At 31.5% G+C, this 60,948-nt stretch overlaps 1 protein-coding gene across 1 annotated transcript; it reads left to right on the plus strand.

Annotated features, from left to right (window-relative positions):
• Positions 1-26,217: 26,217 nt before the first annotated feature.
• Positions 26,218-60,220, plus strand: LOC132738914 (FMRFamide receptor-like). Its single transcript, XM_060726527.1, has 2 exons — positions 26,218-26,533; positions 53,288-60,220. Exon 2 carries the CDS (start codon positions 53,379-53,381, stop codon positions 54,657-54,659), a length of 1,281 nt encoding a protein of 426 aa, XP_060582510.1. The 5' UTR covers positions 26,218-26,533; positions 53,288-53,378; the 3' UTR covers positions 54,660-60,220.
• The last annotated feature ends 728 nt before the right edge of the window (positions 60,221-60,948 follow it).

Genomic DNA, 60,948 nt, shown 5'->3' on the forward strand with positions numbered 1-60,948 from the left:
TGACACTAAAAATAAATATTTTCACTTTTTCCTTATTTAGCCTTAATTTAATTCTAGGATATTTTCATATCATTACCTCACACTGACATCAAGTTTTCAATAACTGTAAAAGTTATTGAAATCAATGTCAAGAAGTCTGAGACTAAAATTTGATTATTTCTTCTATTCTTCGTTAGTTTGGCAGTGTCTTAGGCTTTGTTATAAGAGGCATTCGGGAGCATTCATCAGCATTAACTTATAGGTTTATTATAACATATAGGTTTTTTATAATATAAAAGTTTATTAAAATATATAGGTTTATTATAACATAAAGGTTTATTGCAATACCATAATATATAGCTTTATTAAAATAAATATGTTTATTATAATATACAAGTTTATTACAACATTAGGTTTATTGTAATATTTTATTATAATATATAGGTTTATTATAATATATAGGTCATTATTATAATATATAGGTTTATTGTAATATATAAGTTAATTATAAAATATAGGTTTTTTTAATATGTTATTACAATATATAGGTTTATTATAATATAAAGGTTTGTTATAATATATAGTGTTAATATTATAGGTTTATTTTAATATATAGGTTTGTAATAACATATAGGTTTGTTATAATATATAAGTTTATTATGACATATAGGTTTTTTGTAATATATAGGTTTATTATAATATAAAGGTTTATTATAACATATAGGTTTATTGTAATTTAAAGATTTATTATAATATATAAGTTGATAATAATATATTATTATAATATATAGCTTTTTTATAATTAATGCATTTTCTACAGAGTTAATAATTTGTAAAGCAGTATGAAGCACTAATAACTAGTATCATTGATTAAGTATTACATGTGTTTTATTAACATTTTATTTACTGATCGGTGATCAGAATTAAAACTCATTGAGCCATTCTTATCCAAGACTACAGATATTTGTTATGATCGTGAACTGTGTTACAGAATTTCCTATTGACAAATACTTTAAAAGTGTGACAATTGTTTACATAGCACTTGATAAAGCGGAAAATCTCTCAATCCCTTCTCAACAGTGCCTTAACAACTGTTTTCCGAGTGGAATGCCTGGAAACATGTAATGTAAGCCAAATTATCAACAGAAATGATAAAAGCAACTACAATTGGTAAACAAAACTACACGTTTAATGTATATCTTACCATCTGCTTAGAAAAAATAAAAATTGTGTTGACAGAGACACTATTAGAGTTCCAGTAGCAATATTGATAATCCTTTACCACCAACAGAGAGCCTCAGGTCAGAATTAACTTTCCTGTTCCTAAAATTCTGATATTTCAAATCTGCAAGAATTTAGCAATTAGCTGCTCTGAACAAAAATTTAGCAGGGCATATCATCTTTAAATCAAATAAAATGTTAATGATTTGCTGCAAAATTCTAAGTTAGTTGTAAAACTAGAAAAAAATATATTTCCAGTATTTTTTTTGGGATTACATTCTTGGTGTATGGTATTACATTTATTGCAATATAAAGCTATAATTTTTATCTGGCTGACATAAGTTAAATCTTAAGACTCAACTCTTTAGTATAATGAGATACATTTCCTGTCATCGAAAAACGAGCAAAGTCCCTCGGAGCCAGGTTCAAAATCCACTGAAACCTGGTTCAATACCCAAGAGCTTGTTTCTAATAACAGTAGATTAATGCTACAGTCATAGAAAAATGCAAAGATTTAATATAAGCATCAACACTTGCAACCAGAATTTACTACTTTTGAAATTGTCAGGTTTAGATAGTCTGACCTGGCGCCAATCCACGGTAACGATTGCACAATCTAATAAAAGTAAACAATCTTTCGTTAAACGAGACTAAACCAAACTTCTGTGAAATGTCGAAATAAGACATTGCCAAAAAACATATGATTTTATCAATCATTTGAAGGAAACATACGCTTCTCAAAGAAGTCAAAACATTTCCAAATGTACTTGTGGAGGATTTGTTTGGATTACAGGAGTGTTCCTCTTCAAGATGTGCTTGATTCTTTACTCAGTATCATATTCTTGAAGCTATTTTTCATCAAACAAAAAGGAATTCTTCTTGAAAGTTATAATAAATAAATATTGAAGAATAAGGATAGTGTGGGTGTATTAAATTACAATTATGAAATAAAATATAATTGTAAGACTGTCATCTTACTGTAAACATCTACGTAGGTGCTGATAATAGGCTTAGTACTTTGTATATTCTAGTCTCAAATAAAACATCTTCCAAAGATATAAAGATCTTAAAAGCACAAGTCAAACTTTGAAGCCTGATCATTCATAGGCAGAAGATGGCAACAACATCGACACTGTCAACACAACATGACTCCAGGCAATAGCTCTTTTTTTCCTCTAAAGAATTCGAGCTAAAAATGATAACATTTTATACCCTCAGCAGTGAGCGGTAAGTTGTTCAAAGTCAATGACCTTAACCATTTGAAGATGGACAGCCCTCACATCAAACTGATTTTGTAAAATTAGAGTGAAAATTATTTAATACAAAGACACTGATATCATTATGAACAAAAGACAGCAAAACATGCCAACCAGTACAACTCACTAATCTATGATACCAGCTGTTTGCATTATCATGTCTGCATGGATTATGATATACATGACAATGGCATTTAATTTAGTCATTAATTAACTAATAAATTATAAGGTGCATTAACACATAAAATTCAGGGCTGATAAGAAGTTTATCATGACATTATGGATAGAAAACTCGGCTATTACGAAAAATCACAACCATTACTAGAAAAGTCTAAGTGAGGTAATCAGATTCCGACATTCTGATTGGCTGTTTAACTCGGCCATTATGAAGCCTGGAATGTTACACACAGAAAAACTGGACACCATTCCAGATAATTTTATATATTGATTTATTAAGATTAAAGCAACCTTTCAGCTGGAACACTAAACTGAGGCAGAATGAAGAATAGTTGAAAGTCATACTCTAAACATTGATTTTTTTGCCCGACGCCAAATTTTGAAGCCATCTTGAAATCATACTACATGTATATGGAGGCAAAACCAGAAAAGGCTGTCTCTGGATAACAGTTATACAGAACTGATGATATGTACAGAAAAAAAAGGTTAAATGGTTCAGAAATGTTGACATTAGTAAAACTAAAACTTCCATTGAGTAAAATAAAGCTAAGGCCACAGTGTACAAAACAAGAAAATGACCTGAAGGTGCATGAAGAATAGACATCTAGCATTACAAATAACTAAAAGCCTAAGGAAGAGCAGAAGACAAGGTCATTATTCTTGCCAAATTTGATTGTTACATTAAGTTTTGATAAAAATAAGTGAAAAAAGTTATTGTCTTTTTGTTAATATTGCAATGTTAGTTAATAAAATTGTCAATAATGAGAGTTTTTATAATGGCTTTGTCATTCAGGCTTCAGACAGTCATATTAGCCTTTGGCCTTAAAAACCTCTGGCTAATGTGACAGTCTTCAGCCCAATAACAACACAATTATGAAATCTCTTAATTATTAACATTAAAGGAAAAAAATATTGAAATGTAGTCTGAAGGGTTATGTTCTAGACTTCTCAAAATGGCAAACTGGCTGTTTAAAGAAAACTTTTCTATCACATCTCTGTAGAAAGACGTTCTCTAGACAGAGTAAAAAATATATTTAATTTCATAGTTGTTAAATCATTCTTAGCCCCTTTTTTCAAAATTGTTAAAGACATACAAATGTATTTCTAACATTCACAAAGGTCAACAATCAAAACATTATTATAACACATATAATGAAATCTAAGACATATCATTTTTTGTTTCAAACATATGAAGAAATAAAATCTGATGAAAAAAAATTTTGGCCTCGATATCAGATGTGGGAAATCTACTAGAATTAATAAGCTGGCATTGGTCCACACCATTACAATTACCCCACCACACCAAATTACTGCCAGAGAATGCCGCGGGTCAATTTACTAATGTTTTTGATGCCTCCTTTGTGATACCATTGTATAACTTAGAGCCAAAATCCTGCAGAAATCTCACATTTCTCTTTGATGGGGGCTTAAAGATCATTATAACGTGAAAACATTTGTTTTCTCTTAAACTTTTATTGCTTGATTTTTTATTGTTTATTTTGTTGCAGAGTTCTTTTTACAAATAGAAAAAAACTTGTTTCTGTGCATAAGTACTTTTAAATTATAAACTTCATGAAATTTGTTTCTATAGTTAAAACGCTAAATGTTTAAAATCAATATTTCCTGTATAATCTGTTGACCATGGAACCACTGCTCCTGAATACATGAATTTTAAGTTTGATCTCTTTCTAAACTTTAAAATATTAACTGGTATTAGATGAACTTAAGTTTTAAGTACTCGATTGATTGACATGTCAGTCGTTGTTTTATGTCATGTTACGATTAAAAATCATAATGATTTCCTATCAAACACGATGATATGATGTACTGTTATCTGGTCACGTTCTTCAATCAAACTTCTAAGCCAGTCAATTTTCTCAATTATCACTAAAGGTGTGCTATATCTTTTACATCAGAATCCAACCTTACACTCCAATTAGATCAATTTGTCCAACAATCCTTCTGTTTAAAGAATAGCAATGGAAAAATAATCTGGGTCTCTCGAATGTCACTACCAGTAATTAATGAGAATAAATCGGTCAATTTCACATGTTGCTTTTTTAGTAAGGAAAACCAATGAAAATGGGACTCTGCCGTTGGTTAAAAGCTTCAAATTTGAACCTCAGAACCATTCTTTCAAAAACTGTTTTTTCCTTTATTAGTACAGCTTCACAATCACTGCTAAAAATAAATCAGAGTTAAATAAAAAAAATAGTGTAAAAATGGTCCATAGAGACATTTTAAATGCTTTAAAAACAGGAGAAAATATAAATAACTCAGCTTCCTGAAACAAATACAAAATAACTTATAAGACTGACCATCTGTTTGATAAAATATTTTAAGATATCAAACATAGAAGTCGCTTGTTGACGTTGAAGCTGTTCAATTCTAAAGTTGTGACACTAGAATCTGTAAAGACCATATAACAAACACTCCGGTTAATTGGTCAAATTGGTCTGCACCTTTTTAGACAATGGACTAAGAATATTCATTACATGCTAACCATAAGAATTAAGAGCCCACATAATCAACATAAGTCAGCAGGATCCATGACATACAGTGAACTATTTCATGCTTCAAGCAATTGTGACAAGTCAGTAATTAATATAAGATTTTTATCCGCACGGAACTTAATATGAATGGTTACTGCCTTTATGAAAGTTTCAAGTTTATTAAGATGCCAAACTTCCGTGTTTTTTTTTTATTCTGGACAAACATACAGTCATAGAATCATATGTAATAATTACATTGCTTAAATGCTTTTTTTTTACAGAAATGTTTTTTTTTTTTTAAACTATTTACATGTACATGTATACAGATTTGCATTGTGCACATATATATTACAACAAGAATTTGTAACAGAGTTACCAATGTCCCCCGCCTCGGGGGAGTTTTATATGAAGCATAAAATTGTGCAATTTCAAAAGATTGAGGTATGGATCTAAGGATTTTCAGTCCAAAATTATGATCAATGCTAGATCTGCAAACGCAACAATAAATTTATTAAAGAAATAAAAGGAATGTTAAGCTTTGACCTCTTAGTGTGACCTTGACCTTGGAGGTAGGGGTTCAGGTGTTGTGCATGACATATCGTCTTATTATTGTAACTATAATTTTCAAAATCCCTTGAACTATGAAGAAGTTATAGATGGGACACAAAATATACCCTCTAATCTTTTAACTTTAAGTGTGACCTTGGAGGTAGGGACCTATGATTTGGACCTGACATATCGTCTTATTATTGTGATTATTTGTGCAAAGTATTTTTAAAATCCCTTGATCTATGAAAAAGTTATGGACTGGACACAAAATATACCCTAAAACAGACTATGTAAATCTTTGACCTCTACAATCATGTGACCATGACATTGGAGGTAGGGACACTGGTGTTACACATGACATATCATCTTATCATTGTGACTATTTGTGCCAAGTACTTTCAAAATCCCTTGATCTATGAAGAAGTTATGGACAGGACACAAAGTATACCATATAACAGACTCTGTTAACTTTTGACCTCTAAGTGCGACCTTGACCGTGGAGGTAGTGTGGCGGTGTTGTACTTGACATATCTTCTTATTATTGTGACTATTTGTTCCAAGATATTTCAAAATCCCTTGAACTATGAGGAAGTTCTAGATCAGACACAACCCTTTATATATATACCCTTTAACAGACAATGTTAATTTTTTACCTTGAAATGTGACTTTGACCTTGGAGGTAGGGATGTAGGTGTTGCGCATGACACATCGTCTTATTTTAGTGACTATTTGTGCCAAGTATTTTCAAAGTCCTTTGATATATGAAAAAGTTATGGACCGAACACAATAACAGACTATATTAATCTTTGACCTCCAAGCGTGACCTTGACCTTGGAGGTAGGTGACCGATTGTTACGCATGACACATCATCTCATTATTGTAAACAATTGTGGCAAGTATTTACAAAATCCCTTCAAAGATAAGGACACGACATATACCCTCAAATAGACAATTTTGACCTTATATGAGCAAGTAAGACCTTGACCTTGGAGGTAGGGGTCTGATTGTTGCGCATGACACATTGTCTTATTATAACAAACATTTGTGCCAAGTTATTTTAAATTCCTTTGATAAATGACAAAGTTATGGACCGGACACGAAATATACCCTGTAACAGACTATGTTGATCTTTAACTTCCAAGTGTGACCTTGGAAGTAGGTGACCAGATGTTGCGCATGACACATTTTCTCATTATTGTGAGCAATTATGGCAAGTATTTACAAAATCCCTTAAAAGATAAGAAAGTTATGGACCGGACATGACATATACCCTCAAATAGACAATGTTGACCTTGAATGAGCAAGTGCGACCTTGACCTTGGAGGTAGGGGTCTGATTGTTGCACATGACACATCGTCTTATTATAACAAACATTTGTGCCAAGTTATTTCAAATTCCTTTGATAAATGACAAAGTTATGGACCGGACACGAAAGTGTGACGGACGGACAGACGGACGGACGGATAGACGGACGGAGCCAATTTCTATATCCCCCTTTTTCTTCGAAAAGGCGGGGGACAATAATAACTTCAGACAAATGATAAAAAAAAATCACTCTGAGACTTATAATCAAATAATTTGATTGCCAATAAAAAACAACCCAGCCCAAGCATCATTAGAAAAGGTCCTTACATTAATTCTTGCACAAATTGTATACAATACTTCATTCTTCATCTCATAAAATGCTTAATTGAAATCAAGAGCACAAGGTTAAGGAGTTTGAAGTAAAGGCGGCCTGCATCATTTATAAAACAGTTAGATGAAACATCAAAAGTCAATTAAAGTGTTCCATGGTAATACATGACATTTGTGGTAGTTAATGAGTCTTGACTTTAGGTATGGTGATTAATTAAATATGTCAAAGTCTGTATGCCACAGGTAAACTAATGGAAACATCTGACTGCATGTTTGAGATGGCAACTGGCGGCCAGCATTACAGATGGTGTAACATCAGATCATAGAATCCAATCCAAAAGCACTAAAAAAACACAAAAAATCTTCTTTTTTTTATCGAATAAGATCAACTTTTAAATTTGCAAAAAAGCTACCATAGTGACTCTTATAAGTTCCCCCTCTGGTCTGTTTCATAGTACTTCTGCACCTATTATAGTACTCCTGCACCTATTATAGTACTCCTGCCCCTATTATAGTACTTCTGCACCTATTATAGTACTCCTGCACCTATTATAGTACTCCTGCCCCTATTATAGTACTTCTGCACCTATTATAGTACTCCTGCACCTATTATAGTATTTCTGCACCTATTATAGTACTCCTGCACCTATTATAGTACTCCTGCCCCTATTATAGTACTCCTGCACCTATTATAGTACTCCTGCACCTATTATAGTACTCCTGCACCTATTATAGTACTTCTGCACCTATTATAGTACTCCTGCACCTATTATAGTACTCCTGCCCCTATTATAGTACTCCTGCACCTATTATAGTACTCCTGCACCTATTATAGTACTCCTGCCCCTATTATAGTACTTCTGCACCTATTATAGTACTCCTGCACCTATTATAGTACTCCTGCACCTATTATAGTACTCCTGCCCCTATTATAGTACTTCTGCACCTATTATAGTACTTCTGCCCCTATTATAGTACTTCTACATCAGCAGGCCTCTACATTAGCAGTGGTCCGTTGGTCCGACACCACCTGATTTTGGCAAGGACCACCTAATTTTAAAAGACACTGGTCTGTCAGACCAGTTGAATTATCTGGTTGGTGCAAGTCTCATTTGGGAGTATGGCGATTTGGTCAAAAACATGTTATATACTTATTTGACTGATGTACAGTATATGGTTCATTAATCTCTCATTAGTTCAAGAACTTCTTAAGTCTAACTTAAGTTGTGGGAGTAGTCGGTTCAATATAAAAATAACATAAATACGAACCTTATTATGTGTTTTTGAATGAGATAAAAAAAACCCAGATAACTTTACGATAGAATACTTGCTGAATTGCTCTCCTACATTTCTAATAAGATGAAAAAGTAAATATTTAAATATATCTGTTTTCTTTACTGTAAAAGGTAATAATACATCTTTGTCATCAATTCAAAGCATTTTTTCTAAATCTGCAGTCGAAGAGTCAAAATTCAAAAACAATAAAATAACAAGGGAAATAACTCTACAAATACTGGATAAATCCACAAGCGAAACCCCAGGAACAAACTAAATATGCTGAGCAACTTTCCAATAAGGTTTAATGACTCTATGTCAAATCCTTTTTGAGTTACATGCGACACATGTTGAAAATTGCAAACATTTTCTAAGTCAAGGGCAATAACTCTAAAAATACTAAATAAATCCAGACGAAAATACCCAGGTGCACAACTACACATACTGATCAACATTCCTGTAAAGTTTCATGACTCTAGGTCAAATACTTTTTGAGTTACATGCGACACAAGTTGAAAATTACAAAATTTTACTAAGTCAAGGGCAATAACTCTAAAAATACTAAAAATATCCAGACGAAAATACCCAGGTGCACAACTTCACATGCTGATCAACATTCCCATAAAGTTTCGTTGAATTCCAGCCATTAGTTGCAGAGAACTACTCCGGAAACGAAATTCGGACGGACGGATAGACGGACGGACAACGCCAAAACTATATCCCCCTCCCGATTCCATACTCTAGGTCAAATACTTTTTGAGTTACATCTAGGATACATTGAAAGTACAAAAACCCTAGTTTACTCTATTACGCTATAATGCTCAATATGATTATCTTAGAGACAAAATTAAATTTAAACACATCTAACTGCATACACCGAAAATTTATCAAAGATTAACATATGGTGTGCACTGACCATATAATCAGTTTGCAATTGACAGGTTAATAAAATCAAACGTAAGGTCATTAAAGATGTTTTTGCCCATTTGGGCTGTTTTCCAAACAACTGCTCTTTGTGTAAAAGCGAAAGTTTTGTTTTCTTCACTTTCTCCCTAATAAGTATCATCCTAAGACCTAATGGAGTTTAATTAAATTAGTTGACAATTTTGTATAATTATCAAGTGAGCAAACCATTCCTCTCTGCAGTTCATGTTCATGCTACAATAAAGCTGTCCTTTAACTGACCTCTGTACAATTAATCCATATCTACATGTAATTCAATTTCTAAATTAATTCAACACATTTATGTTAATTCTTATTTGAATATTCCCCCCACTATAAAAATGAAAATGTAGGGAAGTACAGTCACTGGAATTCATGTACTGTATGACCCTGATAGTACATAAATATATATATGATATAAACATTGGGTAAGTTAACTTTCTGGATAACTTCTTAAAATGAAAAAAGTTTCTTAGCACTTAACAGCATTAACAGCCACAATGATTTCAGAGGGGCTTGTGAAATCTACGATTTTAGAGGGGCATGTGAATCTTGATTTCAGAGGGGCCTGTGAATCTACGATTTCACTACAATTTCAGAGGGTAGATTTCAGAGGGGTGTGTGAATCTACGATTTCAGAGTGGCGTGTAAACCTTCTATTTCAGAGGGGCGTGTGAATCTATGATTTCAGAGGGGCTTGTGAATCTATGATTTCAGAGGGGCTTGGAAACTACGATTTCAGAGGGGCCCGTGAATCTACTATTTCAGAGTGGCGTGTGAATCTAAGTAAAAAATTTGAGTCACTTTAATAAGCTTATGGAGACCTGCATCTAACTTTTTTAAGTGGACAACTTGCAACAGATGAATGAAAAATTTTGTGGAGGTCACATAAAAATTGCTTACTGTGAAGTCAAATTAAAATGTCATTTTCATAATAATGCAAAAGTATGACACTCAAAGAAGAATTGCTCCCCAAGACTTGCACCTATACTAGAAACAGTTCAAGAAACTGTAAACTAAATGTCAACTTCACCTACCGTGTTGTTTCCATTTATCGCCCCCGGGGCATTGCAAAAACCGAAATGGGGGGCGTTAATTAGAAGCACATTTGCATAAAATGATTCCTGATGAATTCTTTACAGATTTGTCCATTTAGAACACAAGATTTCAATATTAAAAAAAATAAGGTGAAATAAGTACATCACAATTTCCACTGAGCAATGGAGTATGTCTATAAGTCCTCTTTTGTTATTTAGAAAATTATATGCACTAATATTATTAAGTGGTTACCAAAGTTTTGCATCCCATAACTCAGCAGTCTGTAGTCTGTTCCAATTAAGCAAATTGAAAGTGAATTTTTCTAAGCATCAATTATCATTAAATATACAGGTATTTATGTCATACAAAAACTGTAGATTAATATTTCTGTATATGTGCCATTCTGGTACATTCTGCTTATAAACCCTCAACTGCTGGTTGCAAAAGAGATTCTGCCCATCTGATCATGGTCAGCTCTGTTAGCTATTCAGTCAGTTCATATCTTGATATGATATCCAAAAAAATAATAAAATGAGCCGCGACCATGACAAAACCAACATATTGTGTTTGTGAACAGCATGGATCCAGACCAGCCTGCACATCCTCACAGTCTGATCAGGATCTATGCTGTTCGTTATTAGTTTCTCTACTTGTTAAAGGGTTTGTAAGCAAACAGCATGGATCCTGTTCAGACTGTGCGGATGTGCAGGCCGGTGTCACAAATGCACTATGTTGGTTTTGTCATGGCGTGGCTCAAATGGTGTTGTCCAGACTGAAAGATGGACAAGACCATTTTAGAAATTCAGGGTCGCAAGACAATTATTTCATAAGAAAAACTTGCACAAAAGAGATGTAAGAAAAAAAGTAATAATATTGGATATATACACGATAGTTTTGCATCAAATATGTTCATACAAATTGTAAAAAAATGGCCTAGTATTAATAAGAAGATTGCTTTTTGTTTGATTGTTTGTGGGTACAATAATCAAGCTCAAACTTATGTTTTCTCACATGATGTCAATTCTGCTTCGTTCCAGGAAGCAGAGAGCTTTTAATAACTTCTAAGCTTTCAACATGACTCATATGAAATTAATATCATTAAATAAGCACTGATAAAACTGTTACAAATACAAGAATAATAAACTTTACAGGTAAACACAGAATTGAACTAATAACCAAGTGCCCTGAATTGACAATAGAGTTATATTTCTACTACTGCATGTTTGTAACGTTTCTTTTCATTGGATAATCGTGACGTTTATACACGGCTGCTGTCCATTTATGAAGAAATCTCACTTTTTTCTCTAAGAAAAGATGCTTACTTTATTATTATTTTGTTATAAATATTTCTGACAGGTTATATGGCTGTATATAAACGGATGTTTGCAATATGTCCCTCGCCTAGCGGCTTGGATTATATTTCCAAACAGCCATTTATATAGGGCCATATAACTTGTCGAAATTTTTATAACTAATAACATAGTTATATTATGTATCAAAATTTAATAACAACAAAAAGTTTTATTTCAGATTGAACACCTTAAGACTTTTATGACATTTTTTTTTTAACATTCAACATTGCTTTTAATGACTCCATTATCAAAACAGTACAAAAAATGTTTGCCTAATCTTCAGAAGCGAAAACATATTTCTGAGACTTCATGGGCCTTTAATCAAAAAGTTACTTTGCAAGGTATATAAGGAGATACTTTTTGAACATCCCTTATACATGTTAATTGTAGAAGATTCAGAATGAAAAATTACAACCACTTACTGGAACACTTATAACTGCAGAAGAACAAACTGTTCATCTACTTCAAGTACTATAAAAATATAAAGCTAATTGCCAATACTCTTTATCTCTCATAAAATGTAAAAAAATAACTTACTTTGTAATACATGTATTGTAACAATAAATAACAATAATGTAACATTCACAATCAGTATCTAGTCAAAATCTTGAACTGAACAATTTAACCCTTAACCTGCTGGAACCAAAAGTGATAGATGGACTGAATGACCATCTGCCAGGTAGATCAACTGATGGGTGCAATAAAGTGATTTCAGTAGAGCCCTTACTCACATTAATGTGGTGAAGATATAATAAAGGTAATATAAAAAGCGAAAAGTAAGTATGAGTAAAGGGTAAAGGACTCTGAAGGAAAACAAGAAGAACAAATTGTTGATTTCAATATGCTCCTGCTAGAAGAGTGGATTTATTTCATTTACAAACATGCAACTTGTATCACTACACAGTCAGATGTCAAAGTCCCTTTATATATCTACAGCAACATAAACAAATATGTTGTAGATAATACAAACAAAAATACAAATGTGAAAAAAATATTTTGAGTAAAATTATGCTTTAAAGCTTCCACTATTATATTTGATGTAAAAAGGCTAAGGAATCCCTTCCATACCTAGACAGCTACCATTATAAAACAGTGCTTTCAGTGCTTTGATTTTTTTATTTCGCTGGTCACCAAAATCCCTCTGTTTGACAAAGAGAAAAACACTAAATTACATCCTTTCTGAATCAATGCCATGAAAACTGACAGCTAATTTAAGGATGACAGACAAGTTTCTCTATAAAATGTAGGAAATTTTCACTTAAAACACAAGATGAGCCAGTTTCCTGTAAATCCTTTACTGTCACAGACAACAAACAACTTGTGCTAAAAATATGAGGTAACACAACACTAAAACATTGTCAAACATATATTATCAACATTCTCTGATCTCAAAAGTTCAAACAACACTAAAATGAATATGAAAGATTTTTCTATTCTTTAATCTCAGAATATTTCAATCCAACCATTTACAAACAAAGTGAGGGCCATCAATATTCTTGTCTGATGAATGATGAACAATATTTTATAAATTGTTTTTATTATTTCTGAAAAGTTCATGTTAAGAATAAAAAATTTATACTTTTTAAAAAAATACGTACAAAAACGTACATATATAAACAATAGCATGTATATTAGCAATAGTACGTTAATAAACTTATATTACAAGACCTGATCTAAATTTGACACTATGGTGGCAATTATCTTATTTGAAAAAAAAACCCAAACAATTCAAAGAACAAAACATTTAAAAGCAGTATGACAAAAGGCAACCCCCCCCCCCCTCACCAAACTCATCAAATCCTCTATACCCAGAATGTAGACTCCCGTTTCAAATTATTTTCCATCATCAAAATGTCAAAACTTATTGTTTTTATCTTATAATTGCAAATATTGTGAATACATGATTAAGCAAAGTAATCAAAACCATTCCCAAAGTAAATTAAGACAATGATATATTTTGGACTTTGTTTGTGATACACTATGTAATACTGTAAAAAACAGGAAATGTAATTGACGCATGTTTCTCATCAATTCATTTATTAACGCAAGCCCTTTTTATGACCAAAATCTATTTCTAAGCAAAATGTGTGGAAAACACTAAGATTGTTAATGATTTGGTTAGAATTAAAATCTTATTTCTTGATGTTGCATTACCAGTGCAAGCTTTAGTTGTTTTGATAAACATCTATTTCAGAATACAAGAGCGATCAGTAATCACATGTGTCGCCTCATAATGGCCAATTTCATGTTAGGACAAATTTTGTAACAGACGGACAGACAGACGGACAGTGCACAACTAGACTTGGTACTGATCAATCATGTAAAGTTTGGATAAAATTGCACCAGTAGCTTATGAGGAGTAGTCCGGACAAGCTATTGTGTATCTGGCAACACACAGAAAAAAACACCTTTTTATCAAAGGGCCATAACTCAGCCAAAAATCATTCAACCGGAAAACCCTTGCAATATGCGCAAGAACTTGAGCTACAGATCAATCCTGTAAAGTTTCATTGAAATTGCATAAGTGGTATAAGAGAACTAGTCCGGACAAACTTTAAAAATAAAAACTATTAAAGGGCCATAACTCTGACAAAAATCATTGAACCGGAAAATGCTGACAATATGCACAACTAGACTTGGTACTGATCAATCATGTAAAGTTTGGATAAAATTGCACCAGTAGTTTATGAGGAGTAGTCCGGACAAGCTATTGTGTATCTGGCAACACACAGAAAAAAACACCTTTTTATCAAAGGGCCATAACTCGGCCAAAAATCATTCAACCGGAAAACCCTTGCAATATGCGCAAGGACTTGAGCTACAGATCAATCCTGTAAAGTTTCATTGAAATTGCTTCAGTGGTATAAGAGAAGTAGTCCGGACAAACTTTAAAACTAAAAATTTCTAAAGGGCCATAACTCTGACAAAAATCATTGAACCGGAAAATGCTGACAATATGCACAACTAGACTTGATACTGATCATTCCTGTAAAGTTTGGATGAAATTGCACCAGTAGTTTATGAGGGGTAGTCCGGACAAGTTTTGTGACGGACGGACGGACAGACAGACAGACAGACAGACGGACAGACGGACAGACAGACGACGGAGAAGTGATCCCTATATGTCGCCACTACTCCGTAGAGGCGACACAAAAATGCATCGAAACACACAGATTGTTATTATAACAACTTGTTTAGAATTAAATCTTCTTGACGTTGAAACAGGCTGGCCTTGATGCTGTTTCATTTTTTGGAAATCTTGCAACATCCTGTGTTCATTTGAAAGTTTATAAAGAAAGTTTACTAAAGGAATAAAAAGTTTAAACATTTGGCATAAAGTTTAAACTAAATGTTTTTTAATCTACACGTTTTAATTAGTCCACGCTAAAGTCTTTTATCATACTGAGTGATATATTTATGAGTGAAACTAAAAAAAAGTGTTTAAGCACCACACTAAATACCTTACTCAGGTATATACCAGACAAGGCTCATGAATGATTAAATGCTAAAATCTTGCCTTTTCACATACTGAAACGCATTTTAAGAAAATGAATAAAAAATGCAAGAATTTGTGAAAAAACTGCAATTAGTTAAATCCTATTTTTATCTACAAGTATTTGAGTGACAATTCCAAACAGTAGATCTCTAGATCCAAACAGTATAGCATTTTGATTGACAGAGAGATAAAGTATGACAGATTTATCTCCCTTTGTCCTTATGTCAAAGAATCTGATCATCTCTTAGAGAACAAAAATTTATTACTACTCTACACATGCTTTTTTAAATCAATGTAAGATTGGGAAACACACCTTGACTTTTTAACGAGTACAATACATTGAATGAGAAAAAATCAAATTAATGCATTTAATTAAAAATTTATAAATAAAAAAGAGCATTTGATAATAACTTAACCATATAATGATGTACCTGAGCCGTCCAAAATAATCAAAAACTTTGCATTTTAAATCATAATGATTTACTTAATGAGGCAATAAATTAGCAAGACCCTACAAACCAGCCAATAGCTTATTACAACCTTAAATGGCTTACCAAAATCAACTTCCAATTTTCATTTCCATAATTATCCCCACAAATGATAATGCAGTAAACTAGACAAGTCCAAATGTGTCCATAGGACAACGATGCCCCCCAAATTCCACTATATTGTCAATCCTAATAGACAGTATGACAGGAAGCCCAACAGACAGGCAAAGGCAAATCTATATGCTGCCCCCATCCCTTCTAAGTTAAGTGGTTGTATAAAAATTCAAGGTAATAAGGGGATGGGTATAATTATGTAATTTTTGTAATTGAACAAACCTATTCAGGTGGGATACAATGCCTTTTAAATGATCTCTTGTACCCGGTTTATTCCCATAAACTTTTCATATCAGTAGCAATAAATGATAAACAGATATCTGGTTCCATCAAATCACTTATAAACAAACTTCGGAAAAACTTCAAATCTTGAAGAATCAGATAGTTTCAATCATCAAAGATTTCTAGATGAATTTTTCCCCTCTACAAATTGCAGTGATAATTTGAGATAATTTGCACTTGCAGGAATGCAACAGGTTATCATATTTTCTACAGATATCCTCTGCATTTTTTATATAAATATAATCTACGTGTTGAACATCTGTTATTGCCTTTCTATCAATCTCAGAAAATTTGTGATCAGGACCTCTCTTCAGGACCTCTTGTTACTGTAAAAATAAACTGAAATTTCAATCAAACACCTGACTTCATATTTTACTTTACTTTCACAATGCTTTGTAACAAAATTTGATCATTCTTATCATTATTACTTGCCTATCTTAATCACTTCAGAAAATCTCTAATAAAAAGAGGAAATTAAATGAGTACAGATGAATACCTTTTTGAATGTACTGAATGAGTTTAATACAATAGCCAAGCTTCTTATAGTTTCATTCAATTCAAATTCAATAAATATAATAAAGACTGTACATAAAGTAAATATTCTATTATAACAAAAATGCACTCTGACAATTCTTCTTGAAACAAAATAGTCAGATTTGTAATACAGTCCAAGGAAAGCTTTGTAAGAAAGAAGGCACTGACTTTTGGAGGAAAACTTTGTTACAAACAGGGCACAAACTTCTCAAGAAAAACTTAATTATAAAGTGGAGACCAAATTTTCTTAGAATTTCTTTAATAAACAGGGCACCAACTTTACAAGAAAATCTATTACAAAAATGGCACCAACTTTCTAAGTAAATCTGTTACAAAAAGGGCACCAACTTTTAAAGGAAATATGTTACAAAAAGGGCACCAACTTTCCAAGGAAATCTGTAACAAATATGGTATAAATTTTCTCTGTTACAAAAGTATCATTAATTTTCCAAGGAAATATGTTACAAATAGGGCTATGAATGCCTTTCCAAGGAAATCAGTGAGTGAGTGTTATAAAAAAGAGCTTAGCTTAATGAATGTCTTTCCAGGAAAATCTATTACAAAAACGGCCATGAATGCCTATCCAAGGAAATCTGTTTCCAGTTAGCCTTTCCACAGAAATCTGTTACAAATAGGGCTATAATGCCTTTCCAAGGAAATCTGACACAAAAATGGCTATGAATGCGTTTCCAAGGAAATCTGTTACAAATACGGTTATTATGCCTTTTCAAGGAAATCTGTTACAAATAGGGAAATGTCTTTCAAAATATACATGTATTGTTAACAGGTCAAAGACTTTCCAAAGAAATCATTTACCAGGAGGGCACTAACTTTCCATAGAAATCTGTTGCAAAGAGGAATGGTACCAACTTTCCTTAGAAATCAGGGCACCGACTTTCCAACTTTCTGTGTGGTTAGAAATGCTAGGTATGAAAGAGGTATCAAGTTTATTTCAAATGTACCATAAAACCTAAAATCTCTGAGGCAAGATATTACATGAAGTGTGCCAAATATTTTAACTTGCAATGATAATAGGCTAATTCTATCCAGCTGTTAAAACTATAGTTTACATCATATATATACTTGTACAAAATACATGATTTAATTGGAGATTAGTGGGAAAACTACTTGTTCACTTATACTAACTTTATAATCTCATACATTTTTCAGTGAAAGATAACCCTGCGTAAAATGTCATAAGATTAAGAATATACCAATGGAATATACCAAAGAATACATGTATCTAGTAAACAACTGAAATTCAAGACAATAATCGATTTGATTCATTTTTAGACAAAACAACACTTATGTTTGTCCTTGACCTTAAAATGACCATGACCTTTGATTGCAATTGAAAACATAAACTTTGTTCAAAATGTTTCTTATTGTTTCACATTAATATAACTTATTGTCCAGTAAACATATGATCAACTATTATGATTATTTTAAACCATAATGATTTATCACGCTTTCAATTGTAAAAGATTTTTGACAATTTCTAAAAAATTTACTTTTTTCGAATACATTTTTGATATAAAAGAGTCATCAAATAGGGTGGTCTTCCTTCCACATAGAATAAATAATATTTATGAGGTTTTAAAATGATAGATAAAGCTAGTGCAAAAATATAAAACCCACAACCCCATAGTGAGATATTACTGAACAGAACATCTAAGAAACCAAGATGTTTGGCTAAAAGCCATTGTCCAGAATCCAGTAAAATGTTGCTAACATGCATTTACTGTTTAACAATACTTCTTTACACGCCCAACAATAAGTAATACTTAAAAAACAAAACAAAATGAGTCCTTTTAGTAGCAACAGTATGTAATATCAAAGGAAAAATACTTAGCTTTGATATCACATTGAAAAAGATATCAATAGTGTGAACAATCATATAGATCATCCATATCAACAGTGTAAAAACATGTCACATAAAAGCATATGCCTCAGAAAGTCTGTCAGCTTAATGTGACACATAAGAAACAGTACGATAGAATTGTACAATTTTTTAGTTTTACAACTTTGGGGTAGATAGCTTTTGTCTTTGCTGTTAATGCAAGTCTTTGAGGTGCTATTTCCTGTTGGCTTATTTATGAGCAAATTGTATTGCGTAAATACAATTCATCATACGTTTTTTGTTTGTTTCCATAATGTCAAATACATGCCTCATATACGTATTTTATGATGGACAGTATTTATTGCGTAGGATTATGGTTTCAACCAATCAAAATAATGTCATTTGCAAGGTGCTAGTATGACTGTCTGCTACACATGGTACTACCAATTCAGACTTAATTAAGTCAAGAAGTTTGTCTATATTTCATAACAATATCTTAATAAATGAACCTTGCATTTCTGCTTAAACAGATTCTTTATTTAGTCAGCAACACATTTATCACATAAATTTTGCCTATAATGGTCTCATTGGCCTCTTGTGCATTATTTCATTAAACAAATGGAAATTATTGCATGCTTTTTAGAAACATTCAGTGAATTACTGAATTCCAATCAAATAAGTCACATTTTTGATTTAAAATAATTATTTAAGGGCATGAGTTGTGACATGTTCGGGGTCCGTACTATTAGTATTACCTGAAAGGGCAGATGGACCCTCAATAAGTGTTACGTATAGACTACATTGTTTATTTCACACATACAAAATGCCTGTGCGGTTATACCAAAAAGTTTTTCTGCAAGACAAGAATGCCTTTCCTTTGAGACACAGAATACCAGATACCCAGAACATTTTTGTTATAACATAAAAGCCGCAGGATCAAATACCGTTTCTAAATACTATGTCAGGGTATATCAAACTGTGGTTTAAAAAGCTGGCTAATCTCCAACAAATCAAACGCGCATAAAATTATAACAGGTTGGTTTGGTGCTGCTTTCCTATGTAAAAGCCCTGTGGTAATACAAGACTTCATAATGATAGCGGTAAAATTGTGGCAATGTTGGATTATATGTAATTATGAGTTACTTTGTTCTTTCTTTTAATTCCTTCCTTTCTTGAACTTTAGTAGTTAATACAGCTATTGGTTGATTTGAAACGGTATTAAAAGTTTTGTCTACTTTATAGTAATAGAGCCCTAAACAAATTGATGGCATTAAGCAATATATATGAAGACACTTGCATGACAACTGGTCATGGATGCTGTATGCCAAATTTGATAATAATCCATCAAATTAATTCTTGGGGTAAAGCTAAAACAAAGTTTTTAAAGCAATTCTTTCTAATGTAGTCAAATGGTTACAAAACCCTTAAAAAAATGATGCCAAAGCAATATAATATGAAGACACTTGCATATGACAACTGTTTGTGGATGTTGTGTGCAAAAGTTTATAAAGATCCATCTATTAATTTATGGGGTAAATCTAAAACAAAGTTCTTTAAGTCATATGGTAACAAAACACTTAAAAAATGAGGCCAGGGCAATGTATCTAAAGACACTTGCATGACAACTGTTCATGGATGTTGTATGCCAAATTTGATAATGACCCATCTATTAATTTATGGGGTAAAGCTATTAGAAAGTTCTTTAGGCAGTTCTTTCTTATGTGGCCATATCCAGGAAGATTTTCTATAGACATCCAATAGACACAACTGTCATAAAGCTGAAACATTGAAACAATTTTTTTTTCTCAGAACATTATAAGTGCTTTGTCTAATGCTATGACTCAAATACAACCAGCTACTAACAAGTCCATAAAGACAGATGGACAATTGACCATTCTCCAATACTTTTTCCATCAGTTTATTTATAACAATTGGATATTTATTTTACACTCAAAATTACATTTCATGACTGAATAAGTGACAGTGATAGTCTGGTGATTGTCTGATTTCGTATTAATGCCCCCTTTGTTCTATATGTGTAGAAAAACAACAACAAAACTGTCCAAAGGCGTGCTACTAGGTACAACAACATCATTATTCTCCCACTATGTTGTTATATTTACTTTTGTAATTACCCGTTAATAAGCCTCCTTCATTACAATAAGCCATTAAAGAAAGATACAGCAAACTTTAAAACAATGGTAAACATCCAATTATTGCCAGGTATATTGAGACAAAACAACAGGTAGGAGTTTAAACAAATGCCTGTTTAATTATTTATCATTTATCCCGCCAAATTAACCGTTTCTCTTCTTTACTGATTTAGTATATACATTGAAAAGATGTCCACTACTAAATGTGATATAACTGTCCAAAAAAAATAATTTTTTTTGTCAGTGTCAGACAAAAAGGTAAATAACTAAGCAAAAATTACTTTCAGGGTCATCTGCTCTTTGTTTTGTTTGTTTGATTTGGTTTTACGTCACATCTACAAGTATAGGTCAAATGGCAACGTTCCAGCTTTACTGGTGGAGGAAGACCTCAGGTGCCCTTCCTTGCTTTATTTCAGGCACGAACGGGCACCTGAGTAGAACCACCGACATTCCGTAAGCTAGCTGGATTATAAGCTTCCTCACATGAAAGAATCCAAAGTCCCTGTCAGGATTCAAACCCACAGTGGTGAGGGGCAAGTGGTTTGAAGTCAACGACTTTAACCACTCGGCCAGGACGCCCCCATCTGCTCTTTAAAAATGCATTCTTATTTTAAGATTAAAATGTCAGTTTTGTGTTAGTTCTAAGTCGGAATCAATTGTTATTTATTATAAAGGACCAATAAGATATTAGGCATTTAACATTAAAAATTAAATTTGCTTATTATAAATAACTATTTCAGTTGTTAGTTAAGATCTTGACCCTGAATCTATGATTGAACTTTCAAACTGTTCATTTTTGTTCACAATGTGAATACATTACTTTTTTTCATGAAAAATATTGTCATTTATTTTTTCATCTTTTCAATGATATGATTTACGTTATGTTGATTAGCTATTAACAACTTATAGCTTTTATTTTATCATTTTCAACATGTCACTGACAGGCGATTCTATGTTGTGAACTAACTTTACTTCAATGTCTTAAATTATTTGGGTTTAATTAAATCGCAGGGAGAAAACCCCTTCAAACCTCATTTCGAAGAGGCAGCCACTTTCTCAATGATAAACTTTGAACTATGACCTGTAAAATTGTGCCATGCAAATTTATTTGTGAGAAAATAATGTAACTATAATTACTGGTTAATTACTTCAATTACATCATAGGTCATTTGAATATTTAACCGATAATGTACTGTGAGCAATCAGGTCAGTTCATGATCATGTGATCTATGGGCGCTAAATTATCTGAAACAATTGCATGTGGATATAGTAAAAGGTGTTTTGGCAGTCAGGCGAAAATCCTACTTTTATTCAGTACATCGATCCCTGTGACTATTTCACAGGAAGTCCAGCTGAAATAAGACAAAAAAGCATCCAGATGAAAAAATCCAAAAGAAACAGTATTGTTTAACTGACGAAAACATTTGCTTTTCTGTTCATGTTATAGCCTAATATAGGGTGGAATTATTATTGACAATGTTTTTGTTTAATGATTAATTCAATATTAAAAGACAGAAAATTTCTCTTAAAACCCAAAAAAAACTATTTAAGATGTTCCACCTTCGGAGACAAGAAACTTTATTGACAATAAATTTTTTAATGATCTAATTTCAATAATAGCCAATAAGATTGAATATAATGTCATTGGACATGTATTTTGCTACTCTGTTCTGAAAATATTTTACAACAGAAGAAATGCATATCATTCTATATCATATCAAATTCTGTCAAAATACACGGTCTTGTTTTGAAAGTATTCATTGTTGAATCTTTTTGTTACTGAGCAAAAATGAGGCCAGAAACTAAACTGAAAATCAGGTGTGATAGGACGCTGGTTCAAACTATGCAAATGATGAAAACTGCTTCCACAAAGTATGAAGTTTCCAGATTGCTTGTATACAAGTTGCATTTAAGGGAGAAAAACCATTTGGATGATAAAAGAAGCCCGGAACTACATGTAGTCAGGCATCATCAAGAAAGTCAACAAGTTAAATCTAGATGGATGCCATGTTTTTTACCAAACAAGGAAAAAGACTGATGGATTACTTAGTTTGTGTGTTTTCTGAAGAATTTGTGTGACAATTTCTGCAGACAAAATGCGGCTTTACTATTATGACCATAAGACATTAAAGCAACAGTCCAGCTATTTGAAATGCAGCAATTCTCCTTCACCATCAAAGGGACAATGTAAATAATACATAGTAAAGTTTATTGTGATCATTAATGAACTAATCCTGATGCATGTTGTACTCAAGGGAAAGACTGTGACTGAAAACTTTTACGACAAATAATCACAACAAAAGCCGATGTGCCCTGGAAGAAGCAGTCATATGCAGTCCAATATGGATTCATACAAAAAACGAACCATTGCCACTTGCAGTCCAATATGAATTCATACAAAAATGCACCATTGCCACATGCAATCCAATATGGATACATACAAAAATGCACCATTGTCACATGCAGTCCAATATGGATTCATACAAAAATGCACTCTTGCAACATGCAGTCCAATATAGATTCATACAACAATGCACCCATTGCATGTCAGTGACAAGGTGAAAATGACTGCCAACATTCAGCTTGATTGAAGTGGACATTTTTCTCATGCCCCTGTTTTCACCTGGCCAGGCACCATGTGAGTTTACCTTAGAGTACACTTCAATAACTTTGATGACCAGATGATAGCACAAAAATATTATTTTAAATTAATTTCTAAGTATATTTCTTAATTATCATTTGCTTATACATGTAATTATGTTCTTATTGAGCATGGTTATATATTTAAGGCAGACTAAAATAATAACATATATTTAAGGCTGACTAAAATAATAACAGACAATATGAAATAAATAACTAAAATAATAACAGACGATATGAAATAAATAACATTTTACTTTTAAATAGATGAAACATTGAACATCACATGGGTATGACTTTAATGAAGATTAAACTTATCAGGTTTACAAAACAATTTTTTTTTTGTTTGGGTAAGTCTGGATCATCCCCAGTATATACAAAATACAAATCTATCAATGGCAACTGTCAATAAATGTAAGACGACAATTATCTTTAGACTCTGCAATGCAAATAAATGAATTTCCTTCAATCTTTACCACATATTTTCCAATGCTCTGTATGTATGACTGTTTCATGTTTTCTTGCACCTACTAGCTAGACAAAAACTTACAACTTATCTGTATCATTAATCCATTATCAATCTTCTCTAAACCATTTCAGTTTGTTGACAGAGTAGGCCTACCTGGGTGCAATATGTATTACGTTTATACTCAGCTGTAATAACATTTTAAATAACATTAGTTAATAGCAATATTATCCCCTAATTCATCAATCTCACTTATCTTTCCCTCTTTTAACATGATAATTTGATAACCTGCAGTTTTATTTCAATCTTAATACAGTTTGCTTTAGTTTCCTGATGATAAAACCAGTTTTCATGATTCCACTTTCATTTGCAAGATTACAATTTGAATTGGACCAATAAAAATAAAATGATCAGTTATTTTCAATACATAAGGGGTAGCAAGAATGGCTAATACAGACCAATTATAAGTCCAAGATAATATAAAATTTTATTAGTTCAAAAAGGGCCAAAATTCTGTTAAATTATCCATGTTAGAGTTATGAGCTTCGGACAGTGACCTCCTATTTTACCAGTAATATTCTTCTTATGACTAAAATAAAATCGGGATACACTTATTATAACACTTATCAACAAATTCAAACAATCACCTTATTATTGGTAAATCAAAACAAGATTTGTTAATTGACGTCAACTATGACACTCTGCATACATAACTTGTTTTAAAAGCATCATTATTTCTATTATAATGGTCTATCATACATCAATACCAATTCAATGTGAGAATATTACAATTGGACTGCCTGGAATTGTTATGATGTTTGAACACCCATTAAAATTACCCCAATAAATAGGTCCATAACCCTAAAAGCAGGAAGTTCATAATAAGAGGAGTTCTGTTTGATTTATTTCAGATACAAGTACACTTCATGGATACATTATTTGCAATAAGTTACAGGAATGACAGTATTAGTATTCTGTAATATTCCTGTGCTTTTTTAAAGCTTTACCACTAAAATTTGAGTATTTATAAGCTGAACTTTTTTTCAACCTATTGCTATAGTCAAATTGTCTGTTCTTATTCCTGTGGCTGCTGCAATTGGTCGTTATTTTTTTATTTCTCAATAGACTGTCTAAAACTCTTTATACTGGGACACAACATTCCTTTGGACAAGACCTTCAAGTAGACCAGACTGATCTTGACCTTGACTCATAAATGACCTTTAACTTCAAGTTCACATGCATTTTGCTTTATTTTTTTTCTATGATTGGCTATATTTTATTATTTGCGAATAAACTATCTTCTTACTTGAGCACAACTACCTTAAGGACAAATTCTTTAAGACGATCAAACTCAATTTGACCTTGACTTATAAATTACCTTGACATATTATTTCCGTTGTTTTGTTTGTTTGTTCTTTTTTTTGTGCCACAATTGGCTAAAATTTTGTAAGTAATAAAAGGAGTGCCTTTATACTTGGGCACAACAAACTTTGGGTTAAATGAACTTGACCTTGACCTTAAATTGACCTTGACACTTAATTTTGCGACAATTTGACCATAGCTGTTATTTATTTATGGATTTGATTAATATGTTGATAAAAGAACACTTATGAGACCACATGCATGTATGTTGAATAATTTAATTATGACCTTGATCTGTAAATGATCTTCACTGTCAAAGCGAAATATGAAATTTGAATTATATTTTTTACAAGAAAATTTTGTATTATGTGAGTATTGTTTACTACAACACTCTTCCCCGATGCAACTTTAGAAACAAGAAACAGGCAGGCATGGTTCTTGTTTTTAAAGATTTATGATTTTTCACCACATCAAATTTTTTATCCTTTTATAATTTCAATCTTCTCATTATAAATTATTTTTCTCATGTTTTGAGTCCTCCTGATGAACTGATGAAAAATAAACCAAATTATACTTTTAGTCAAGGCATTTTTATAAATTTAAAACAGGTGTCTGGAGTTAATACACCTATTTTATTTTATAGCATGGTATGGTCATTCAAAAAAAAAAAATGTTCAAGAAGTGCAGTATTTAACAGGCACACTTGATTATCTTCTTATAGAAAATTATGGTAGAACATGTTCAATGTAGTATATATTAATAAAAGAATGCTACGTTATGATGTGTTAATGAAAAGAAAAAAACCTTAAATATCGAATGATAGAAAAAAACACCACTGCTATTGTAGAGGGACAACCAATACTGTACTAGTAAATAACAGTGTATATTTCACAAAGTAGTACAATACGTATAGTTATTATGTGAGGTGGGCATACTGTAGTATTTAAGCCTGTGCATTACCCAATAAATACTTCAGAAAACTGGTAACGTGTGAGCTAACTGTATCGGCTCTAAAATAACGGCCACAAATCTTATCATATATCAATAACGCAGCTCTGGACGTATCATAATATATATTAACATAATAACGTTTATATTATATATCGATACTTTTATTGTGTTTAATTCTAAAATTTTAATTATAGAACAAAAACGGGAACAGTGTTTAAAAACTTTATTGAAGACAAATGAGTTTTGAAAATCAACAATAGTGATTGGATTTATTGTAGTACATTATAACAGGTAAAGTTTTATTTGAATTTTATGTATCATAATAATAATTCAATATCATTCTATTTTTTGTTAAAAAAAACAACAAAAAAACTTTGGTTAAAGGTTCTACAATGAGAATTTTTGACATGGGGGACTGGAAATATTTTTTAATATTTGTGTACTATTTGATGTAGGTCTTGACCAATAACTTGTGTGCAAAATTTTTGTTTCATTGTAATACCTAAAAGCAAGCAAAGAATGGCACCAAATAAAGGATTTTCAATTAAATTTAATTCTGAGTATGTTTATATCTTTTTAACCTTTTACATTTTTTTTTACCATTTTACGATCACTAGATGATCATCCATTATGTAAGAATTTCTAATTATTTTCTTAGGTTTTTGGACCTCAGTTAAGCCCCTTTAACAAGAATATCATTTTAAAATGTAATATTTTTATATTTACAAAAACTGCATAGAATCATATTACCATCTTTAATGCATTTGTTAACAGGTCATATTATTTAACATAAATGTTATAAATTGTAATGTTGCACTTAAAAAAAAATATCTCATACAAAAATTAAACAAGATAAAAATGTGGCTCAAATTAACAAAATTAATTTTTAAACTAAACTTTAGTGCTTTATGCTGGTAAAAACTGCATATTAATTATTCATGAAAAACCACTGTGCATAAAATAAACAGTTTGCTACAAAACTAATCTTCATTTATAATGATCTGTGACTTTGCAGAATGTTATTTTTAAAAGTATTATTATTTTATATAATACACCATCAAAATCTTTGCTTATCAGTGTAGATTTCAAGAAAAATAGTTTCCAATTCTAACTTTAAAATTGTTACAATTTTGGTCAGTACACTTATGATTGATTTAACATTGAAATGCCTTACACCCAATCCCATTATTATGTCAAATGTTATAAGTTTTCATTTTTTTCAAACAATTAAAGGGACTCTGCTGAGGACAGGATGTGACAGGATTTGAAATATTTTTACCATTTCATGTAGGTCTGGAGAAAAAGCTTGTGAGCAAATGGTCAGATTATTCCCTCATCCAGTTTTCCACATTAATCACTTTTATTATGTTAAATGACTCAAATCAAGCTGAAAATTGCACACAAAAATTATATTAAATTTAATTATGAGTATATTTCATTATTTTCCTTAGAAGATTTTTCCATTTAAAGTGCTTCACTTGATCTATATAAGAATTTTAAATTTTATGTTTTTAGGCTTTTTCACCTCAGTGGAGCTTCTTTAAGAAGAATTTACATTTCAACAATTATATATGAATCTGCTGCCAATATTGTATACTGGTATTTTAAAATTTTTTAATTTACAGTAAAACTTTAAACTTGTCTTTTGTGACCTGAACTTACCCTTTTTGTCCATTTATATTGTTTGTAGAAAGAGTAATACATGTACATGTTATTTGAACATACCTTTTGAAATTTACCCCTTTGTATTTCAAGATATAGAAAACAACATGCTACTTGTTTCAAAATTTTGACAAAAATAAATGGAATGTTTTGTTTCAATTATTCAAATTGAGCAATTAATTGAAAGAAGCATGTTAATTAAAACGGTATTATACTCTAAAGGTGACATTTACATTTATCAATAAACACAGATAAAAATATTCTTACAACAACTTTAGGCCCGCCAGTGTCAGAAATGAAATGCGCAAGTTATGTCTGTAAACCTGTAATTTTGGGGGCATCCAAGGCCGAGTGGTTATGGTTGTTGTCTTCAAACCACTTGCCCCTCACTGATGTAGGTTCAAATCCCGACAGGGACTTTGGATTCTTTAATGTGAGGAAGCTATCCATGGAACATCGGTGGTTGTACTCAGGTGCCCGTTCATGCCTGAAATAATGCACAGAAGGGGACTTGAGGTCTTCCTCCACCAGTCAAGCTGGAACGTCGCCATATGACCTATACTGTGTCAGTGTGATGTAAAACCAAATGAAACAAACAAACAAACCTGAAATTTTACAAGTTTTAAGTTGTGGCCAAGGCTAATGATTTGCTTGCCAAAACAATGTTTAATTCTCATATGCCTCTTCTGCTGTTTAAGTTATACAAAATAGTTGTTGATTAATATAAGAAGATAAACCAGATAGCACTCAGGTACTGATACAACAAAAATCCAGAAAGTGCCTACTTGCATATGACTCAAATACTGGCGCTAAATGTTTAATACCCAGCAAATTGTATCATATCACAGTGCCCTACCACCTTACATCATATCAGATTACCAAGTAAGGACTTTAATTAAGGTAAAAAGTAAAAAGTCCACAATCAAGCAAATTATAGATTTAAAACCATATGTTATTTAACAAGCTACCTATTGATATTGTAAGTTATGAAATTACCTATCTGTTCTGTTACATTTGATTAGCATGACTTTCAAGTTTGTGATTTAGTATTTAGGTTGCCAAATGAATTCAATGGTAGCCTTTTCCAATTTGACATTTATTGATACAAAAAAGTACCTACTTGTTATATACAAAAATGTACCTACTTGTTATATACAGTGTAACTTCACTGACCAACAAAGGGTTAAACTGATAAAATTCTGTTGCAAAAAAACTTTATTAAAGGGAAATCAGACTAAAATCAATGGGAAATAACTCCAATAAAGTTTACTCAAATCAATGTCGATAATGAACTAGGATAGTGACAAGTCAACAAAATAATCTTTAAACAATGCCTCTTGAGAATATTATCTCAAGTACAAAAAAAATTGAAGAAGCAGATAGGATCTTGTCTTCTCTGAGCAGTAACCCCTCCTCTAATAAAATCCCTTCAAGATAGAAAACTGGTAAAATCATTGTAAACGTCAATATTGTAATACTGAAAATTGCTAATTTTGTTATGTAATTATTACCTATCATCACTGTGAAAGGAAAGGTGCTGTTTGGAAAATCAATATAAATATTAATTGTAAATGAAATGACAATATTCACTTCCTGTGCGTTCCTTAATCTTGACAGCAACACCACCATTTTACCCTTGGTAACAGCAAACATTTTGGTGGCATTTTATCATCTTCAACCTCCTGAAATTTTATAATGGACTTGTCCTTCTTTGAATTTGGGACAGTCCATCTATAGTTTAAGGGACTTCAATATCAAATATCAAAATACACATGTCTTTTCAGACTGGCAATAGGCACGTCATTATTGCTAAGATTCATTTTGCTCTGCTGTTTTTCATGCCCACTATACCAAATTCTGTTAAAACTTGGCGACCAGTCCTCCAAGGCTAACAGACCTTCCTGGATGACTAACTAGTAGTTACAAATTTCTCAGAAAGTGATCAACAACTAATGCCATATAGTTATAATTCAGGGAGACAAAATGACAATTACGCTTAACGTCCGAGATCAAATGCAATTGTCTTGCCCGAAGATCGAACCTGCGACCCAATGATTGCAAATCTGATACTCTCCCAATTGAACTAAGCAGGCTAACTATCATTTAGATAAGGGTATAGTACACATAACAACCGATGGACATATTGTTTTGAACAAAAAAATTCTGACGTGTAAAGTATTGGTAACTTACGCCATGGTCAGTTACATTATGACATCATGCCAACAACATGACAAGAATGCCAGTGATATCTGACACTTTCAACAGTTCTGCTGATGTCACACCTTATCTGGCAATGACAACAGAGTAGTTATTAATAAACACAACATGTTGGAAGAATATGAAACATATTGCTTAAGCTCAAACAATTTGTTGTGAATTTTTTATTATTCTGTACATTCTGTATTTGAAATTTAAAGAAAATTGTTTTTGACTTTACTTTACAATAAATAAAATGAAAAGGTATAAAAAGTCTGCACAATGTAACCATGTTTCCACGTCATAAGTTCAATATAAATTCTTCTTATTATTGTTCTAATTATTGTCCTCATTTTTTCATCTTTATTGTATTATTATTAGTAGTACTATTTTTATTATTACATTTGTTATTACAGTTAATAAGCCTTGGCTTCTTGTTAATGAATTTAAACATATTTTAATAATAAAATGAATTTATTTCTTATGAAATTTCAAAAATCACTTCAAATGAAATGAGCTGCATCACAACAAAACCAACAAAATGGGTTTGCGAGCAGCATGGATCCAGACCAGCCTGCGCATCAGCGCAGTCTGACCAGGATCCATGCTTTTCGCTATCAGTTTCTCTACTTGTTATAGGGTTTGTAAGCAAACAGCATGGATCCTGATCCATCTGCTTGGATGCGCAGGCTGGTCTGGATCCATGCTGGCTGCAAACTCATTATGTTGGTTTTGTCGTGACGCGGCTTACATTTTCTAAAGAAATGATACATGTTATAGAAATCTCAAATTCTGCAATGTTAAACAAATTTTTTAGTTTTGTTTTTTATTAAATGACAAAAGATATAAATTCTACGTTCTACATGTATTTTTCCACATTGGCTTCCTGACAAAAATTAACCAAAAACACACTGAAAGAACTTTTTTTGAGAGAAAAGAAAAAAAATTTAAGCCCTGACACTCCACTATTTATTCAGTTTTCAGATGGACAACTGGACTGAAAGTCATGGCAAATCTACAAACCCCTTCCGCATCAAAACTGGGCATAAGAATTGCACATAAGAATTTATCATGAAGTTTAACCGACAAGAATTTAAAACTTTTGCCAAATAAATGACCTATGATCAATTTGTTTGAAATACCACTCTATCTTATACAAGTCCTATGGCAGTTACATATAAAAGTACAATAAATCATTCAGTGTAACTTATCAATCTTTGAAAACAGTAATTATCTTATCTTTTTGCATTTACAAAAGGTATCTTCAACATTGAAAGGTAAGCAAGTACCTTTTTTTTGTTTTTTTTTAAAACAAATTCAACATTCAACAAAAAAACTTGGAAGTTCCACTTTTCAAGGTTAACAACAAATAGGCTCTCTTCAAACTAATAAAATACTTGTACACCATAGAAAAAAGAACCCATTTATACAAGGCAGGTAACCTAGAAATTTCTTATCACACAGTCATGCCCCTTTTTCAACTTTCATTCTTTTTTACTCTCCATACTCCTCCAAAACTGGTTTATATATGTATACAATTTTGCTTCAAACTTGAAACACTTATACATGTATTCACCATCAAAATCGGAAACGCATATTATATTTCATTTTTTACAGGTGTTTGTATGTACAAGTAATTAATCTCACAAAAACAACTTTTCATCTTTTTTTACACGATTTTATGTTACATAACACACTAGAGAAAGCTTTGAATCTCATAATTCCAGAAATATATAATTGCAGTAAGAAGATTCACACCCTTTCAGTGCTTGCAGCACTAAATCTACCCATGTGACCAGTGCAGACCAAGATCAGCTGATGATGAATGGTTTTGTCCAGATAGAAAGATAAATCTATATAAGATATGTTGTGCAATAAAGGTCAGTCCTATCCTTGCTCTTGCCATTTTAACACCAATAGAGAGCTGCCATTTTAACACCAATACAGACCAGCCATTATAACACTTAAATATAAAGCTACCATTTTAACACCAATATAAAGCAGCCATTAAAACACAGATATAAAGCTGCCATTATAACACTGATATAGAGCTGCCATTATAACACCAATATAGAGCTGCCAATATAACACAATATAGCAGCCTTTTTAACACCAATATTGAGCAGCCATTATAACACTGACATAGAGCTGCCATTATAACATCAATATACAACAGCCATTATAACACTGATATAGAGCTGCCATTATAACACCGATATAGAGCTGCCATTATAACACCGATATAGAGCTGCCAATATAACACCGATATAGAGCTGCCAATTTAGCAACCATTTTACCACCAATATTGAGCTGCCATCATAACACTGACACAGAGCTGCCATTTTAACACCAATATAGACCAGCCATAATAACACTAATATAAAGCTACCATTTTAACACCAATATTGAGCAGCCATTATAACACTGACATAGAGCTACCATTTTAACACCAATATAGACCAGCCATAATAACACTAATATAAAGCTACCATTTTAACACCAATATTGAGCAGCCATTATAACACTGAAACAGAGCTGCCATTTTAACACCAATATAGACCAGCCATAATAACACTTATATAAAGCTACCATTTTAACACCAATATAGGAGCTGCCATTATAACACTGATATAGAGCTGTCATTTTAACACTGATATAGAGCTGCCAATATAACACCGATATAGAGCTGCCATAAGAACACCAATATACAACTGCCATTATAACACCAACATAGAGCTGCCATTATAACACCAATATACAACTGCCATTATAACACCAATATAGAGCTGCCATTTTAACACCAATATAAAATTGCCATTTTAACACCAATATAGAGCTGCCGTTATAACACCAACATTATAGAGCTGCCATTTTAACACCAATATACAACTGCCATTATAACACCAATATACAACTGCCATTATAACACCAACATAGAGCTGTTATTATAACACCAACATAGAGATGCCATTATAACACCAATATAGAATTGTAGTATACTAATATCTAAGCGCCATACACATACAATAGAAAGGTCCAAATTCAATGAATTCAATGCAGGACCAGTCCATCTTTATAAAATTAGAATGATTAAGGGGTTTATAGGAGTTCCAGATAATCAACTTTGTAATTAACTCCTATTTAAGACAAAGGAAATAGTTAAGAAAATTCAATAAACAAGTTTGCTCCTTCAGGAAGGTTTTGTTTCCGATAAAGAGAACTCCAAGACATGTTTCAAACAGATGGCTAAAATATATATCATAGGAAAGACTGTTTCTACATCCTGTCAGTTAATAAAATATAGATAACTCTTATCAATAATTCAAACAACTCTTTTTTGGACAAGTTAGATGTTTTGAAATGAATGCATAATACAAACGAACACAAATAAAATCATTAGAACAACTTGGGTAGAGTTTCATGCATGGAATTTCATGCGTGGGGAAGCATTATCAAATTTGACCCATTTGTTTTATAGGATATATCTTCTGAAACAATACCATGCAGCAGATGACGCATGTGACAATAGACAGTAATTGATACCAACTGACAGCTATCCATCATAAAAGTACAAATACAGTTGCCCTTAAAAAAAAAGCAACAACAAAAAAAGACCCTCCAAGAATTATCTTGTACTGAAAAAAAAGATGATTTCTTTTTTACCAGATTCATGAAAATAGGTGTAATCTAGGCCCTATCATTTGCAATAAGCTTAAAAACAGACACATATTTCTAGTAATTTGGCAGATTTGATCCCAGATGTCTTCTGCTTTTTGCCTTAATTGAACAATCATGCATTTCTAATAAAGACCTGTACAGATGGCTGTTTCAACATTTACTCATCTGCCTATACTCTATCTACCTGAGATACATGATCCACCTCTGTAACATGACCTCATAATCTCTTGGTTTTCTTATCATTTGAAATATTTTAAAGTTTATGTGGGCTTTCACACAGCATTAAATTTTTCAAATTAGATAACACATGTACATGAATATTGCCTTCTTAAAATTATGAAACTTAAATTATCATATCAAAACTTTCCAAAATATATTGAGATTTGACTTTCGACACTTTCACATAGTACAATCTTTTAGACACTTTCACATAGTACAATCTATTGTACAATCTATTGACTTTCAAACAGCAAATGTAAGTTTTAATACAGCAAAAGTCTTTTGGCTTTCACATAGCAAACATCTATTGACTGTTAGATTACCCATATCCTTCTGCAACTGAAAGTAACACAAGAAGCACAATTTCATGAAAAAAATGTACAAGACATTTCCTTATTATAAGGGGCAGTCATTATCACACTGCAATACAAGATAGAGTTATAGCCCTTTATTTAGGACCTCGCTATCACACCCATTTTGTAATAACACGCGTATGACTACATAATAAGTTACAACGAAGAAATTTTTGAAAACGGTACGTATATACCTGAGTTTGTTTTGCAGTTGAAATAATTACTTCACATTAGTGCTTTTGGAGGCAGTTCAAAATCGGTATTTGCAATTACCTCCCTTTTTTGTGATCTTGATAAAGTAATAAAGTTTAATGATGAAAGCAACATGAGAGTAAATAATATATTTACGACGTTTGTCAATTGTTATTGAATCACTACATTAATTGCAATACAAGATATGTATATTTCTCATGCAATTAAACAGATTTATTTGTTATTTTCTACTTCAGTAAATCTACTGGTTTCTTGTAAACCACTTAAATGTCATCAACATAGTAAAATGTCTATATACATGCAACAGGCATGAATCAGCTCAAATGAGAGCTCTGCACTCCTGTAGCCACAAGGTTGTGACTAAGAATAGTGCCAAATGCAAATGCTTAATAAAATAAAGCTGCCAAATCCTTACTACTTAAAACTAAAAAAAAATTACACAGTTTTATCAAACCTTTACTACAACATTAACCATAGGTTGGAAAAACTTATTAGTTGTTAATGCTTGTCTTTACCAAGTGGAATCTATCCTAGTGGGAGATGATTAGCACTTAAATCATCCCTTAAAACTTCACTCCTTGTAATAGTTGACCAAGGATTGTTCGAAAACAAGAAAATGACTTTGCTTCTAATCAGCAAAATTTGCTGTATCATTTCTGTAATCACAATTACACACAAGAACTCTGCGAGTCGGATATGTCGCCTTCTGAACAATATAGTTTAGGAGAAATGGCCAGGCCATAAATGAAATTTGAAAATCAACAAAGGGCAACAACTCAAAAAATAAGAAATGCAGAGCAGCAGTTTCTGTGCACTGCACTTCTTATCAATAAGATCTATCATTCTATTAAGTTTCAAGTCTAAAGTTTTATAATCTATGAGAAATGGCCTGGACAAAAATAAAGTTTGAAAATTAACAAGAGCAATAACTCAAAAAATAAGAAATGCAAAGTACCAGTTCTTGGGCACTGCACTTCTTCTTAATGAGATCTCTCATCCTATGAAGTTTCATGTCCATAGCTTTTATACTTTAGGAGAAATGGCCTGGACAAAAATAAAGTATGAAAATTAACAAAGGGCAATAACTCAAAAAATAAGAAATGCAGAGTACCAGTTCTTGTGCACTGCACTTCTTCTTAATGAGATCTATCATCCTATGAAGTTAAGTCCATAGCTTTTATTACTTTAGGAGAAATGGCCCGACAGAAATAAAGTATGAAAATTAACAAAGGGAAATAACACAAAAAATAAGAAATGCAGAGTACCAGTTCTTGTGCACTGCACTTCTTCTTAATGAGATCTATCATCCTATGAAGTTTCAAGTCCATAGATTTTATACTTTAGGAGAAATGGCCCGGACAAAAATAAACCGGACAAAAATAAAGTATGAAAATTAACAAAGGGCAATAACTCAAAAAATAAGAAGTGCAGAGTACCAGTTCTTGTGCACTGCACTTCGAGTCTTTATAAGAAGCATGCATACCAAGTTTGAAGTCAATCCGACTTATAATGACTGACTTATGCTCCAGACAAGCTTAAGGGGACACAGACACCGACGACAACGACGCCGAAAAAAGTAACCCCTATATGTCGCCTTTTTCAAGGCGACACAATAAGGTAATATCAACTTTACCACAATAAAACACAATAATAAATGTATGCTAAATTTTGTGTGTTCATTACAGTTATACATCAGTAATATAAACTGCATTTTAATGTGTTCATCACAGTAATAAAACAGCAATATCTAGATCATCTCTATGTTTTTATCACAGTAACATGTCAGCAATATCAATGTGTTAATCACAAAAAGTAGTCAGCAATATCAAGTTCATATCTATGTGTTAATCACAAAAAGTAGTCAGCAATATCAAGTTCATATCTATGTGTTAATCACAGAAAGTAGTCAGCAATATCAAGTTCATATCTATGTGTTAATCAGAGAAAGTAGTCACCAATATCAAGTTCATATCTATGTGTTAATCACAGTAAGTAGTCAGCAATATCAAGTTCATATCTATGTGTTAATCAGAGAAAGTAGTCAGCAATATCAAGTTCATATCTATGTGTTAATCAGAGAAAGTAGTCAGCAATATCAAGTTCATATCTATGTGTTAATCACAGTAAGTAGTCAGCAATATCTAGATCATCTCTATGTGTTTATCACAGTAACAAGTCAGCAATATCAAGTTCATATCTATGTGTTAATCACAGTAAGTAGTCAGCAATATCTAGATCATCTCTATGTGTTTATCAAAGAAACAAGTCAGCAATATGAACTGATAATTATGTGTATTATCAAATATAAAATTGTCATCAGCAATATCAATAGCTTGTCATTCTGTGTTTATTACAGTAACATTAGTCAATAATATCGACAGTATAATTATGATATATTATGTGTGTTTATCACAGTAACTTGTCAGCACTATTTATTGTATACTTTTGTGTTTATCACAACTGTATATTTCTTTGTATATACAGTTACTTGTCAGCAAGAGTATATCTGTGTTTATCACTGTAATATCTACTGTATGTGTTTATGACAGACATAAAAAGGCAATAATAGCCACTGTTTATTTATGTGTTTATTACAGTAATCTTATCTGCTAGGTAGCAGAGAAATTACAGGCAATTATTTAACAAATTAGGTGTTGAGACTTTAGGATAAGTTTATCAATAAAAAAGAAACATGTGGAAAATTTCACAAAGAAATGGTGAGAGATTTATTTCCTACACCTGGTTCCTTGTTAATGGAATCTGGAAACATTTTTTTCAGAACCGGTCATTATAATTATGAAGCTTTACTTTTGAAGTGTAATGTGATTTTAAAAAGATGTTTTACAAGAGAAGGGTCACTAGATTTTGACAAGGGGTTATGAATTATTGCAGAAAGCCCCTGGGTTTGGCATTTTCTAGTTTTCCAGGGAGGCCTATCAGTTGAACTGTTGCATGATTATCACTAACAAAATGCAAATCAGGGATATTTTCCAGGATTTTGGGAACATGACCCATACCCATGGAATTGGGAATTTCAGTGATGTTTTGTGAAAAATTGGGAAATAATATATGACTGAAATTTTGCAGTGATAAAAATTAATGCAAACAATCACTGTCTAGGATGGCATCTTCTAATATTAAAGCACTATTACAGTGAAGAAGCCCTTAGTTTCAAAGATTTTAGAATTCTTTATTCAATATTTTTATTTTGTAACTTTCAATTGGGAATATGTTCCTGTGGATTGGGAAAATAACATACTAATTTCAATTGGGAATATGACCCAATAATGGCTATAAAACAAGCCAAAAAAATCCTTGCATATAAATATATCAAGACTTGATTTTAGATTTATTTTTTTCCACATTTAAGTATCAGTGAGGAAATACTGTAATACTAGGATAAGATATGATTATATAAGTATCAGTAAAGAAATTTTGATCTTTATACTAGAATATAATATGAAATGATGCAAGCAATTTGGATATAAAACTGTCAAAGTCACACAAATCCTTCAGTTTGTAGGAACTCAAGTAGATTAAATTGAGATAATAAATGTAATTTATTGATAACACAATATTATATTATTTTATAAATGATTTTTTTTCTGAACCATTTATTTATTTATGAAAGAGGATAATTTAAACAATGGGGTATAAATCTGTAATTACGTCATAAAGAATATTATGACTCTTATCACTGAAAATAGATCATAGGATGTTTGCAGGTTCTATTTTTTTTCTAATGCTTAGAACAATGAAGTTTTGTGAACTAATTTCAATATCTGTTACTTTAAAAAACAATTTTTTTGGAGCAAATTTCCATTCACATTTGAGGGCTTTTCTGTTGCCTACAAATTTCTTTTTACATTTTAACTTGTCTATAACACCACATTTAGAGTCAATTTCCTACAATTTAAACTTTATCTTGTGCCTATACTACTTTTTTGGGAAAAATTTCATTCAAAAGTTTAGGACTTGCCTATTCACAATACATTCATTCATATTTGGCACAAATTACCTACTCTAGCTTTTCTGTTGCTTGTAAAACAATTTTCTTTTGGAAATTTCTTTTTACAGGTTTACTCTTTTCCACTCCTAATATAAAACAATCGTTTGGAACATATAATCTTTTTATAATTTAAACTAAAATCTGTAGCTTATAAAACAATATCTGGAAAATATATGTTTTGAAAGAAAGTTGCCCATAAATAAATTGTCCCAGTTACACTCATGTGCTGGATTCTGTTGCAAGAGACGTTATCAAAAATTTTATTTATAATGGCAATTTATATCAGTGAACTTGATAATCTTCATGTCCCCTATTAAAATGTACATTTTAAAATCCATTTTAACATGTTTGCAAACTGACTTTTAGCATCATTTTTTACATCATGGAATCAATATAAAACTATATGTGACATGGAAAATACCACCCAAACCTGTATCTCATGAAACACATGTTTATATTTAATCTTATATCTAAAGATATATCAACATATGGATATCTTAAAAAACAAATCTGTGAACATTCCTGTGTAAAGAGTAACTTTAAAACTGAGTTCATTAATGTCAAGACATTTGTAAAAGTTAAAGGCAATACTGAAACTTTGATCTACCTTAATAATGTCTATTTTCCTCCAAATTACCTCCCTTTACAATCTAAAATTAAGACAAAAAGTGCAGTGCCCTATCCAAACCTTCAAAGTTCAGGAAACCAGCATTTTCCAATACAATTTATTACAATCTTGTTTAAAGAAATTTAGGACTTAAAAAACTGTTTTATTGAAAAATTGGATATTTTATTGGGTGTTATGCCTGCATATCAGATACTGGTTAACTCTTGGCTTATCCGAATGCAGATTTTATGTATTTTTTCAAGTATGGGATGCAGATAGATATAAATATATAAGCATCTGAATATCAGGGAGAAAAAAAAAACTGCACCAATCATCAACATAAATTCCAGCAATTTAATGGTTCATTGGATATGTTTTCAGGCATAATTTCTGGCTTACACACATAAGTAAATGATATCTAACTCCCCAATTCTGTCTAAATTTCGCCCCATTAAAGCAAAAAGGTACCAAGCGACATTTTGGCCAAAAATGACATTTTAACATTTTTCATTATGTTTTAATGTTATCTTTAATCTGTAGAAATATCTCTATAGTATCAGGTTTATTTACAGACATATAAGGTTATGTAAAAAGGTACTATGTCAATATTTTCCCATTTAGTAATGCAAAAAGGTACCATATGCATATCAGTTTGAGCAAAAAGGTACCAAGTGTCACATAGTACCTTTTTGCATTGTATGACTATATATGTTTTGAGCATTTATTTTTATACAAAAAGGAGCCATGTGTCACATGGTTCCTTTCTGCACACAAAGAATTTACGAACCTTAAGATTATTTTATATATTAAATTGTTTGCTTGGTACCTTTTAGCTTTTTAATGAAAACACAATCTAGATGTTGCTAAGGACATCACATATAACAATAAATCCCAGAGTATTGTTTCTGTTTAAAATTGAGGAATGATAACAGTGTGAAGATAATGATAGTGTATAAATGACTTCTGGACGTAAAAAGAAAAGTAATTGACTGTACTCTTGCCAACAAGATACATGGGGTATATGAAAGGAGAAGAATGACAGGGAAGTGTACATCTGCAAATAAACTAGATTATGATAAAGTTAAATTGGTGAAACAGCATAAAGAGTAATTTCCTAAAATGGAATCTCATAATACAATAAAAAAAACTGAAAGAAACAATACCTATCTCATGACTATGACTTAAACATTAAAAAGATGTGGAATCTGTAAACTATTGAAAGTGAAAAGAAGGAATTAAAACCTGTTAAGCAACATACATATAGGAAGGCAGTAGGCACACTAGATGGCACGATCAAGGAACAATATATTGAACATCAAAAACAGAAAGAAAATTCACAAGAACAAAAGATTTAAATTAAAGTTGGAGCAAAAGGTGACACATGCGTTTATGTTGCATGTTTTAATCTAAAAGCCATTGTAACAACCCTTTGCTCATTAGTGAGTGAGCTTTACTATTTAAGAAAAATCTGTTGCTACACAACTCGACAGTATATTCCTTATGACACAAAAATGTTGCAGTCATGTATGGAATAAAACCAACTGCAAAGATTAGCATGTGAAATAGCTTCCTGCTTAATAAAAAACCCTTTTCTACTTGCCAATGTGGTTATGTCAAATAAGTCACTGTCATATATCTTTCAGATTCATACGGGGACAAAACAGAAATTGATTCATAGCTGCGTCTCTTCTTTCATATTATCAAAAGTTCCAAGTATAAGATTGATCACAAATTTATTGTATCGGGTCACTCACAGATGGAGTGACAACTTGACTCTTGAAGGGGCAAAGAAAATAATTCCTGTATAATTATGTATCATTCAGTTGTGTTCTCTTTTATATCACTGGCCAGAAAATCATAGCCATACATTGCTGTGCCAATGAAATATAACCATGTTTTTGATTTCAAATACTTCATTAAGAAACAGTGTAAGAGACTCAAAACATCCATTGACGGACAAAGAGTAAACTGGCTACAGGTGAAATGGATACAGGTCAGTATTTGTAAATTACAGCTTCAATGCTGAAGATTTTATGAACATAGAAGTTCAGAATACAGAATCTAAAGTATTAGTGGACAAATGTTGAACAATATATGAAGTTATGATACCAAACCTCCAGTTTCTACTCAAAAGAAAAATAACTTGGTTACTTTTTGTGCAAAGAAAATTATCCAAAAAAGAGTTCCATAATTATAATGCCACTTAACCAACATAAAGGAAAGAAAAGGATTATGTCACAATGGAATCGGATGAAAATGATTCTGATTTTGACTAACAATGTAAGAGATTTTGACATAGGCATTGAGATTGATCACAGAGGAAGACTTTCAAAACATGCAGTGTGATAGTTGTTGCAGACATTTACTGAAAACACAATAATTTCATATTATTTTTTGTATGATTGTAGAATAAAATTGTAACCAAATGATGCTTTTTGTTAATATTGTTGGGACAAAAAGGTGCCAACTGCCATATGGTACCTTTTTTTGATATACTCGACAGCAAATGTTAAAAATCATACAATGCAAAAAGGTGCCAAGCGTTCATATGGTACCTTCTTGCATTTGTCGGTCAAAATATTTATTAGTGCAAAAAGGAACCATTTCCTTTAATTGATTAATTATCACTAATTAGTAATATATAAGCTTTCCAACTTTTTGAGCATGTACATTCAAATATTATCTAAATATATGTGAAGTTTCTTTACCATGTTGTAAAAACCTGATTTGATATGGAACTTCAAATCTTTAAACGCAATTTTCTCGAAAACATGAAAATGTCACTTGGTACCTTTTTGCTTTAATGGGGCGATTTAACCATCCACTTAGCTAATAAGTAGTGTTCGACTGTGAATCAGGGTTCTCTTCTAGGACGGTGCAAGTTGCTTTTGTTGTGCATGTTTCTATTGTCATTTGCACTGTACCTCGGCTCTGGCATGTACAGAAGTTATCAGTTCTTTGCAAATGTTAAGGCAACTAGTACAAGTAAACTGCTTGACAGACTGCCCAGGAGTTATGTGATAGCTGAAACTGTGCTCTGATAAATTCCAAAGTGGCTTGGTGCTGTGATCCAGAGGATTAGACCAACACCACCACTTTTTTCTATACCTTTTTGACTAAGAATTTCTACAAATTCAGCATATAAAAATGTATATTTTCAATTCTTTGTAACTTTCCCTATTATAATGCAGATGTTCATCAATAACAGATAGTGGTTTAGTGGTTAAGGTACAGAAAGTTGAATTATAATGATGTATTCAATACTGAAGTGCACACTTCACTTCCACATTTTTGTGAGTAAAAAAAGATAATGACTTTAATTATGAATGAAAAAGAATGTTTAATTACCTAAACATAAATACGGCACATTTTGTTAACTGTTTAAGCACCATTACTCACTTGCTGTATAGATCCAAGCAAGTATAAGACTGTGTAAGTAGAAAAAGCAAGTATAAGACTGTGTAAGTAGAAAAAGCAAGTATAAGACTGTGTAAGTAGAAAAAGCAAGTATAAGACTGTGTAAGTAGAAAAAGCAAGTACATGTATAAGAAAGTACAAGCAATAATTAACAAGTACAAGCAAGTATAAGGAAGTACAAGCTAAAGCAAATACAAGTAGAACAAGCAATATTTATCCAGTATAAGTCTCACAGTATAAGCAAGCAAGTATAAGTTAATACAAAACATTAAAAGCCAGTATAAGGAAGTTCAAGCAAGTATAACTAAGTCTAAGCACTCAACCCACATTTAATGACTGCTTGATTTTCTTTAAATATTTTCTTAGATCTATGTGGTTCTATTCTGCAGTGTGCCTGAGTGTAGATGCCTGAAGTAATGCACCTCAATTAGGTTTTCCTCAACCAAAAGGCTAGAGAAAACCCTAAAATCTCAACAGTGTCCGAATGTGTAGAAAAACCAACTACTCCAATATCAAAGTACAGGAGGCACTGGACCTGAAAGTGATGAGCATTTGCCACTAGTATAGGGGTCAGGCCGGCCTGTACATTCATGTTTGACCTGAGGCTCTATATTATTGGCTGACTTAGTTTATATTTTCATCTCCATATCCCTAAAATTGATAATGGACAGTTCCAAAACTGGAAGTTTAGGAAATTCTGTATGTCAAGGGTATAAACATTACTAGACAAGATCTTAATTCGAGTGCATGATGTCTGTACAAGATGAAAGGACTGTATGTAAGAATTTTATCACTGTCAATTATCATCCAACAGACTGGTCAAACCTTGCACCAGAGGGTACATCAAATGTCTTGTAACCTTATTTAAGACGACTAATTGTTATTGATGATAAACTAAGCTAACTTGATCATTTTGCCTTCAGACTTAATTATACAACACTGTTAAACCTCATTTACAGGCTTCAAGCTGTATAATTAAATTTATTTATCCCACGTATGTAATATCATTTAAATTTCACTCAAATCAATTTTCTTCAGTTTTAAAAAGAAAGTTTCTTACACAGACAAATTTATATATGAGGAAATCATTTTTAACTGATAATTGTAAAATAATTTTTTTTCACGTGCATTCTCAGAAGGTAAATAATTTTCACCAATACTTTGCAAGATTAATGTTCTGCTTTCGAACTGCCCAGTGTTAACAGAAATGATTTTTAAAGTGGAAATGTTAAATTATAAAGTAAAGGACACAACTGGCTGGACTACAATAGACATTCTGGCTGGCCTAGCTTCATGCTAGTGCATGCTTCTGCAAATCATTCTCACCACTATGAGCATAAAAATGACTAGGATTTTATCTCTGACAATACTGCCACTAGATTACATAACATTTTTATACCAATTCTATTTTCAGGTGCAGTGCAATTTGTTTAAATTTTAAATACCCACTTAAGGAACATTTTTCATTTCTGAAACTTAATATTATAAGACTAAGCACATCATCTTACATAATACAAAATGAGATTTTACTGAATACCCATCAAGTAAAAAATATTAATATTCTTTCAAGAGTTACAAGTACTTGATTCTATTAAGTTATAGAATGTTTTTTTCATAATCATATTATCTTATATTGTTATATTTTATATCAATCTTGAATCCACTGAGAGACATTTACCTGATAAGATAAGTGTACCTCTTCTAGACAAGCCCTTTTTCCATACTTTCCGACAACAACTTTTCAATGTTGTCTGCATTTAAATTCAGTAAAACGTATTTCTCACATTGCGATTTTCTTACAATGTACAATGCTTATCTGACAAAAACATCTTTCAGCTTATATTAGAGATGTTTGAGCCTATATTAACCACTTACGATGAAAGAGAGATAATTGAGAAGTTTAATCAGGACAATACACACGAATCCCTTCATCTTCAAAATGAAAAGAATTTAGAAGAAGAGTTAGTGAAGTAGGCCGTCTAAGTATTTAAACATTGTAACAACTTGCTTAACCTAAATTCTTTAAAAAAAAATGTTATCAAAAAAATTGAACTAATGGTGAATTATAAGTATTCAAAAACTGAATGAAAAAAAAAAGACCCAACAAAAACGCAAACACATTATGCCTCAGGATGAAATTAAATACTTTTACTGCACATAAAGAATTTTACAGTACTCTTATTTCATACCTATAATTTATATATTTTGAAATCATAAATGTTCTAACTGTGCTATAAAATTATAAACAAAATAATGTATTTTCAAATCAAAACATGATAATGTACTTGTAAATCAAAACATAATCATGTTTTTGTACATCATAAAAATAATCATGCATTTGTGAATCATAAACATAATCACATACTAATCATGTACAGTGAAAGCTGAGAAAACCGGACGGCTTTCGGACCGAGGGTTTTGTCCGGTTTTCTCAGCGGTCCGGTATTCTCATTATGTCCCCTTCAGCTGTTCAGGATCCTATGTACCGAGCAATAACTTACAAAGAATGCTGTATATTTGCATTTTCATGATCATATGTAAGTATATTGCTAAATAAAGATATGATCAAAATAATTAATTTAACATTGTCACTTATAAACAGCTCTCGTCGAACTCTTTTCAGCCATGGATTAGAATTTAGCGCCGCTATATGTCGTTTTCGATGCGTTGTCATTTCGGGAAATGAATAATTATACAAAAAGCAACGCAGTTTAAAAATACTCTATACTTGTTATTGACATACTGATTTTAACTTACCAATTCCTCGTTCATTTTGGCATTTATTTAACAAGGTAACATCTATGCATTACAATAAATCAAACTGTGAAAAGAGACATAAGAACCATCTGTGCTCCTTTACAGCTCAGGTAGCGTTTTAGACACAACCAATTGACAAGTACACAAGGTTATTCACACATTTGTCTTCCGGTATTGTCAGGGTAATTGTCTATATAATTGACTTTGTAGTCCCCTATCAACCGTCCGATATTCGGTTTTTACAGATTCCGGTATTGACAATGTTTAATGCAATAGTTTAAAGAAGGGAAAATTTGGGACTGTATTATTCGTCCAGTATTTAGAGAGTTCCCATTTTCTCAGCGTCAAGTTTTCTCAAATTTCACTGTATTTACAAATCATAAACTTGTAAACCTGTGCTTACAAAAAGTATTATAATATAAAGTCATGACCATTACAATGTACTTCAATATAAAATATATACAAAATAATGTCCTTTTGGATTTTTTATTAAAAATATTTGAAAATGTGAATGTTGTTTTCGGTAAATTACTTTAGAAAAGAAAATGTACTTTATCTATTGCCACAATACTTGGATGCTAATTACGCACCAAAATGTCAAACACTATTGTGACATTACCTGGATGTTAATTTAAGCACCAAAATGTCAAACACTATTGTGACATTTACCTGGATGTTAATTTAAGCACCAAAATGTCAAACACTATTGTGACATTTACCTGGATGTTAATACATGTATAAGCACCAAAATGTCAAACACTATTGTGACATTTATCTGGATGTTAATTTAAGCACCAAAATGTCAAACACTATTGTGACATTACCTGGATGTTAATTTAAGCACCAAAATGTCAAACACTATTGTGACATTTACCTGGATGTTAATATAAGCACCAAAATGTCAAACACTATTGTGACATTTACCTGGATGTTAATTTAAGCACCAAAATGTCAAACACTATCATGTGACATTACCTGGATACCAGAATGTCAAACTCTAGGAGTATCTAATATTTATCTTGTCTTGAAGTATTCTTAACATGATTTTCTGCTCCCTCTGTGATATTGTAAGATATTATAATAGTTTTCAATAGGCACTTGTGGAATAGTGGCAGACAAAGACATTTATAATTTATATAATTTATAATTACAAAGACATTCACATTAAAGTCAAGTCTCAACAATGTAACACCTCATGTTATACTTCAAGTACATTGTTTAAAGGCACCAAACCTGATAACAAGCATTGATTTTATCATACAACAAGGACTGATTTTATCAGACAAACTTGTATTATGATAATGTACTATCTAGCCCCTACTTTAGATAGAAATCATTCTTCCCTTATTTGTTTGTCTATCAAAATCTATCAAACAAATTCCCCCACCCTCCCAGCTGAAATCTAATACACAATACAAAACAATAGAATAATTTACCGTTTCAAAAATCAGCAGTGTGCCTTTAATACAATATTATACTGCTAATGGCAGACGTGTGTATGTCACACTGACTTCTATACAAAACACAACAGCTCGCCAAATATTTATTTATTTATTTATTTATCAGTACTCTTGTGTGAAGCACATCTATAGTATCTCTTAAAGTATTCACATAAAAAAACCTGATGATATACAAAATATGTTATCGTAAAAATTCTTTAATTGAATTATAGCAAAGAGAATGCTATTTCTATAAATTTGAAGGAGATCCTCTCTTTGGGGGACTTCTTTTTTATTATTTCAACAATTATCAATTTTTTATTCAAATAAAAGACATAATAATGAATTCTCTACATAGTTTTTTTCAAAATATGCTTCGTCCGTCATAAAATGTAAATCATCGTAATATTATGACAATATCTCTTGAATAAATAAAATGATATCAGCATAATTATATTGTCATATTAATGCAAAATAATTGCCATCAGGAAATCATAAAAAAGAATTATAAAATTTTACACCATTTAAATGACTCAATCATCTCGACAAAACTTGCAAATGGGCTTATCCAGTTTATATCAATGGAACTGTCCATTTTCAGTTTTGGGGAAAGCAAGATGAAATTTTACCAATATGACCAGCCAGTCACGGTCTGGCTAGATAGCATGGCTTTCCAAGCAGACGTACTATAACAATGGTGACAATAAGGCTGTTGAATTTTTGTTTAGCATTCTAAAAGTTACGTAGTAATAAATTTGTATACTCTTACCACTCTTAATACTTAAAATGGAATTGTCCATCTTTCAATCTGGACAAAATCATTTATCATATTTAGGGAAAATTTCAAAATATGTGGTGATTGAATCAGAGCAGACCTTGGTTAGGGTAGAACACTGTCAGGTCTGCTCGTTGAATAATAAATTCATGATCATTTAAAAGACTCTTGGATTACCCAAAACACCTTTACATAAATTATTGCAAAAAACATACCTTGGTAATTGCAAATTGTGTACCTGTGTACGAACCACAAACCTCTTTTATCTTGAATAACTATAATAAACACTAGTATGATAGGCAATGCAAACTGCTTCAAAAAAACTGGCTAGGTAAATGCTTCTCCTTGTGCTCAAAGCCCTTAAAACATTTTATATCTTATGATATCAGCATTTCATTGTTACGATTTACATTATTGTTATTATATAATGTAGGAGAATTTATGACACTATTGGGAAGGAATGCAGTTATATCTTGGAATGGTTGTAATGTATTGCTTCACATAGCACCACTGTGTTATCCTTATTATACAAGTACCGGTATATCAGACACAAAAAACACATAAAATTGTAGCGAAATGTTCATACTTTCTTCTCTCTCTCTTTTTTATAAAGAACCCTAATTTGAGAGATAAAAGAGCTACTATGACTAATGTTATGTCATTCAAGTATAATATACTTCAAGGAGGGTCTGTTTGAAAAATCCTTGCTTATAGCAATTAGCATTTTTGTGAGAAAACTTGACAATGTTACAATTAAATATGTAATTTATGCTTTAACACCTACATAATAAATTGATTATAAAATATTTAAATTGGAATACTTTTTGAAGAAAATGAAACCAATTTAAACAGAGACTTTTAAAATTTTCTTTTGCTAAAAAGGATTCCATTCGGAATCACTAAATCATGCTTCCCAATGGCTTTAAATCTTGTTAGGGAATTTTTAATAATTCTGATGAGCAACAAACTAGTTTGTTACACAAGTATATCAGTAAAGCTGGGAAGTTGTCATAGGACTTTAACAACTGAACAACCCCCCTCTTCACCCCCCCCCCCCCCCCCCCCAAAAAAAAAAATATAAATAAACAAATAAAAAATAAATATTTCTTTTTTAAATATTCACAAAATCAGTATCATTTCATTTATGACACTTCAGTGTAAGAGCTGTAGCAAGTTTTCATGTTTATATATACATGCAGATACTTCTGCTGGAATGTGATGCATATAACAGACGTACCTAGCTAAATTATGAAATCATTTCATAACATTACCTTCAAAGAAAGGAAGAGAGTTGTGATCTGGTACAATAATGTTTCTGGTTTTGCTACAGGTGTATTTTCAATCAGATCACAAGTTGTAACACATTATATAATAATTAATATAAAAAGTTCTTAGAAAACTGGCATGTCACACCCAGTTCCAGAAATATGTCAAAATTTGTCTCTCACTTCACTGGCAGCAAGAATAAACTGCTTAAATTCACTTTCTTTGCATATACAAACTTAAAAGAATATGCTTACTTTGCTTTTATGAATCAGATTATACAATTTTGAAGGAATCCAATAAATTTGCTTTGTGTGTCAGCACATACAGTCTTGTAGAATGTGTTTGCTTTGCTTTATATTTACCAGATTATACAGTCCTGAAAGACTTCCCTTACTTTGCTTTATTCGTCAGCTCATATTACAGTTTTGTAAGAATAAGTTTGTTTTGGTTTATTTGTCAGCTTAAACAGTGTTGTAAGAATTTGTTTGCTTTGCTTTTTGTACTGCCAGCTCATACAGTCTCGAAAAATCTTGCTTACTTTAATTGCTTTTTTGTTAGCTTAGACAGTCTTGTAAGAATTTGTTTTCTTTGCTTTATTTGTCAGCTTAGACAGTGTTGAAAAAATTCAGTTTGTTAGCTCATACAGTACAGTCTTGTAAGAATTTGTTTTCTTTGCTTTAAATTATTTGTCAGCTTAGACAGTGTTGAAAAAATTCAGTTTGTTAGCTCATACAGTACAGTCTTGTAAGAATTTGTTTTCTTTGCTTTATTTGTCAGCTTAGACAGTGTTGAAATAATTCAGTTTGTAAGCTCATACAGTACAGTCTTGTAAGAATTTGTTTTCTTTGCTTTATTTGTCAGCTTAGACAGTGTTGAAAAAATTCAGTTTGTTAGCTCATACAGTGTTGAAAATTTTTGCTTACTTTGCTTTATTTGTCAGCTCATACAGTCTTATAAGAATTTGTTTGCTTTGCTTTATTTGTTAGTTCATACATGCAGTCTTGAAAATTTTTGCTTACTTTGCTTTATTTGTCAGCTCATAAAGTCTTATAAGAATTTGTTTGCTTTGCTTTATTTGTTAGTTCATACATGCAGTCTTGAAAATTTTTACTTACTTTGCTTTATTTGTCAGCTCATACAGTCTTGTAAGAATTTGTTTGCTTTGCTTTATTTGTCAGCTTATCTAAATCTGCAGTTTGTTTGCCCTGCTGTATTTGTTATTTAAGATGCATCCCTGTTATAATTTTCTTTGCTTTTATTGTGAGCAAATACACACTTATTAGAACTTACTTGCTTTGTTCTTATTTTTCTGTGATAGAATACCTGTTTTGATTTTTTGACAGCATTTACAAATCTGTTAAAAAAACTTATCTATAAACAAGTACAAAAGCTGATAAGATAGCATGCTTCATTTGATCATCAGACTGAACTCAGTTGCTGAGGTTATTAAGTACAAAATATAATAAACAGTTCCCTATCAGTTCTCATTTGATTAAAAAAAATTAAATCATGTACCCAAGCACCCCTGCAACTCCCACTCCATGGCAAAAACAAATATCTGATACTACATATTTTTATCCATGCTAAATTTTCATTTGTCAAAAATGTTTTCATTATATGAACAAAAAAATATCTGATTTACTAAAATTAATCTATTAGTTTGAGCTCATATCAAAATCTGTATTTACCTCTATATTCTAACCATTATTTTGTTGTACATATATTTGTTGAAAATTACCATGCTGTGTAGATAATTAAGAAACAATCAAAAATGATTTACTTTCAAAATTTCAATCACTCTTTCTCAATTATTTTGTTTTCTGTGGTTGTCAGAAGATATTACATACACCATGTTTATTCTGAGGTGTTTTTGTTTACCAATAGACAATAAACATCCTAAAACAGATGTGAACATTCAAATATTCCACATCTGTCAACAATACAACATTATGAAATGTTCATGTTACACTGGCATCATCACCTCTCACTGACATAAAGTAACATTCTTGTCTACAAGTTGATGATCTACTATAACATATTGTAACTATTTTGTCTTGCATCAATTCATTTCTCTAGCAGTCAGTAATTTATTTATTTCCTTGTGTGAATGCAGTCTGATTTTGTATCTCCAAGAAAAAAACCATGAAATATTGATGTGTTCAAATGGAAAATACCAGCACCCCTAATGTGTTATGTTTTTTGCCAGAGTAAAATATATGTTGTCAAAGCAACATGTGAAAATAGAGTACCAGAAAATGAAAACATACTTGAAATCATTTAATCTATAAAATGGAAAACAAAAATATTCATATATATTGTGTAAAAAACTACCTAATAGTTGTGGCCCTTTGTTATCTATTCAAGTCACTACTAAATACTTGTAGACCTTTGTTATCTTTTCAATTTACTACTAAATAGTTGTGGCCCTTTGTTATCTATTCAATTTACTACTAAATAGTTGTGGCCCTTTGTTATCTATTCAATTTATTACTAACTAGTTGTGGCCCTTTGTTATCTATTCAATTTACCACTAAATAGTTGTATCCCTTTGAAACTTATTAAAGCTACTACTTAAAGAGTTGTGGCCCTTTGTTATATAATCCAATTATTATCTTATAAGATTGTGGTCCTTTGTAACCCAATTCATTTACCACTCAAAGTTATGACCCTCATTACTTATTCCAGGTAACAAATTTCTTTCAATTATTTTGGAAATGGTTCAAAGAAAATATCTAAAAGTAAATTAAATGGGTAGTATTATTTACAGCAATAACTTACAAACGGCAGCAGTCACAGACTGACAAAAAAATTCAGTATCTGTTTTCCTAAATTCAGACATGTTAAAATTAACATATTTTATTTTATTTAGAAGATTGGATTCAGCAACGTGATAATTTAACAAGAGTTAAATATGACTTAAATTTTTGAAGGGAACAATTATATGTCTGTCTTGAATCAATATTGAATATTTTCTCCTTTGATTTATAAGCAGATTTTCAAAACACTCCTGAGTCTTGTTTTAGTTTCAGTGGGAATCTTTTGGGTAAAAGTATACCTTTTTAAAAAGTATATGATTGGAACTGTTACCATAATTATAAAATAAATTCTAACTAACACATCAATTTTATATTATATCAAAGAGGTTAAGAAGTTAGTAATAAAGACAGTATGTATTTGTTTTTTGTTTTGTTTTGGGTTTTACGTCACATCGACACAGTATAGGTCATATCGCGACGTTCCAGCTTTACTGGTGGAGGAAGACCACAGGTGCCCTTCCATGCATTATTTCAGGCACAAACGGGTACCTGAGTAAGAACCACCGACATTCCGTAAGCTAGCTGGATAGCTTCCTCACATGAAAGAATCCAAAGTCCCTTTCGGGATTTGAACCCACAGAGGTGAGGGGCAAGTGGTTTGAAGTCAACGACCTTAAACACTCGGCCACGGACGCCCCAGACTGTATGTAACATAGGTAGTATGTAATAGGGGTAGTTTGTAATACAGAATACAATTGTTGTTTGTGATACAGGTAATCTGTGAAACATGGGTTTAACAATACAGTTAGTTTGTTATAAAGGGGTTTATAATACAGGTAGTGTGTAATACTGGTACAGTGTAATACAGGTAGTTTGTAATACTGATTGTTTAGTTTTTATACAGGTAATAATGTGACACATGGATTTCACAATACAGGTAGCTAGTTATACAGGGGTTTGTAATACAGGTAGTGTGTAATACATGTTGTTTGTGATACTGGTAGTCTGTGATACATGGGTTTTACAAACAGGTTATTCCTAAAATTTGTAGTTTGCAGTGCAGGTAGTCATCCCCTTAGTGCAGTTATGGATTAATTCATATTAAATTAAATAGGAGTTAACCCACTACTGCACTAATATGACATTATGTGCATTACAGGTAGTGTATAAGACAGGTAATTTGTAATACAGGTAGTACATATACATAACATATGAAGTTTTTAATATACTTAATTTGTTATACAGGTAAAAACATTAGTTCTCATACAAAACTTTCCTGAAAAAATGAAATATAGACACTTGATAAGTCTGCATCTTCAAGAAAAGGTACTTACAGGCACTACAAAGAAAACATTATTTTGGAGTAAAGATTTTCCTCTGTCTGACAAAAAAAAACCCACACCATTAATGAAAATGTTATGCAAAAGTAATAAAGAGTATAAGTTTAAATTAAACAATGCTGAAAGGCATAATAAATATGAAGTTAAACAATTGAAAGCTGATGTTACTTTAGACATAAAAAAGTCAGGTATATATTGCTTTTCCTGCTGTAAATGCCACAGTAACAATATGAGAATTACTCATTTAGTGAAATATACCTTCAAAATAACACTGTGAAAATGTAAAATCTCCAAAAGGTGTTAGAAATTATTTAAAACATTTAGCAATGTTACTTTACATTTTTTTCCTCTTTTTCAGGTCACAGACAGCACATGGTCACAAGAATAAAATGATATAAACTGACGCAAATAAATTTCTACATCAGGCTTTCCCCGATATCAAGTACAAAATGGACGACATCCTTGAAAATATGACCACTCTGTATAACAGCAGTTTTGACAACATAACTTCAAGTATGGACAACTTTACAAACATGACGACACCTCCTACAATTACAGCTGAACAAAGTCATCTTGTTGTTCGAGATTTGATTTACAACCATCTCGGACCGGTTGTTTGCATTTTTGGGATGCTCACTAACATCATCAATTTGATTGTTCTGACACAGAATCAACTGCCAGAATCACCCTACACATCCCTAACAGGTCTTGCATGTACAGATTTTTGTGCTCTCATGCTCTCTTTTATTTACATGGAGTTCTCCAAGGACACTTACACATATGAATGGCGCATCTTTGATGCATACATATTCATTGGTCTCGTGAATGTTTGTACAACGTCAAGCATATGGATAACTGTTCAGTTAACAGTTGAACGGTTCCTTTTTGTCCGCCACCCACTATGGGCTAAAGATACATGTGATCGTGCAAGCGCCAAGGTGAAGGTCCTGATGACAGTTGCTGCAGCCGCGGTATTCAATATCCCAAGATTCCTTGTTTTCAAGCCAAGATACTATAAAGATATGTGGATTCTAGATTCCACAGAGTTCCGGCACAGCACAGCATTCTTCGTCATAAATTGGTTATACAGTGTATGCATACACTTCCTACCCTTGCTGATATTAAGCGCTGCCAACATCTACTTGGTGTTTGCTGTCCATCAAGCAGGAAAACAGCGGCAAAAGCTACATATTCGGAACAATCGAGAGGCAGCGTGGCAGAGAGAACAACGTCGCCTCACCATAACACTCATCAGTATCGTATTTCTGTTCATCATCTGCATTATTCCATCAGCATTTTCCGACTTCCCCATTGCCTACGCCTTGTTCGGAGGAGACAAAACTAAACAGCAGTTTAAAACTTCATCATTCTATTTCAGCCTTCAGTATATTGCAAATTTCCTTGTGTGGGTAGAGCTTTCCCTCAACTTTGTACTGTATTGTGCTTTTAATGAAAAGTTTAGGCGTGTGATGAAATTTACAGCAAATCGCTGCATAAAAAAACTAAACGTTCCTTTCTGTCGGAAAAAAAACATTCTACTACACGTGAATTTCAAATCTGGGCAGAGTAGTACACGGAACAGTGTTCTTCACACTAACAGTCTAACAATGAACTCAAAAGGGTCATTGGTCCATCATGAAGGTCAGCCACTACAGAAAGTCATACAAACTGGCGAGAAGCAGGAGACTGTCCCGAATGGTGATACACCACTGTTGAATCAAAGCGTGTAGAGTATCTAGCTGCGTGCAGACATTGGCATATTTCATTAAAACATTTGTTATGTAAAAAATCTTTAATGCTATATTTTTAAAGGGTAGACAGAAAAGGATGTTTAAAAAGTTAATAATATTCATTTGATGAAGGAAGGATACTTTTATATTCAACATAACAATCAAAGTTGAACCAAATATCAAATATAAACAAATTAATAAGTTATCATTTAGAAAAGGAAAGGGATCAATTTTCAGGAAAGGGATCTCACTCATAAAGATGTGAAATAAAAAAGTGTAAAACTTAAAATAAAATGCAAACTTTAAAGAAATTACACTGAGAAAAGTGTGCTTTAGTATTTTAGTACTGGAGTTATCAGTACTTGAATGTGGACTTCAGAAATTACATTCTGGACTGACTTATTTGATAATTTTTGGATCTTGACAAAAAGAAAGTGCTTGGTGAGATGGGATGTTTGAATAATATGATGATAATTTCCACTAAATGTTTCATTATGTACCCATCAATCGTTAGAATGTTCTGATGACCAAACATTATAAATTAACAGCTTTGACTGTGACGATGTGACATAGACGCGTGACACAAAGAGAGTGTGACAGAACAATGATAATACCCAGTTAATGATATAGTATAATATCATAACTATCTTTCATAATGACAAAATATTAATTCTGGAAAAGGGAGATCATTTTCAAGCAATAAAATACTAATCATATAGTTGAAAATTATAGACAGTTTTAATAAGTTTATGAAAGATAATGAAAAATTTAAAAATCAAACGAGAAGTTTGATTTCAATTCTTTGAGTAAGAATTGAGTAAGGGCATCTCATTAGCTAATGCAGTATCCAATCCTCATAGCAAGAACCCTTGCAATTCTACAACCAATATGAATAATTTAGTGCCTTCTTGCCTGAACAAAATTTCAACTTTACCCATGACATTCATCTACTTACCGATCAAAATTCTCTCCACTAACTATACATATTTTGCTTTCATCAAAATCACAACAGGGCAACTTTTAGCTTTGTGGTAATACTTACGGTAAAGAATCTACAATTATGATGATGATGATGTCACATAGTTCTATACTCATCTGGTATGCCACAATATTTCCTCACCATATTCATTATCTGTTGATCAACACAGAAAAATTGCAAGCAAGGTACCAGTGACAAAAAAATGACAAGGATTATGCTTTGTCAGGCCAGTGTGTTTGTCTGATAGCGGATTGTAGGACAATGTGTTTGTCTGACACTGGATTGTGGGACAAACAGTGGATTGTGGGACAGTGTGTTTGTCTGACAGTGGATTGTGGGACAGTGTGTTTGTCTGACACTGGATTGTGGAACAAACAGTGGATTGTGGGACAGTGTGTTTGTCTGACACTGGATTGTGGAACAAACAGTGGATTGTGGGACAGTGTGTTTGTCTGACAGTGGATTGTGGGACAGTGTGTTTGTCTGACAGTGGATTGTGGGACAGTGTGTTTGTCTGACACTGGATTGTGGAACAAACAGTGGATTGTGGGACAGTGTGTTTGTCTGACAGTGGATTGTGGGACAGTGTGTTTGTCTGACAGTGGATTGTGGGACAAACAGTGGATAATGGGACTATGAATTGCAAGTCTGTGTACATCTTCAACTATTTAAGGAACTGAAGGTAGTTGTAAGCTAAGCCAAGTAGTGAAAATGTGAAAAGATAATGATTATCAAAAAATTACTAGTGACAGAAGGAAGTCATTTCAAGTGCTTTTTTGCAAATTGTAGTCAGTTGTATCATTGTAGAATAAATAAATTGGAAATAAACTAATTACATATATGTATATAGTACATAAGAACTAAATAGGGCAATTAACGCATAGTCTAAAAGACACTGTACAATTTATATCTAAATTAGGGCAATACAAAATGCTTGTTAAACTATGGAAACACCTGTAACTGACTGTAAAAAGGTATAAAAGGAAGTAACCAGTTCAAGGCACTGCAAAGTTTATTTGCAAGCATATCATGCTGTGATGAGTCAATCATCTAACATGAATTAAAGTTGCCTGACATTAAAAACATTAGATATTAACTGTTCTAAATGAACTGCCAATTATGTCAAAATATGAATCTTAAATAAGTTTGACCTCATTATTTAATTTATTGCTAGTTATTCCCTCATTAATCATACACTTTGTCCTTATTTACTGTCAACTTAATGCCAAATTTCCATTTTGAACAACAAAAAAATTGATTTATTGATTTTAAGGGTTCAATTTTAACTTACTGAACACCCACACATTATAGTGGTTATTAATTTTCTTGACATTTATTTTCAACACCTGTCATTATAAAGTTTACAATGTTGTTTCAATGGTTGAATAAAAGTCTAATTAATTTAATTTAAATCAAATTAATGAGTGAATTAAACCAAAATGTGGTTACATTGTCTTTGGGATAGATTAGAAACAAAAGAAAAATTAGCTAATTACTGTTCAATTACCTTAATTAATTACAATGTCACCCTAGCTAACAGGTGATATATGGTGCTGGATGGAAAAGTTAGGTGCATCTACTATTTGCAATAATCTTATGGGTTTTTTCACCTGGACTTTGAAACTGAATGTCACATTGGCATTGCAATTAAACATTTTTAACACAATTTGCTGGGCAGACAAGCTAGTCTCCTTTAAACTTTGTTGAGTGAGGGGGAACTGGGGTTTTAAACCCTGAATAAGGATTAAGGGTAGACTAGGATATCATACATTTAGTATAGAGAAAAGTTACAAGACTGGAGAATATTTTGTGACTTAGACTATGAGATCATGTGATAGAGAAGAGAAAGCTGGGAATATATTTTGTGATTTGTACAATCAACTAATGTTGTAAATAGTCTTGAATGTTTAGTTATCATTAGAGAAATGGTACAGCCACATAATGTTACACAATTTTAACAGACCTTATTAAAACTTTTAATGAAAAAAAATACCAACTAATTTTCAAACTTTTTCAATTTATTATTGCTTTAAATGCAATGTATATTAATAGTTAAATAAAGGTTAATTGTAATTATTTTTAAATATCCCATTTCATGATCAAAACTCTTTGACATTGTTATATTCCAATTAAGCATTTTATTTCCTTTTTTTTTTTAAAATTATATACATATATATTATATATAAAAAAATAACCCGAGTGAGCCTTTATCTCATGTAAGTTTCTTATATTTATACCTCAATCTTAAATCTTTATTTTTACACAGCCAAATATAGATAAGTTTGTAAAATATTGTTGTAAATTATATTTAAATCTATATCATCATTTGTTTTTATAAATTCATCATGTTATTTTATTAATTAATAAAATCCCGTATTTCATATCTGTGAAATATAATCAATATCAATCACTGTATATCACTCACTACATATTCCTCATTGTAAATCACTCATTTTCCAAAACTCATTGTTGTTTGTCAATAAGCAAGAAATAAAAAGAAAAAAATGTTTTTCTCGACTATGGAATATATCCGACTTCAAAATAATATTTTTTGATATCTCACTCACATTCAAAATGGTAAAATTTGTTCACTACTTCGTCAGATATATTCCATACTTGTTAAAAAAACAAATGTTGTTAATAATCATGAGCAACGGACCCCAAAAGAAGATATTTTCAAGATCATTAAGTCATTAGAATATTATTACAGCTAGGCCATTATAAAGGAAGAACATCATTGAATCAAACCATTTCTGAAATTCTGAGATGTGTATTAGAAAAAGTTTTTCCCCATTGTTTCCTATATATTGTAATAAAAGCAAACTGTTAACAATTTAAAACTAAGTAAAAGTCCTTTCATATACAGATCATGATAGTATTCTTGAAAATTTCTTCTTTTACAGCGAATTTTTAATGACAGTACTCCAGGGAATCTGCCATTCATCAAATTGAATTGAACTATATTTTTTTAATGAACTTTCAATAAAAAACTTTTCCACAAATTGTTTGACTGAAATTGGTACTGATTACCAATACTACACATACATGAAAATGGGTATCAACATGTTTCATGTAATTACAACAATTAAAATCGACTTTATTTTTTTGCATTTTTATAATTACATGTATTTATTTAACCAATTAAATTTGATTTTATCAATTTCTTGTAAAACTTAAATTATCTTAATGTTTAACATATTTTTCATGTGCTTTCTTCATTTAATTAAAATATGAAATTAAAAAGTTCCATATAATAACTCATCAAAACTATAAAACTTGAGCTTAAAAAAAACAAGAATGGGAGTGAAGGCCTAATGGTCAAATTGTCAGCCTCACAACCATGGGCTCACAGGTTTGAGCCCTACCTGGCATGACCTATGTTTCCCCATATGGCACCTGAACTGGTTAAATTCCAAAATGTTAATTCAAAAGTTATTGATATAAATTTTAAAATAAAAATAACTAATGTGAGCTTAAATGAGAAAAGGTTCCCTTGGAGTACGAAAGCGCTGAAGTGCTCTAGTATTTTATTTGTGTCATACTCATTATTACCTCATGTTTTTAAATGTTTATTCTTTATTTATATTTTACTATACTGCATATATTTATGACTCAGTTTGTTTATTTTTGGTAGGAATATGCCAACAGAAGTGTATGAAGATTGTATTGTTGGATGTCATCATAAATTAGTCATTGAATTGGTTCCCAGCTACAATGTATATTTAAGATTTTTGCAACATGGAATGGTACCAATCTAAAAATTTTGATTTTAACCAATCTGACAATATGAAATGGTACCAATTTGACAATGTAGAACAGTACCAATCTATGTGGAATGGTACCAATCTGTCAATGAGGAATAGATCTTCTATATGTGAAATTAAGAAATTAATTGTTTTCAATTGGAAACCCCCTACAGGAATGAATCCCGAGGGTATTTATCCAATGTTGAACAATTCTTTTACATAGCTAGGAAATAAATGTAGTTTCCTGACATTTGAAGTTACAAAAGAAAATAATAATCAAACTTCTTTATTTTGTTAACAGAATCCATAAAAAGCTTATATATCTCAGAACTGCTCATTATGATCCTTGTTTGCAAACATTTTCTCATTCTAACTTTCTCTAATTACATGACTATATTGATATTAATCTGGAGGCATTTTCCTATAAAAAAATTAAATACTGTTATCATTATTTTATCATTAATGCGTCTGATTTTTGTATTGTTGTTTTCGTTTTGAATTTTCAGCTCAGTTTATTGTCACTATTACACTGTATTTTTAATTATTCTATATGATAGCAGTACTCTTATTGTGTTGACCACCTTTAAGATGTATATAAAAAAACTTATCTGAATAAATATATTTCATTTTTATAAAAGTAAAATTATAATTTACCAAAAAAGTTGTTCAAGTGTAGGCAATATAATTTTTTTTCTTCTTTGAGTAGCATTCCACTTTATGCAACTTTTCAGACTGTCATCAAATTTGGACAAGAACATTATGATTAAAGGGACTTCACTGACTAAAATTTTTTTTTTGAGATTAGTGTTTGATTTGATGTAGGTGTAAATCAGTAACTTGTGGTCAAAATTTCAGACCATTCCCTCACTCCCTTTTTCCAGAATAATTATTCTTATTGTGAAAATAACCCAAAATTGTCAAATTGGACTAAGAATAGCACAAAAATTTGATTTTCAACTTACTTCTGAATCTATTTCTTATTTATCTATTGCATATCTTCCTGTTCTTGTTTAGTAAGAATTTTTTTTTTTTTTTTTTTGGCTTTTGGACCTCAGTGGAGTTACTTTAATAAAATTTTACACATAATATATATATTTATTGATAGAAAAGTTACAAATTTACAGAAGACCTTTAGAATCTTATTAAAATATCTTCTCTTTTGATCATTGTATTAACAAAGTACTTTTTTTTCAGATGTGCATACATAATTTTTGTTTATATATTGAACATAAAAACACAAATGATTGTGTACGCTTGATCTTGTACAGGGATCAGACAATTTTAGTACAAACAAGTAAATATTTACCTTTGCACAAATGATGACAAATAAACTCCATTACAAATGCCCCAATTCAATTATAAATACCATAATTCAATAATAAATACCAGAATTCAATAAAAAAAATACCCTAAATCAATGAAAAGTATGGTTTTACTCATAGAGATACCAGATGGTTTTTCGTGACAATTTTCCACTCCCCGATTCTTTGTTGACATTGCAAATTGTCTGTAATATTAATACCTCAATTATAGTGCAATTAAATATTTGTTAACTTTAATGAGA

This window comes from Ruditapes philippinarum, unplaced genomic scaffold, assembly GCF_026571515.1.
Source record: "Ruditapes philippinarum isolate M1 unplaced genomic scaffold, ASM2657151v2 ctg1785_1_1_1_1, whole genome shotgun sequence".
Lineage (NCBI taxonomy): Eukaryota > Metazoa > Mollusca > Bivalvia > Venerida > Veneridae > Ruditapes > Ruditapes philippinarum.

Bases quoted from the DNA above. Each gene is read 5' to 3' on its own strand.
- LOC132738914 (XM_060726527.1), top strand. From the start codon at position 53,379: ATGGACGACATCCTTGAAAATATGACCACTCTGTATAACAGCAGTTTT.